The sequence below is a fragment of the Ambystoma mexicanum genome, chromosome 1p (assembly GCF_040938575.1).
Source record: "Ambystoma mexicanum isolate Mex_15411 chromosome 1p, UKY_AmexF1_1, whole genome shotgun sequence".
NCBI classification, from domain to species: Eukaryota; Metazoa; Chordata; class Amphibia; order Caudata; family Ambystomatidae; genus Ambystoma; species Ambystoma mexicanum.
The window spans coordinates 989368625-989440713 of record NC_090921.1 but is presented as its reverse complement, the minus strand read 5'-3'; positions in this window follow the sequence as shown (position 1 = coordinate 989440713).

Sequence of the window (72089 nt, the reverse complement as noted above, 5' to 3'; positions counted from 1 at the left end):
GACCGGTGTCTGCCTTCAATACAATAGTGGAACAGAGATGTCACACTCTCCTATGGAGACTGGTAATTCATCAGTAAAAGGAACTCGACTTGTAGCTCCAGAGAAACCTTGCGCATTCATGGCATTTCCCGACATTGGATATTTTCCCTCTCGTATACATGAACGAGTAGCCCCAGCGTCTACTAAAAACGAAAAAGATTTTGCCTCCTTTCGTTAACATCAACCCTTGGTTCCCCTTGAGGGTTTGGTGTCACTGATAGTACTGAACACATCAAGCTGCCCTGTGAGCTGTCCTATTGTGGGTACATGATTATCCCTGTACCTGTAAAAGGACTTCCTCCTACCACAGTAACACCCCCTGCTCTAGGTGTCAATAACAGTCCCGTGTTTGCATTTTGCTTTATCTGCATAGGTGCATGCTGTGACTGCCCTTGCGATGGATTCAATGGCGCTTGCTGTTGTTGCAATGCCTGTTGCATTTGCAACGCTTGTGCTTGATTCACTGTCTGATCTTGGTCAAACCCATTTCTCGCTTGTGAGGTATATGCTGGAGGATAAGCTGTGCCTCTCTTGAGCATTGCTCATTCTGTACATACCCTTGGCTTCCACATGTGCACGCGATGTGCCCTGTCATTCCACATGTCCAACATATAAGAGGCGCTCTTCTGACCAGCCCCCTTGGTTGAATATTCCTTGCACATTCTGATTATCATTCTGCATATTCTAAAAACCGCCTTGATTATTATGAAAACCACCCCTTCCTCTGCAATCCATTCCTCTGCCTCGCGGCATAAACCCATTCCCTCCTTGATCCATTTGGCTTTGCTTATTCGCCTGCGATGTACCCACTGTTTGCTGCATTCCCAATCCTTCTCCGCTTGTCAGTACTGCCCCTTCTATGGCATACTTCGACAATTTCTTCTGACCTAACTTGGCTTCCTCAAGTTTTCTAGCATCTTCCTTCTTATTTTTCTCTTGTAACAGCTGGCAGTGATGCACTATAGTCAACTGTATCTCTGCCCATGGCTTCACTTCCATTCCCACTAGTTTCTCAAGCTGTCTCTGCACCTTTTCTGGCAATCGCTGACATAAAATGCGGTAAAATACTGCCCCTGATTTTCGCCACGGCTCCCCCATTTCAAGAGTCCACCGTTCCTGAATACTTTGAATATAAGCAAGTGGATCTTGGTCAATTTTCATCTTACATGCCAAAATTGCACCCAGATCTGACCTAGCAGGATACTGTACCCTGAGTGCTCTCCAGACATCTGCTCTACAATTATTAAATGGCACATCATCGAGCGCTGTTTTGTGCCATGACACTTGAGTAACCTTCTTTAGTCCAAATGTCATCAGCCCTATCCCCAAGAATGGCTGCTAGGAGACCCTTAATGTCCCCTATTGTCAGAGTCTTTCCTCCTGTCATCTTTTCTAGCTCATACATCCCTTTCCCTGCATCCGCCGTTAAACTGGGAAGTTTGCATCTTAAATTATCCTTATCCATTTGTGGCCAGGGAATATAATGCATTCTGGCCTCTCCTTTATCCACTAAAGGGAACTGTGTGAACCCAAATCCGCAAACGGCTCCCATCGTCTGCCTATCCATAGTGGGAACAATTGTTCCTGATCGTCTTCTGCCTGGCAATGACCTGAGCCTGCTCACATATGGTGGTGACTCTCCCTTCTTGCTATGCAATCATCCTTTAGGTCGCTCTGCATATGCCATAGGATCTGATGTCCTATACTTAGGCTGCTCTAGATCAGACCATCTCACTTCCTTGTCTGTCTGCAGACATCCCTCAGGACCACATGCACTTTCTCCCTCCTCCCCACGGAAGGTTTATCTCTCTTCATCTGACATATCTAGCCCCCAACTAGTATGGCTTTCGTCCCCATCACCCTTATTTAAAGTCAACCTGTCTAAGGACAAGCCTCTGTGCTCGAGACTAAACGGGTCTCTTACCTCGCTTCGTGATTGAAGGACTAGGGATTGTTCTCCCTTCCCTCAGCTTACCAATTTGCTACTTTCCCGTAAGTCTTGATAGGCTTTATCGATCGTCTCCCCAATGCTCCCTATGTCAAAATTCTCCTCTAGGATTATCCTAGATATTCATGACGTTGCTCCCTGTGATGGGAGGAACTCCTCTATGCTGCCCCATGGTATTACTGGACTCTGTTCCATTAACGCTTTCTGAATGCGATCAATATCGCGTCCCTTTTGTCTTATTTTTTTCTCCATTTCTTTGTCTAATTCTCTTCGCTTTCTCGCTTCCCGTCTAACCCTTTCCTCTTCTTGTCTTTTTTCTTCCCTTCTTTCATTCGCTCTACGCTCTTGTTCTTCCCTTCGTCTTTGTATTCTTTTATCCCTTACTTTCTTTGCTTCTTCCTCTTCTCTCTTCTTTTCTTGCCTATCTCGTTCTTCGATTGCTCTCTGCCTGTTGTCATACTTCCTTTGCTCCTCTGCCCTTTCTTCCTTTCTTTGCTGTTTTTCCTGATACATCTGTTCTCGTTCTGCCTATTCTTTCTCTTGTGCTCATTTTCTTTCAATCTGTTCTCTCGTTCCCTGGCTTTTCTATCCTGTTCTTCTCTTTGCCTAATTTACTCAATACTATTCCCATCGAGCTTGAGCAATATCTGTCCACCAATCCATTTGTTCTATACGAGCGTTACCTCGTCAGTTTTATACTTTTCCCCTTTCCATCTCTTAATCTCTCTTTATATCTCTGTTGATATTTTCGGTCGTTCACTTTTCTCCTCCTTGTCCTGTAAGACCTTAAAGATCTCCTCCTTTCTTTTAGTCTCTTCTGGTCTATCATCACTACTGTAGGCAGGCAGTTCATATATCGGATTACTATATCTTGTTGCCGCTTTTAGTTCCTTTAATGGATACAATCCTACATCTGTACTATCGCTGCTTACTTCGGGCGAGGTAAGGGGAGCAGAAGGCTCAACACCTTCCGCCCTACACTGATTAAGCATCCAGTTCTCAGGAGGCGGATCCTCCCGCTCCTCCTGGTACATTTTCCAAAGCTCTGAAATAGCTAGCCTCATCTCCAATTTCTTGCATGTGTACTCAGCGTGCAGGTATGTGGTCATGTTTTGCAAAACCACCTTTAACAGCTATCCCCTGTGTGGCCATGGCATGAACATTTTGTCTGCTGTGCCCTTTACCAACTCTGCACTATACTGTCTGAGCTTAGGTGCATGTTTTGACAGCATCGTGCACAGAGGCATCAGTGGAGTAACATCCCCATTGTGACAAGTCTCAACTGACTGTCAATACTTACCGTTAGTTACACAGATACGTTTCAGAAAAACAAATATGAGCGTGCACCAACTGTCGCCGCTCAAAGCCTCTACTTATCAACTATCTCAATCTATCTGTTCAGTTGGCGCCAACAATGACTAAAAATAGATACCTTTTTATCTCTTCTTTAACCTCACAATCTACTGTCGACACTCTTTGACACCTCTTTTCAATTACAAAATACACAAACAGACTAGTCGACTTTTCACATTTTCACCATGGTACTCCTTTTCTCCTAGCCCCTAAAATACTCCGATTGGAGTTTGAGTAATTCCCTATCATAAACCCGTTTATGTGCCACCTATTTACCCCCTTGAGGTTTCAAAATGACTCCTTCTAGACTTGCCTTGAGGTAGTAAACCGGGCTCTATGAAACGCTCCTTGTTCAAATGTCCCTGGTTATATACTAGAGAAACCCCTGTTACTTTTCTCTATTACCACAATCCAATCCCCTTATTTTGCCCGTCCCCTCAATCTACTCACCATTTGTTCTTCAGCTCAAGGCCCTCGGTATCGTCTCCCCTCCTCCAACCAACAACCGTCGCCTTCAGTCCGCTCAGCACCTGTTGAAACCAGGAGGGATTTCGTCAAAGAGGGACCCGTCCCACCTATATCGATTTTCTTGCAAGAGTTCTATATCGGCCGCTTTCCACAGGAAACTTTGCAATACTCCAGCTAGATGGCAGATGGTGTCCGATTATCCAAAGGTTTTGAGACCTACTAATCGATGGGTATTTTATAAAACCATCCTCCCTCTGCTACCACGTGAACCCGTAGACCCTTTAAACGAGCTAGCGCTCTATGGGATGGATGGGGATGCAGATTTTACTCTTACACCAATAATAAAACTGACTCAGGAAGTTGGCAAAAACAAAACTGTTTTTAATTACAACAGTACAACGGGCATCAACAGACGTCCTACAGCATAAGTCTCAAAGCATTTCATAAAAAAACATTACTCTTATAGCATAAACTCATCATACGTGACGTCATACAACATGGCAAAATAAGAAAACCTACTCGAGGTTGTGATAGGCTTAAGGGGAACATCTAGGTATACTTTCTTTGGGGGATACGATTGTGATTCGATCTCTATGGTCAGGTGGACAGCTATGCCCACCGCTACTGCAAGTCATCTCCGCTGTCATGAAATACACGTTTCATTGGCTTTCAAACTATAGGGCTCTTTACTACGTGGCCCTCTATAATTGGTTGGCACGTTTGTACCCTTCTGGAATATTCCACTCGCTAGCAGCAAGCAATCTGGAGGGTTGGACTTGACCATGCCTCCCCACCCAATTAGCCCATCATCCATCATCACTCCTGCTGTCTGCCATTCGAATTAATCTTTGAACTCGGCCTTGCAAGTATCACTGCACCTGAGAATAGAAGGGATTGTGAGCATGGTCTTATCTTTGAGTCCTGTGGTAGCTTGCCCAAAGTCCATTTTCATCTTGACCATGTGACAGGAGACCGTGTTTTGAGCTCCTTCTTCACATTTAACACTATTAAATTAATAAAACTTGGCACTTCTAGTGTTTTTCCATTACACCTCAACAGGAGCTCGCCTCACTTCTCACGTTCATTGTATCTTCTCAAATAGATAACCAGTTTCTTGGCTGCTCCAACCCTTGACACGGGGCCAGACAACCTTTCTCGATCTTCCCACATCGTCAGCTGTTTTCTTCTACTGCGTCCCACTTTCAGACCTTCTGTTCATGGGGTCCTAGTTTGCTAAAACACATCGTGGAACATACAGATTCTATACACACTTATACATATTTGCGGCACCGCCTGAAGTCTATTCACTACGTATAGCCAGCCTTATGATTACTTAGTCTATTTGAGTTTCAGTATCTGTACAATTATAAAACACCTTTGCAATTTCTTCAGTGCTGTTCGCACATGTAATCTTTATTCCGCACATGAAATATTGTTCAATTCTTTACTTCAGATTCTATAAGGTCTATATAGTCTCTTCATTGGCATCTCTTATGGGTGCGTCATTTCTGCTTCATGGGACGTCACCAGTCTTCTCTTTCATTCATCTTCACACTTCTTCCAGAACCTCCTTTAAAAGACTGTCATTTGTCCGCGGGTACACCATATAGGGTTTTCTCAGTGGATACATTGTTTTGAGGACTCTTTGCGGTATAGGCACCATTATTGGCATTGTGCATGTCGCAATTTCCGGTTCCAACATTTAGACAAAATGGGGGCGGGATGTTCGGTATCTACACAATGATGAGACGACAGAAGTGATTTGAGCTGAGTTATGGTTTACTAGCCATTTCCTTAATCAGAGAGTCAATGATTTCACAAAGGCATCTAAAACTACAGAAAGAAATACACAACATTTTTTGAGATAGGTAGATTTGGGAGAAACAAAATGTGCTGTGCCATTGACTTAAATTGGGGGGGGGGCTATTTTGGAGGCAGAAAGGCAGATGAAAGAACAAATCAGGGGTCTACCCTCTTACTTTAAATAGGAATGGTTGGCATGTATGGGCATTGGGCACTGCCATCGTCTACATTAATCCGTCAACAGCCAACAGCACCGCCACTTGCTAATGTATACTGTAAAACACGTACGCAACCTTATCCTCCACTCTTCACTTCTGTGCATGCACTTTCTCACCATCGGTTGGCACCTTAATCAGGCCCAATTGACAGTTCCCATCATGGATAGACATCCTGGATAGACATAAATCACCCATGTGAGAAGGTATGAATACCTTGCAAGAGACTTGAGGAGTTATTGGGTACTTTGCAGGAGGCTAACATCGCCATAGCAGTGGGACGTCTTCATCCCACAGCAACCCAAATCAACATTCAAAGGAAACACATTTTACAGTTATGAGGGACGCCTTAGTATCTTTCATATCAGGGCCAATATTTTCAAAAAAACATATTAGGGATTGTAGAGCAAAGGTTAGCACTTTCCCCCAGATTGCGCTGCAGCTGTTGTTCAGTCCTTTCTCTCGAAGTCCCCTTTTCTTCCAGCCTAAAGTCAGTTTGATTATTCAAATATTTAGATGAACTTAAAATCGGCACCATATTCGCCGCTGAGATATGCTGGAGAGCAGTAAGTACAATACAAATATTCTTCATTTCAGGGAAAAAACGCCATAAAAGACCACATATCAAAACAGTCATAAAAACACAGAAACATGAATTGTCAATAGCGCCACATTTCTATACATCACACCAAGAAACAACATGTAAATACCATTAGAGATCAGACAGAGTTCCTCTTTTCTAAAAAGGGAGTCTAAAAAATGTCAAAACTGCCACAAAGACTTCGTGAGTAGGGCATTGTTTCATCAGATCCAGAGCAGCACAGATAGTTCTTACATTGAGCTAGATTTACATTGATCTAAGCCATTTGGACTTCGCCTATAAGTACGCGGGGCAATGGAAAATAAAATGCACTTCGCCCTCAATCTTGTTGGGACAGAAAGGACATAAAGGTGAAGATAAGAGTTCTTGTCCCATTTGCAGTAAATTGGGCAAGTGGCAAGATTCCTAAACGAAACTAGGTAAGAATGCTTTTCAATTTAAGACTTGAGTGGTAATCAAGATACGATTCCAGCCCCAAATTTGTCTTGACTAATAAATAGTTTGTTGCCAACCTTCCTACATAACAAGTGTCAATCATCTGTCTGCAGACCCAAGCTTTAAAATGGTTCATGACACAACATTTGTACATACTACCAAGTTTAGTGGGATCTTCCAATAAATATTCGAGCCAATATTTACTAGCATGTTTTTTACATGCCTAAACCACGGCAACTGCTTTCCTCCCAATTTATTCAACACCTCCTCCATTCCTTCTCTGTACAAAGCCAGCGCCTCGGAATTCCAAGTTCTAAGCCAGTACAACACTAGTTGGAGCATGATAGAATATTTTATTTCAGTTAGGCCAACCTCAGAAGCCACCGGAGCTGAGGGTCCACCTGATGGTAAACCAAGGAGGAACTTTAACAATTTATTCTCCACTATTTGGATTGAGGAGCAGAAGGTTTGGCCCAATAGTTCGGCACCATATACAACAGCTGGATTCGCCTGAGCCATATAGATCTTAAGATGGACTTATGCAGTATTACCTTCCAAGCGTGATTCCAGGCTCGCAATTAAAGCACTGTGTCGCAAGCATGTTATGGTGCTCTTTTCAGTTTGTCTGGCCCATTTCAAGTTACTGGAAAATAGCAGTGCCAGATAAGCATATGAGTGGACCGATTGCAACAAGTGATTGTTCAGACAAAATGTCGCCGCTGGCCGAGAAGCACATTCCGCCGGGGCACATGTGATGGTCTTAGGTTTAGATGGACTGATGCGCAGGCCTCTGGTGCAACATAGATTCTCGAAACTATTAAGTTGATCTTGCAACCCGGTCATGTTTTAGCCAGCAAAACCGCATCATCTGCAAATAAAAGAAGACTCCATTTATGACCGCCCAGGCTGAGAACATCCTTTGCCACAGCGTGTAATGCTGATGCCATGCCATTCATATACAATAAGAATAGTATTGGGGCCAGGACGCAGCCCTGCCTCACTCTGGTGTTAATGGGCACTGGTACAGTTGTTTCACCATGCAGCCCCCAGCGAATGCTAGCACTATTCCTATGGTATAGGCACTGGATTGCATTACAGAGACTAGCAGGAGTTCCCAGATCATCCAAAGTGCCCCAGAGGAGGTTTCTCTGCACAGTGTCAGAGACGGTTTGAAGATCTACGAACGCCAAACATGTATATTGGGAGATCAACTGCACTTATTTTTGTGATATAAGGTCCAACTCATCACCTAATCGATTGTCGAGACCACTGGCCTAAAACCCACTTGGACATGAGAGAGGATGTGTGACTCAGCTACCCAGTACTCCATGCGATGTAAAAATATCAAGAATTTTACCAGAGAGTTGATCAGTGAGATAGGCCTATAATTCGATGGTTGGTCCTTATCTCCCTTCTTATGGATGGTAATTATAACCACCTCCCTCCAACTTTGCGGTCGCTTATTCGTGCTGAATCTCCACCAACAGGTTGTAAAAATCGATGTGTATTAATTGTGTCCGTTTCAGAATAATTGGCCAGTACCAAAAGTAAGGTCTGGTATGTCGATAATAGAAAGGCATTAGGGGCAGGGATAGGCCCACTCCAAGTCATTATCCTTTTCAGATTCTTAAAACCAGGGTGCGAAGACAGCTTTATCATACCGATCTGGTTGAAATGTTTCAGGTGATAAAGAGACTAATAGTGGGTCATGATCACTTTTTGCACGCTCTAGAACTTTAGCATATTTGTTTATATATTGAACATTTATATGGTGACTATACACAAGTGTTTCAAGGCGCCACAAGACAATGGGGGCGGGAGGGAGAGAAGAAACAATAACAGTAAGGGACAGTCCTACTAGGCCTTGTGACATTCGGATCGTGCAAGTGCAGTGACAATAAGTGCAGTTGGGAGGGGTCAGGGCAGGGAGGAAGGCAAGGGGTGAGGGAGGGGGAGGGGAGTGAATTGCAGGGAGGCAGGGGACCATGGACTGGGCAAGTGCTGATGGGGGCCTGGCAGGGCAAGTGCCAGGGGGAGGCAGGGGGAAGGGTAGGATAGTGTGTGGAAAGGGTAGACCAAATACAGGTTGGTCAGAGAAGGGAGCCAGAGGGCAAGTGCTGTTAAGGGGTAGTGTGGTAGACCAGATGAGGAGGGCCTGGCCCCAGTAAGGCACATAAGGTTTCAGGCGGCAGTCACAGCGGCAGGGGAACAGTTTAGCAAAGGAGAGGGAAGGAGGCAGTGAAAAGGAAGGTCTTGCAGAGTTTCCAGAACTTGAGGAGATCCAGCTCAAGTCTGAGAGGGGCAGGGAGGCAGTTCCAGAGGGCGGCTCCTGCCGAAGAAAGAGATCTACCCACCAGTCTCTGGTTGTATTAGCATCTGATTAGCAGAGATTTTGAGCTAGAGGACCGAAAGACTCTAGTAGGGAGGTATTTTGGAAGAGACAGAATAAACTCTGTTAGACCCCAATATGTCATAGGTATCATGATATAGTCCATTAGACTGTGTCTGCTCTGAGTGCGAAAGGTGGCATGCACCAGCGAGTCCCCTATGATCCTCCCGTTACAAGCTCTTAAACCATGGGAATACAATCTTGCATTAATCATCCTTGCTAATGGGTAAATGCACGATGATGGGGGGGGGGCTGATAAGGCTGTGATTCCCCATGCCTCATTCTCTCTCAAAAGATCTTAAGAGAGTTATTTGGATTCTTCTAGCGGCAATTGAGATCACCCACCATTATCAAAAGCCTATTAGGAGACGGCCATAAATAGGGACATTGCATTTAAAGCCAGTTCAAACTGGGTGACTGCTCACCGATTTTGCCTCAGGTACACATTCAATATGTATATGGTTAATCCCCTCTTGATCCCTAGCAACCTGCAAAGCAAATTCGGAGATTACAATTCTACTTTCTTGCAAGAGGCAACAAGACTACTAGGGGCCCAGATTAGCATGACCCATTTGGTCACCCTCTACTCGCTTTGACTGCTGGTTTGAAAAAAGTATGATAATTGGACTTGTGGAATGAACCAGTCGACCAAGTTTCTTGCAGGCATACGACCATGAGATTGTCAATTAGTTAATGCTAATCGGGGACCAAACGTTTGTTAGCCAGCCCATTATTATTCCATGATAGAATTTTGAAAGAGTCACCAGTCAGGAGGTTGGCATGTTGAATCAAGGGTGGGTCGGGACCATTAATCGATTGGGGGCCAAGCCCTAAGATCCCCAGACTCGCCACATTGCCCTTCAGACCAGCATTAAACTCTGGCCAAGAGAGGGAAGTTGATGCAACGAAACACACTCTCTGAAGCCCCACATGAGACCGATGTACTTACTTTCGGAAAAGTTACCTTCAGAGCGAGCTCCAAAACTTTGCTAGAACAATCTAGGATTAGCTGCTTATCTAAAGACAATTGACAACAATCCCTCCCACCCCTAGTAAGTATGCGTACTAAGGGTTCTCCTTCATTTAGCAACACAGGTTCACCCGTGTTTAAAAGACCATATTGTTAATCATGGTCGAAGGTCTCCATTTCCAAATCCTGCAACATTGCAGTAGTCTTTTGTTCAAGTTCCTGCACCCTGGAGAGGAAGCAGGTTAGTGTAGCTGTCCCCTTCATCTTGTCAATATTAGAGAGGGGCCGGCTCCTTCCAGGTCCCGGAGATTGGGTTATTGGGGCATGTTGAGAGGGGAGATTGGGAGGAGATGTTTGAGGTGAGTCCATCTGCTTTAACACTTTGATTCGCAATGTGTCCCTCTGTGGCATATCATTCTTCCTATATGCCTTAATCCTTAGCGCATCCATTGGAAAAGCTCTTTGACGACAACAGTTTTACTCACCCACTCTCTCGCTCCAACTGCTGCAATGCACTTGTTTGTGTACTTGGCGCTGCGCAATGATTTCGTAGCCACCTCCTCTTCCTCTTCCTCACGGAGCATGTGCTGCAGAAAGATTAGCAGGACGCCAAGTTGTCCGCATAGCACAGCTTTGGCAGAAGATAGATGCACAGAGGGGAAACTAGGCTCCTTCCCATGATCACAGCCACAGGCAGGTATTGCTGCAACTGCACTTGTACGTGCACTTCGTGCCACAGTATGGTTTTTGTAGCTTCCTCCCCTTCCTCTTCCTTACAGAGCCTGTCCTGCAGAAAGAGAAATAGGACTCCAAGTAGTATGCACAGCACAGCTTCGGCAGTGGAAAGATGAAGAGAGGGGAGGCCAGACTCCTTCCCAGGATCACAGCCAAAGTCATATACTGCTGCAACTGCACTTGTCGGTGAACATCTCAAAACAACATCTGAAACCAAACCAAAACGCAAATATTTTGTTGATTGAGAAGCCAAATCCAAGCTGGTCTGGTGGTATGCCAAGGGCAACCCCTACGCCTAAAAGCACCTCACTGGTTTAATAGTAATCAAAATCTCTGACATTTTAGAAAGTGTATACCTATTGTGAGGGGTCAGAAATGTGAGGCAGACAACTTGGTAAAGGGTTTTCAGAAGATGCCATTTTATTTACTTAAAAGGTTTTGGTAAACGCCCCACTATCCCCAACCTAACAAGGATTTCCCTGCCTATCAAAATAACTAAAGGAAACACTCTATCCAAAGGAATCTGTCCCTCACACTTATACATACATCAAACTCAGGAAATATATGACTATTCAAATGTAACAGAAATAACAGTTACGTTCAACACATATATAATAACTGTATATCCTTGTAACCTGGGTCAGTTCCCTTTCCCCAGATTTAAAGCAGGATTTTTCACTCAAAGGTTGTTCAAATAAACAAGTTCCTTTTTGTATCCACGTTTGAATCATAAAAGCACCTCTTGCTCCAATAGTCTTCCACTTGGATTTTGATCAACCGTTCAATAAAATAAGTCTTTGTCTTCTTGAGCAATTAAACACTTCTACAATTGTTCTGCATCAACAACAAGGTTTGTCAGGATGATTTCGCAACAGTTCATGAAAAACTTTAGTGACTTTGCCACTTCTTTTTGACAAAAACCTTCTACCACAATATAGTACTTCGATGATTTCTTCCTGGTCCACTAATCTGCTTGGGCTACTTCTAAAAGATCCCTGTCCTGGTATACTCGCCTGCCAGGACAAAAAGCTCCTAACACTACTAAAAGTACTCTGTAGCGAGGTTAACTTCAAATCATTAAGAAAGTCTTTAACTTTCAACCAAATTGAAAATCACAACTTCTTTTAGGAAAACATGTTACACATTGGTGCTGTTTGTTCCTCTCTTGGTTTTGCCACAGGCAATGCATGGTTGGTTCCTCTCCCCCTGAACATTCTATTGTCTAGGGCCCTACATAAGGAGGGCCCTTCTTCTGCCACTTGTGTTTTCCCACTTTCACATCAACAAACTGCTTACAAGATTTCTTTCTCACACTTGATTTTGTTTAGCTTAGGCAATGCTTGTTATCTTGCTTAACTGTTGTCTTTTTCTTATTCTGGCAGCAACAGTTAAGCCCCTTCTCCAACAATGTGCTCTTGTCGTTCAGCCAACATACTTTATAAGTTGGGGAGGAAGGATAGCTCAGGGGCAACGAGTTTGTCTTGGAAGCAAGACAAAGCAGCGCAACACAGGTTCAAACTGCCTGGTACATTGTGCATAGAGTACTCTAGTTCGTCTACGCATGTCAGGAATCAGGAATTTGTCCCTGCTGCCGGGTTCCTGTTCAGGCCGCACAAGATCCTGGTCCTCTTTGGGTGAGACAACGTGAGGAACAGTCCAGGCTGGGGCTGAAAGTAACACATTAATAAACGTATGAATGTATGCATGTGTATTGCTCACCTGTAGTCAGGATCTTGCAGGGGTGCCGTGGAGGTCCCCAACACTCCCACACCAATCCCATATGGCGCGCTAAGGTGCACTTGCGGGATTGGCACGGGGGGAGTGGGATCGTCTATGTGGAATCGCTTGGGTGTCCTCCCTGTCTGCCTCACTATGTAGGTGTGATTTTCTGTAATGCAAACAAGAGCGTTAATTGTCAGGCCCGTGTCCTTCCCCCTTTAGTTGTCTCTGTGAGCCCCCCTAATATAGGTAAGCTTACCGTGATGCAAGGTGGAGGTGAACTAAAAGATATTTGACTCAGTTACTTCACTGAACCAACGTCGCAGTCCTGATGACGTCGGCTTCGTTGTCACAGTGTTCTGCTGATGTCTGATGCTCTCTTCTAGCTGATATTCTGAGTGCCAAATCCCGTGCAATGTCCCTCTATGCCAATGTCTCAGACCTCGTGACTCATGTCCTTTCTTGTTTCCTTACAGGTAGGCACCAGGAAGGAGAGTTCCAGTCTCGGAGCGGAGCAGGTGGAAAAAAATCACAGAGAAACAGGTAAGTCTCTTGGCCCATAATACACTACTGGCAGATGAAGTTCAGTGTGTCCCTTAGTGATTGTTTCTTCTCCTTGTGTCTTCAGCGGTGCAGGATGGAGAGCCGGATCCTGGGGGAGTCGAGGCGGTTCCAGCAGGTAAGTGATACTGAGCTCAGGGCCTTCAGGGAACCAGGGGGCTAAGGAGAAAGTCTCCACAAGGCCCCTGGTGCACCGATGAGTGCAGCGAACGCTGAGCACAGGCTGAAGGATGGGCGGGGCTTATAAAGCCCTGCTCAACCAAGATGGGGCTCGTGATGTCTGGAGCCATGGAGATCCTGCGAGATTTCGTGATCCTGCGAGATTTCGTAATCTTGCAGAATTTTGGGAGTCCAAGCAGGGGTGTTGCTAGGTCTGGTAAAAGATCAGGGGCCAAGCTAATGTCGGGACTGACCGGATTCAGGGCTAGCTATAGCCTTTTGGTTGTAGTCCCTGAGCTTCTATCCGGGGCTACAACCAAAAAACCCAGGTCTATAGCATGTGTATGGTGTCTCGGTGGATGTCGATGGACAGAGTGAATGCTGTGTGAATATGTGTGTGTGTATGAGCAAGTGAATGCTGCGCATTAATCTATGTGTGCTTGCATTTGTGCAACACCCGGGGCACACATATTTCAGGTGGAGGTGTGGTATTTTTTAATGGGCATAATAAAAACCCAAACATGCCAAGTGTTATTACGTGACTTGGCTGGCCTAATTTGGTCCAGCCATTAGTATACTGGCTGGACCAAATAAGGCCAAATACTATACTGTGGTATTGCTTTTTTTTACTGATTAAGGAAAACATGATAAGGGTTAGTTTCTGCCCAGACTGGCTTTATTTGGTTCAGCCAATCTGGCCATATATTATTATTATTGTTACATGACATTTTCTGATGGGTATCAAGGGTAAAGCCAACATTATGAGTGTTCTTACAAGGCCATTATGGCCTACATTGATGCAGCCAGTCTAGATTTTCTAATCGTAGCATGGTATTTTTACTGGCAAAGCCAACAAAACTATGTTCTTACGTGGTGATACTGGCATCTATTGACAGAGCCAGCATTGACATTATTTGTTATAGTATCATTACTTGCATTATTCACAAAGCAAACATGATGGATATGTTCTTATATGGGAAAACAGGCATAAATTGGTGCAGCCAGCATATAAATGTTTGGACACAGCCAGTCTAAAAATGTTTTTTACGCTGGCAAATATTGTGGGAAAAGGCATCATGAATTTGCATTGAAAACTGATCCTGTGCACTGTTGGTGACTTGCATCTATTAGATTTCATGAGTTACCCTACTAAACTTGTTGCAAACTAAGTGGCTTGTAACCATTTTTTGTTTGGGCTATTAGGTGTTACAAAAAGAGTACGGATAGGGATGAATGGCATATGAGGAGGGACACAGAGGTTGTAGGTGTAGTTTGATAATGTGCCCACCAATTGACTACCCATGGCCATGCTAATCCCTGTTGCCATTCCCACGCAGTTCTTGTCCCCACCTTGCCCTTAACACCTTCTCATGGGAACGTTTTGTGCTCACTTTAATCAAGCCTTACCATCAAACGTTTCACTTGAAGTGCCTACCAGTGTTTTTCCAAAGCAGTCTTCTGAGAGTTGATGACTTAATTGGGGCTGCAAATGTACTAATGGTGTAATAGAAATGTCATAACCAAGTCTGCCTTCAGCCACTCGATCAATAAGCACTATGCATGTCCTTTATTGAATTCCTGTTAAAACAAGCATTTGCAAAGGCAACAGTTGTGGCTTGTGTATAAGTATTAGGCATATGCCAGGCACAGCTTTTAAATGCCCATGTGCTTGCACCCTTTTGCACCTGTTGCCATCAATGACCAGTTACTACCATTATGGCAGTGGCAGGCAAGTGCCTTTCCTATGCCTGCACAAAGGTCCAAAATGTTGGTATTGCCAATGCCTGTTTTACAGGCAGTGTACAGTAAATATGCCATGTTAACCCATTATATTAAAAATGTTTTTGGGGGAGAACCACTCCGAGCCCCCTGTGCTTCGTTTGGGCTGTCTTGTTACGCTTGGTCGCTCTGGCATATTTATGGGAAACATTTATGCCCTTCCAATTAAAATATTCACCAGCCACCACTGGTGCTGACAGCAGAGATAGCGCGTGATGTAGTTGTTTTAACAATGGCATCTGGACATGGGCCCAAAGAAAACTCTGGCATGCCTGCCTTTGAGATGGCTGACACGACCTTGTTTACAATTACCAGGCTGAGCTTACGCAGCAGGCAATGGTTTGGAAAGGCTTGGGCAGGCAGCAAGCGTAAAGAGGTGGACAGCTGTAAAAGGTAGTTTCTATTGAACACAAAATTCTCTTACAAACTTTACTTGAGTTATTACTTAGTGGTCGAAAAGATATAACAGTTATGATAATCGGAGACTGAGTTGTGATGCCGTAAAGACTTTTAACAATGTGCTGGTGAAATCTGCAGCCCCATTAATTAAGTTTGCCAGATCGGACAATTAGATTTTACTGTTGCAATTAACAGCATTTGTTGCCATTGTGTCGCAGCGCATTTCTATTGTTTAATTAAAATATAGTTGTTGCCATCTATGTAACTTAGAGGGAGTGTTCAATTAGAATGTATAATTTATAATTGTTCTTTTATAACACGCTTAACACCAGGGATTGGTTTCTAAGTGCGGGATCGGGATTCAAACCTGTGTTGCGCTGCGTTGTCTTGCTTCCAAGACGAACGCGTTGCCCCTGAGATATCACCCCTAACCGATATGGCGAATTAGCTAATTATTTCATTCTCAACCTGCTGTCATTATGAGCTTCACCCGAGTAAGCCTGACTGCTGAAGAAGCAATGTCGAATTCAATGGGGCTTTTTGTATATTGTCCTGTGTTGGGCTGGCATGACCAAAGATGAATGCCTCCTTGCAATTTCCTACCTTCCTGGGGACGTCTGAACCTCTTGGTGAGCTTTCCTTGCCACTACGCTCACTCGAGTGCCGTAAAGCAGCAATACTGGCGTATTGTCTACCCAGACTAATAAAGTTGACTACTTCAAATTTCATTGAGTGGTTGACAGTGGGAAGAGCATGTAGTTGTGCCAATGAACCATGGCTAGGTATGTCGGTTTAGCATCATTCACCCAACAGATATAGGTTGCACAGGGCAACAGAAATACGCCTCCAAGATCTTTCTAGCTTTCCCAGTAAGAAATGCCTCCAGAACTGGTTCCTGTGGACATTTCCCGAGGCTGACAATTATTATCGATGGCTCTGATTAGGGATTCACATTTACCCAAAAGATCAGAAAAGGCAATTCTGTCGCAGAATATTTGGGATTCATGTTTTAAATAAAGTGAAGGCCCTGTCTGCATTTTTCTAGTATAGTCTGTAATCGCAACTAACTGTAGCTTTAAGAGCCATTGTGGACTTTGAGAACTTCATATCGAGGGCTTTTAGGGTACTTTCCGACAAAGCAGAACATTTCGGGGCATCAAACCCACGGGCGGCATACCATCTTCATGAGCGCCAATTTTCAGTTACTAGGTTAACTTGGCTGAGGAGATTGTTCTTACATACTGAGATAAAGGTACATTGCATTGCATCCATGTATAGCCACCTTCGGAGTGAATCAGAGGGCGTCCTCGTTACCCATCAGAGGAATCACCGGGGAAGGCCTAGTGGAACATTCACAGACAACTCCTCCAACAAGTTGGGGCTTCATCACGCAGTCATGACTCGCAGACGGTATCTTCAATGAAAGGCTGTTTATTGGTTACAGCAAACATATATGTAGTCATCCTAACAAGTCTGTACCAGCAGCCACCGGCCAGCCATCCCTTCCTTTGGCAGGCCTCTCTCCCAACTGTTTCGACAGAGCACTCATTGGGCCCGCAGATGGGAGTTCCATGATGTCATGAGCCTGCTTGCTCCTGACATCATGGAACCTAGTCGAGAAGTAACCTTATATGCGCCCCAAATACCAGCTGCCTGTCCCGGATCAAGCAAGAGGGATGATCTTACAGGGAGTTGGAAGAGATATTCCCTCATGTAAATTCTGAGAACATACAAAGAGAACACCTTCACCCCACACACCCTGCTGATTCCTGCTGATTCCTTAGCTGCTGCATTTAAAGGCATTGATTGCTTTTCCCTCTTGCTCATAGAACATACCTTTGGGATGCATCAATTGTGCTTCCAACCACAGTGCAATATCATGCATTGGTGTGCATAGTATGCCATCCTGTATCAACGTGCTCGAAGAACATACCTTTGGGATGCATCAAATGTGCTCCCACTACAGTGCATTGTCATGCACGTGTGCATAGTGTGCCACCCTTTATAAACTTGCTCCAAGTACATAATTTTGTGATGCATCAAATGTGCTTCCAACCACAGTGCAATATCATGCACTGGTGTGCATAGTATGCCACCCTGTATCAACGTGCTCTAAACACATACCCTTTGGATGCATCAAATGTGCTCCCACTACAGTGCATTGTCATGCACAGGTGTGCATCGCGTGTCACCCTGTGTCAACATACCCCTGAGATGCATCAAATGTGCTCCCACCCACAGTGAAATATAAGCACAGGTATGCATCATGTCCCACCCCTTATCAACGTTCTCGTAGCACATCATTTTAGTTCATTCACTAACATTATTACTGTGCACTATTATCTGATCTTAATTAATTCTATACATTAACTAAACATACTCGCTTAATACATGACATCTCATACAAAGCGTTCTCTTTCTTGTGCATATTCCAATTCATTCACGTATGTCAAACATTGCATTTAATACTCATGCATTGAGTACTCATTTCAATCCCATCTACTTCCTCATTAACTTCCTGTTATACATTGCATTTAGTAATCATTATTATTGACTACAACCATAGATTTATTCTGTTACCACTTAACAAAAACACATAATTGACTTTTAAACAGGTTACTGTTCCAATCTCTCTCAAGCATATCTTAATTCCTACACACAAATATTACTCGTTAACTACTCTGGGAAATCCGATTTTTGATTTCGAACCTTGGAGCATTTTTCACAACCCGTTTATTATCGACATAACAATCTTTGGCACAATTGTCATACATCACTGATTCCCCTATTGCTCTCATCATAGTTCCTTAACTTTTAGCCTGCTGCCCCCCCTTTTTTCTTCATTTAATAGCACATTTGGGGACTACCTGAATCTTTTAACTTTGCTTCATTACCAATTCCACCATTCGGTCCCAGTTGCAGTGAATTCCTACTTGTCACTGCGGTGTTGAAAATCCGACATATTTCTTTGAAGTTCCTTCATAATTGCATTCTTCTTTTCGTGTATCCGCCATGACGTCGCAACGTTCTCCACATCCTCGGGTCCCTTTCTCTAAGGAATCAGATACAGAGATATGTGCATGCCTCGGATTCCTGAACGTGTCGGTTGTGCCCTGCTTACTGGCACTTGTGGTCTTTTCCGGGCCCCATTGGCTCCTTTATGTTCTTTGCCTTTCTTAGCCTTCTAACCCTGTTAATTCTTGTTCACTGCTATTTCCCACTCCAGGGTGGTTGATCAAGCCAGACATTCCAAAAAGTAGTTCCAAGCCTTTATGTTTTTTAAAGGACCATCTTTTCAGATGATGTCTCAACAGAGATATCTTACTGATTTTTGGAGTCCAAAGAGAAGACGTACTTGACAGCCCCAAAAACCGAGATAATAAAGATTGCATAGCACCTTTTGCAAAATGGAACATCTGAGCTTCAATAAGTGGTTGAAGTTACACACCTGTTTGGCCTATAACATGTCTCTTTCAAAGGGGCACAACATCATAACTCTCAAATGAAATTTCAAATATTGGACACCATAGAAAAAAAGGGCGACACAAGTTTTGACATTATTCCAACTTCTAAATCAAAAAGAGACCTATTGGATCAAGAAATTGAACTCCCTATATCCAGAGGGCATGAACAAAGAGTGCAACTATGCATGTTTTCTCTGAATTGGCTGGTTTTACAAGACATGATTGTTACACCATATTATATAGTACTAAATCATTCAGAAACTGGCTTAGTGACTTCGATATAGAAAATAAAGAATGCAGAAACAGCCGAAAAGTATAAAACCACGGCCTACAAAACGGCTTCATCTTGGAACAGACTAACGAGAACAATTGAATCAAGTGGTCCCATTGAACATTATGGGAGGGCACTTCATGAACTTTAGACATTACCATTTTACTATGAACTAAATAATCTTTCCAGAAAAAAGTCTCTGATCGTTGTACAAAATGATGAACCATGGAATTCCCACTTATATACTTAATGTGATCTAATTATAACTTCTCATTAAGTTCACTCCGTGTTTCATGGGATTTCTATAAATTGCACCCAATCCAAAATGGCAGCTGGGACACATGATGACGTCATCATGCTGCACGTGCCGGCGCCATTTTCCATATAAATACAAGCAGATCAAACAGGCAATCACATCCCCGCGAACCCGGTGTCCTGTCAGAGATCGTAGCGAGAAAAAGAAGGCAAGCAGATACTTTTCATCAGCACCATTATCTAATATCAAGTACCGCTAATAGAAACTAATTTTTAGGAACTTGCCTAATTAGTGATACTTTTATAAATAGGGCACCAGAGCAGGAACCCTAGGTTAACATAGCTAAGAAGCTATCAAGGTATGATACATATCCAGCTCTCTACTTAATATATTATACTTGCATCGAGGAATCTTAAGAAGTGTATAACATGAAGTTAAAAACCAATGTGTTATAGACATGTCCAAGGGCTCCATATTAGAGAAAGTAATGGTATGATCATTGCCAAACTAAGGAAAAGAAACCTGGTAAATATGAGTGCACAATTACCAATGAGTATATCTTTTTGAAAGTCTAAACCAATCGTTTTTTGAGAAAGGTTCACATGTAATGTTATTTTTTGTACATATTCTTTTGTTTAGAAATTGTCCCTGAAGATGGTCACAAAGACCGAAATGCATTCGACACAAATGTCACAGGCGTTTTCTTCACCTTTTTTCCGAATAAAACTGTTTACAAACCAATTCTTACTCATTATCCATTAACAATCAAGTACAAAGCACATAGCTATTGCCATCGCTCTTCCCCAAGAGCCACCACCACCACCACCAGCTGGAGGACCAACCCAACAAATAAAGCACAGTACTTCTAAAGACAATGAATAGGACCAAGAAGATGAGGTAGAGGAAGTGCCTACCTCTAGTACCCAGAGAGAATCATGGGTGTGCCAGTTCTTTACCACTGTCGGGAATGTGCCAAAGGCTAAAGCTACAAAAGTGAAATGCACTGAGTGCAACTTTGTACTCAGTTGCGGACTACCTGGACATTAGTACTACGGGACTACCTCCATGCACCACCACATGAAATCCAACTACGGCAATGCTCTCAGAAAGATTGTTCCTTTCTTAGCAAGAAGAAGGCTGTCTTCATCTACATCATCTTCCTCAACCAATACTGTAACCACACAGCCTACGTCTGTGGGACACAAAATCCCACCAGCTACCTTGCAGGCAATAAAAGAGGCTGTTGATCCATATCTTTGGAAGACAACAGTCCTCTGTATATACTGCAACATAGACTGAATACTTTTTCCAACATTTCCATTAGCATTTTGTGTTATGCTAATGGAAATAATATGGCATTCATCCCCCGCTCCAGGCACTGCAATGGGGGATAACGGCCCGGCAGCCCAAGTTATCGGCCCAAGCGAAGTGTGTCTGTGTGTGCCCGTATGCCTGAGGGCTTCGGCGTGATATAAATAAATAAATAACAAGGGCTCTGGGCCATTATCCTCCATTGCAGCCCCTGCAATGAGGGATAAATGTTGTTAGCACCCCGGGTTCCCAAAGCGAGAACCCGGGGTGCTAAAAAATAGATTTTTCTTCCTGCAGCGGGATGCCTGCGGTAGTAAGAAACATCCTTTTCAAAGATAGCCACCACAGAAAGGGAAGTCAGGGCTCTGTACAAAGCCCCCCTTCCCTTTCCATGGCAGCCTACAGAAGGTAAAGACAGAACCCTATGACCATATTACCACAAGCACATTTTTTTCCCTTTCAAACCTATCCTACTTTCGAATAACTTTACCACATAGCCGGTCCCAGGTGGACATAGCCACTTCAACCCCATTTTTTGTCCCTCATGGTCATGGCAAGTAGCCAGATTGTCCGAGTCATGACCTTATACCAAGACCCCGGACCATCTGACCACTGCCCATGGCCAAAGGCTATACCTCAGTCACCAAAGGTATATCACAATATTTTGTACCTACATAACACTTGTAAAAAAATAAAACACAGGCACATTTGCAAAACCATCCTTTAAGGTCCTTGCCAAGGCTCCTTACATGAGTTTGCTTGAAATCTGCAGTTTTTATTTTTTCAAAAGTTTCAAAATGTATGTACATACAATAGTCATATGATTTAGCCTCCACTTGACAAAATCCATTCAGTCTTTACACAAACATTGAAGGTTGTTGAGTCTATAATCTTTCTGGAATCTTTTGCCCACATTTGTCAAATGGCAACAAAGTTATAAGCCATCTAAACATGTTGAGTTCCCCTCTAATTTAGCCCCCTCTTAAGAAAATCCCACCAAACTTTACAAAAACATGTATATCTAGATTTAAATTTGTTTTGCAAACTTGTGTGGACATTCGTCAAATGGCACCACAATTATAAGCCTTTACAATATTTTGAGACCCTCTCCTCTAAATTTGATCCCTCTTCACAAAACAGCTCCAGAACCATCCAGAACCAAGTCTAGAATACAATTCCAAAAATTTCAAGCAGTTTCATTGTGTGGTGCCAAAGTTCTAAGCCATCCAAGAACTACTTTTTCACCAACCCTCTAATGCAGAAATAGGCATAGATGTTCCTGAACATCTGAAGTGTCCGTGAACATCGCAGGACTGTCTCCGAATATCCAGACTGTTCACGGACTTCGGGATGAAAATCACGCTGGTTTTTGGCTTCCCATGGCCATATTCCATCCCATCCTCATCACCCCTCACCTCCACAGAGATTGTTTGATAAGTTTGACAAGTGCAATGTTGTGTTTTTTAATATGTTTTTACCGCGATTTCTGCGGACACCGGCGGCTGTCCATGAATCCAACATGGTGGGCGTTTCCAAAAGTCTGATGCCATTCACGCTTTTCACAATCCAATCAGTGGGCGCATCCGATGACCGAACAGGGAAATGGGTGCGCAGACCGGACCCAGATATCACTAATTTTTTGGGACCTACATTTTGCCTGTTTTAAAAACTACTGAATGGATTTACACCAAATTTACAAAAGCACGCTTTTGGGACCAAGCCGCTGCTCCTGCCGCAAATTTGGTGAAAATCTGTCAAGCAGTTTTGGCTGTAGGCATGAGCAAAAATGTTTTCCATTGAGTCTATGGAGAAAAAAAATTGGGATCCCCTATAACTTTGCCCCCCCTTGACAAAACCTCACCAAACTTACCAAAAATATTCAGAGCGCGCCATATACTTTTCTTGCAAAGATTGGTAAGGATTCGTCCAGGGGTAGCAAAGGTATAAGCCCCCCAAAAAGTGATCTTCCTATGAGTTGAGGAACTGAACCATAACTACATGCTCGCTAGCGCAGGCCGTGTGATATATATATATAACTTGGCATCTTTCGAACGCCATTAGACGTTGTTATGAAAGCACATAGCACTTTACTAACAAGTAACCCATTTCAGAAAATGATTGTTAATCAGTGTATAGGGGCGCCCGCAAGGGTAACATACAGTCTCTAAGTTTAACTTGACAACTATTCAATGATTTTAAACGTCTTTGTTGACAGCACTTTATTATAAAGTAACCCATTTGGGATAATGCTAGTCAAACAAATTATAGGGGCGCCCGCAAGGATAAAACACAGTCCCAAATTTTAATTTGCCAATATTTAAATAATTTTAAACGTTGCAACTATGTTGGTTAATTAATTTATAGAGGCGCCAGCAAGGGCAACACACAGTCTCCAATTCCAAAAGGTTATCTATTCAATGATTTTTAAGGTTCCAATTGAAAGCACATAGCACTTTATCATCTAGTAGCTCATTTGGGATAACAACACACTGTGCACTTTATATCAGTTATGTGTATACTTGGTATCTAATAACCATGTCATAAAGGTGCCCGTCAGGGTAATACTCAATCTCCAAATTTGAACGTATTGTTTGTTCAATTATTTCAAATGTTGTCCTTAGAAGTACATAGCACTTTATCACAATGCAACCCACTTGGGAAGATAAGGCATTGTGCATTTTACTTGAAAAACAGTGTAAAAAGGAACACTGAAAAAATTATGTGCGACAAGACAAGGTTATGTATATAACAAATTGACTTCCGTTAAACACCTTCAATATCTTAAATTTTCATGTATTTTTACCATAGAAAATAAAAACAAACGAGATATCTGTATAATGAAATCAGACATAAAAAGTGCTCCTGTGTTGTAAAAGGTGTTTAAATTCTAACCACAGTTATTCTGCTACAGTTATTTTAATCTTGGCACGAATTATGAAATTATGAAATGTACTGCATATGTAAAATGATTACCCTTTAACTGCATTGCTCACAGATAGTTATTGAACAGAATTAATGTATTGCCAAAGACATTACAAAATTGCTGCATGTTTCAATAGGGAATAGTCAGATACCATACTGACAAGCAGGAGTCCTAAACAGAAAAGATGGACTCATAAAAAAACAACATGTCTATAATAATGCAGTCCTCTCTCCATTACACATACCAGATGAAGCACGTGTAGGGTGAAACGCGTCGTTCTTTTCTTGTGCAATGCTGCAGCTGCCTTCCTTGTCCATATACTTTTACAAATAAAGGACTTCCTGGCTGTACAGCAAACACGTTCTGTGTGTGGATTTCATGAGTAGTGATGGATTTATTCAGCACAATCAATGCCGGAGTGCTGTTGCGCCCCACACTAGATTACAGTATTTTTTTTGTCCAAGCAAATATTGCGGGCCTTATTACGAGCTGGGCAGTGCAGGATAAATGCAGCGGTATTACTGTATACTGATGCATTACCGCACTGCACAACTATGAGTTGGGTGAGAGTTGAAGGTTTCACCGCCAGCTATTCACTGTAGGTAAATCTGCCAACTTTCCGCCAGATTTCGGCAGAATGAACGCTGCAGTAATTACACCAAAATGCACCATAGAGTCATATGGACTCAAAATGAATGGTGACTAACACCCCATTTATGGGGACGAACACCACTTGTAATGCCGCCGGCCCAAGTGGCAGTAACAGTAATTCCATTTAGTGTCATCTCGGCAGATCTACCACTGAGATACCATCAAACTTATAATGAGGCACACACTTTCTCTGCAACCAGGCCTCTCTGAAAAGAAAATTCAAATAAACAGCATTGAATTTGCAGCCAGGCGAGTCTGCCCTAAATATTGGAGACCCCGGAGCCTCTGCCCCATTTGAAGTGAAATAATGTAGTGTGACTCGGGCCCCTAAACTGCAGCAGAGCGCTCATATTTTGTTGATGTTCAACATGCAGACACACTGCCTGCCAAGATTAGTGAGTTTCTATTTCTGAAATGTTATTTTGGATGGCGGGCGGCCAGTGGAATGTGCCAGTTAGTTGGACTTAATCTTTTCCATGACCTCGCGGATCATGCTGGGCCCCATCACTTCAAGGCAGAGTGCAGTACAGCCCCTGTGTGTGACTGTTGCTTCTCTGTCCCCTACCCACACACTCCCAATAGAGGAAAAGTACATCAAAAAGTTGTGAAGCATGGCGTGCACCTGTAAGGAACCAGGATTCTGTTTCCTGGCTTCAAAGGTCTGGTGAGTGAGGAACAAGTGGAACCTCCTATAAACCCAAATGAATGAGTACTAGAGAAGTACCGACTGCAAAAAGGAGTTTTATGGTGTGAAGTGGAGAACTGATGACTGAAGAGGAGGAGTGAGTACTAAGGAGAAGTACCGACTGTAAAGAGGCGCTTTATGGTGTGAAGTGAGAGCTGCTGACTGAAGAGGAGTGAGTACTAAAGCGGAGCAGTGGTGACTGATGCATGAGTTCTGAAGAGCAGCATTATGATATGAAGTGGGAGGAGGACAACTTATGACTGAAGAGGAGGGATGTGTTCTAAAGACTACTAAAGAAGAGTACCTACTACTGCTGCATAAGCTGTGCAGAGGAGCATTAAAGTTACTGGACAACCGGTGTCTGAGGAATTGGCCTGAATACTTGAGGTGAGTTGATGCCTGATGCAGGAGCTACAAAGAGGAGATGTGGTGCCGGGGCAAATAAAGTGGCGGGGAAGCAGCTGTACCGATTCTACATGAGGTTTAGCGGGCCCCACTGCTCACTATTATAATCAATGAAGAATGAATCGTCAGTTGGAAGTGCTAGCGAAGGCTTGCTGTCTGTTCCAGTCCCATGCTCAAGTGTCTCTTGGCATGATCGTCTCTTGCGCATGTGCCGTCTCCCCCGGTATGTCCCTGCAAGGCTCCACGACATTGAACATTCGCAGAGGCACATGCCGGGTCAACAGATACCTCTCCCTCTTTGTTAAAAGTATGGTGTCTCCAGCGGTTGGTTCTTTAAGAAGTGTCTTGGTATTTTCCCTGTCATTATCAACCTGGTCCTCCGATTGGTCGTTATACGGTTCATCGCCCGCCATCACACCCTGATCAGATTCAGGGCTTTGATCAGTTTCTTCGGGGTCTCTCCGGGCATGTTGTTGTGGGATGGAGTGAAACGTCTCTGTCACTTTCCTGATTAAAGTGCTAGCTTTCTACACCCTACACTCGTTCATCTTCGGGGATTATGTGGTTGGTTCCTACTCATAGCACCGTCGGAGTAGGGCTGCCCTTGGACAGAATATCAAGTGCCTTGTGAGTTCTCAAGTACCCAGAGGAACATTATTTGGTTGATGACCTACTACTGTAGGTGGCCGTCCCGCCGGACCCGGGGGTGCAACCGCCTCAGTTGAAGGTAAAGCAGTCCCCTGAGCCATCAACCCATGCACCTTGGCTTTTAATGCGGTTTCCTGCCTAGAGTGAGGGAGCTGAACCCCAATATCCTCCAGGGCATTGAGCACCTCAGCTGAAGGCAGAGGAGCTGTCCACGGCTGGACTGGGAACCAAAAGTGGCCCTGGATTTTTTTTTCTCCAAGTGGCCCCATATTTCACCGAACGAGCGAACACAGTGCATGAGCCCAACCCTTCTATGAGGGGATTGGGAGTATCCCCCAAGAAAATGCTTAATAGAATTAGTCAAGATGAGTGCATTTAAAGCAGGTTTTAAACATATGTGGATTAAAAAGTCATGTTTTAAATATGTTGATGAACTCACAAAGTAAATCTTCAATGATACAGGGAACTGGGACGTTCCGCATTTTGCAGATGAGGAAAACGAATTCATCCAGTGTTTAAGGTGCTCAGGCAACATGCACCCCTAATCCATTTCATCCTATTCCCGTGCTGGGAAGGGCACAAAGATAAAAGGCATTCTTAACTGAGCATTTACAATTCCAACAGCTTTTGTTTTTGTGTAGGCATGGGAAAGGTATTTGCCAGGCACTGTCGTAGTGGTATTAACTGGATTGTAGCAGCTGCAAAGTGGTGTGTACCTGGGCATAAAATAGCAGTGCTTGGTGAATGCATAATATTGATACAAAAGCTTTAACTGTTGGCTTTGCCAATGCTTGTTTTTAACAGGACTTCAGTGAAGGACAGGCATAGTACTAGTAAATCGAGTGGCTGAGGACAGGCCTGGTTGACATTTCTATTTCACCAATAGTGCTTTTACAGTTCCAATTAAGTCATTGGCGCTCAGAAGACTGCTTTGAGAAAACTCAGGCTGACACTAAGCACGTTTGATGGTAAGGCTTGAAAAAGCTTGCTCAAAAACATCCCATGAGGTTATTTTTTGGTTGGAGGGGGGCAGAATGCGGGTGGAAATGGCCATAGCGATTTGTATGGCAATGTGCAGTTAATGGGTGAATACAAAAAAAAACACACCTACAAGCTTTGTGTCCCTCCTCATATGCCAGTTCTACCCATAGCTGTACTCCAATGCAATAGTTGGCCTGTTCCATCTAAATCTGGATGACTGGTAGCTCCCTGAGGGCCGTTCCTACTTGCAAGAAACATCTCCTCTGCCATGTTGAACGCGGACAGATGTCCATCATTCTTTAAATGTCCCAGTAAGCGAGCAAATGCTCTCCCATTTAGGGACCCCAGTTCCTTGATTACTTTCACAGGCAAAGCGATGATTGAACAAGCACACATGACTTTTTAAAGCAGTTCTGAACCGGACAATAAGCACTCCAGGCACTTGAATGAAATTCAAGGGAAAATGCATGCCTTTTATTCAAACACGATTAAAACCAATTGGATATTTAATGGGATACAGATGTCGAAGTTGATGCACTTCGCAAGGCAACAACAAAAAACAGACAGAACAGCATTTTGTTAACGTGAAACCCGCTGATTCCGCTGCCAGTCCAGTGAGTAAATATCCTCCCAAAAAGACACATGCCCACAGGCCAGCTAAACAAATTCCATGACTTTATTTGATCTGCAAGTCAACGGTGCACACCGGAATTTCTTTGAGAAAATAACACAAAAGGGAACCACACATTTAAGGTTAGGCGATAAAGTCTATCTCTTGAAGCGAACTGGCTCAGGTCTGAGTAAGCACCCTAAAAGGGGCGCGCTGGCAATATTACAGCTTTCTATTGCACCCACAGAGGTGACAGCTCTAAGGACATCAAAGGTGTGTACTGTAGCTGGGCAAGCCCCGGAAGCTATACCGATGTCACGTGGCATGACCTTTGACAGGTCAGGTGCCCGGACACACTGCCCATCAGCAGGTGGAGCACCGCAAGAAACGGGTACTGCTTGGCACTGCATATCTGCCTGCCTCTTAACCAGCCAGAAGACACACAAGCCCTGTAGACTCCCCCTCGCAAATACACGTGTACCCTGGGCAGGCACTGTCTCCCTGTACACCTGTGCAAGCAATTGCTGCCAATGTCCATTGCAGAAGTATCTAAGTCAACAGGTTAACAGTACACAACCGCGGAATTATGAGGAGCAGCAGAGGTGGGGGGGGGGGGGTTCTGAATGTGAGAAACGGGTCAAGGTACATCGCACTGCACTCTGAAACGGAAAACAGCAGTACCGTGCACCCCGCCAACAAGTCACTCACCCACCCACAGCCTACTGCATCGACAAGCCGTGGTAACAAATCACCTGTTTCAAAAGCAATTCCCTGCGTCGCACTATAAACCCATTTCCTCGCCCTGACTATTGGGATCTTACACGTTCCACACGTGTCATTCACAGCAACTGGATTGCTCCCTCCCCCAGCCTCAGGTGCACAGTTAATCAGCAGGACACTTGACATGTCAGAGCCCATAAATCACGACAGGCAGCTCTGCGACATGTGCGATGTTGCGGAATACGTCTGGAGCTTTCTCTAAGACTGAAGCGTCATTGGGTGGATTCTGCAGTTCCCAATACGTACATATTAGTGTAATCTTCTGCAATACAGGCAGAGATGTCTTTATGTGAGGGCAAAAGGGGCACTTGCCCAGGGCCCCCACCTTGGAGGGGGGCCCCCACAAGTCGGTCTGATCTAAAGTAAGATTCCTTTGTTCACCAGACTTAAATAGTACATGCCATGACATGCTGCCAAGGCGCTAAACCTATTGTCTGTCTGTTTTGACAAGTACATTCTGCCTTGCTCAATTAATCATGTAATGCTTTCTGTGTTCACTGTGGAATAGATAGTTTGTGTGTTCCGTATGGCGCAACTTCTGTAGCATACTTTCCTTCTTGTGGGAATTGTGTTGATCATGTGCAATAGCCAAAGTTGAAATCCATATTGATAAATTGAGTGTCACTATGGTTCAGACATTAGCTCAGTGTGTTAAGCACACATTGCAGAGATGTGTGTTCATATGAAAGATTAGAAGAGCACATTCCAGCAAAGCTGGCTGATCCTTTCCTATGTCTGAAGTTTATAAACCTACCTGCATATGTACTTGGTTTTTCAGGATAAGAGGTGCTATTCTCAGCAATGCTCCTGCACCAGATACGGTTGCTATAAAAACTAAAATGTCATTCGTATGGTGAAGGTCTAGAAATTGGTTTGTTCAGATGGGGCGTTCTAAAACCTAGGCAATCCCCTCCAAAGATGAGCATAAACTATTAATCCAAAAGGTGAATAAAAGACTGTGGAACCAAAGTGTTCATGCTTGTATCCTGGCTTTGCCAGCAGACGATACAGTAATCCTGGTCAAATCCTATATCTCTTGCATTACTGTGCTGTCTTCTGTGAGGTTTGCTTTCTTGCTTGCTGGTGGCATCGTTTAGCTCATTACTTCTTATGTAGGCCATTTGAGTGGAAGGGGTGGTAGACAGGAGAGAGAGGACCAGATGTTGTAGGCATTGGGCAAGAATATTTTAAGGTCTGTTCGTTTGACACAAACAACGTTTTGCTTTTTGTATAAAAGTCAAAGGTTTTTCTGCACGTTTATGAATGACAATTTCACAAGCCATTGTTTTGGAAGTATTTCAAGCTTAAAAGTACAAAAGACATACCTAGATTAAATCTGTTAAAACACATCGATTGGTATGCTGGTACTTATATACTTCCCTTGATTATGGGGAGAATGTAGCTAGAATCATTCCCATTTTGCGTAACACCCTTCTGTAATATTTTGGTTTTAAAAATTGTCAGGTTTGGAAATGTGATTTGTGTACTTTGCAAGTCAGTTTTATAAAATGAGATTGTTTTAGTACATGGTAAGAGCTGGAAAAGAAAGTGTTCAAATGCAGTAATCGCAGGGTTGGCACAAATCCCAGCTTCACACCTTAAGCAATATGTGATCCTGGGCATCTCATGTAATCTTGTATTGCCTAATCTCTCAGTGTTGCCAGTCCCTAAACTTTTCAGAATTGTCAGCCCCTCAGTGTGATTTCCTGGAATGATCTTCATAAAAGCCTCACTCGTGGTTTCACAGGCTATAGGGTTGCTTCCACTATAATAGTGAGCATTAATATACTGCACACCACAGGCACTTGTTCCCTTGATCTCTAATGGCAACGCTATTTGAAAATCATGCCCCACTTCTAATTTCAGTCTGTCTGGATAGAGGCACCTTCCTGGTTCTAATCTGCCTCCACTATCCATGCTATGGTATGTGTAGCGTTCTCCTTTCTTACAATTGGTCTACTCTATCCATGCTTGAACACTTTTGCATTCTCTGAGTCAGCTAATGTGTGCTCTCTGCCTATTCTGGGTTACATGTAACCTTTACATACAGTACTGCATTACAGGCTGCATACCTTCCCGGATGATATTGATAAAAAGTATCCTGTTTCTATACTAGAAGAGAAGTAACCTCTTCGTAGATTGCTAATGTTGGCCTTCAAATGCTACTTGTTCATCAATCTGATTAGAGCAAGAATGAAGAGGGTAAGGGGACTTAAAGGAAGTAAACATGCTTATTTTGAATGCTGTGAGGCAGCATGTCTACCTATGGGTTTTGCCCACGGTGGGGGGTGGTGAGGGGGAGGGTGCCACCAGATATACTTGATCACTTAATTTCTTTGGTTTGATTGAGGGGGGCCCCATAGATGTCCATGCCCAGGCCCCAAAAAACCTTAAGATGGCCCTGAATACAGGAGTTGCGACAGTTGCAGTACTGGTATCATGGCGCTCTATATTTGAATGGACCATATACACTGATATGAAAGCACCTGCTGGATGAAAGGTTTAGGTCGAATCATAACCACTGCCATTGCTCTAAACAACACCGGCTGCATGTGGTCATGCTCCTGCCAAGGGGACTTGACCTAGCAGTTTGGGCTAGACTCCCTGCAGAGGGTCTGATTTGTAAAGGTTTTTCCCCTTCTCTAATGATACCACAGGCTAAAAATAACAATGGTTTTGATAGTTGCAGTGGTTATTGGTGATGCAAACCCTTCCATACAGGAAAGTGGCGCGTGTTCAGTTCAGTTACAGTGTATATATTTTGAGGACACTCACACCCTACTCCGTGGATAATACTGAACTTTCCATCAACAACGCGCATACGCACACGCACATTTTTAGAACGTTCATTTCCATCTTGCATTTAGCAAACATTTCACATTTTATATTCACATTGCAGATATATGGTAGTATAAAGTCATCGCTATTCAGGTACACATGCCACTTCCTATTATTTCAGTACAGATGGGCCACACGCTTCCGCACATTTTCCACGCCAATCTTTTTACCACTGAGACTTTCATTTTCACCACGCCTGGGCCCCTCGCAGATTCTGGAATAATTTGCTGAAGCCTGGGGGTTGCTGGAACCTTCCACAATAAGATCCATCATTGGATTCTCTCTCAAAGGCATCTTACAAACCCGATAACGGTTCCGACCTAAATCACATTTCAGTTGCCAGAGACATACAGTGTAAAATGTATTTCACAAGATTACACAGATACGCCACCAGGAGTGGACGGACAAGGCCGAGGCCTTGCCTTGGAAGCAAGGCCGCATGGCAATTCGTCAAATTGAAGTTAAAAAAAAGCAATACTACATTACATGATGTCACCCTCGCCCACCTGAGCAGTCATTATCCCGATTCACTCCTCCACCCGGGAGGGAGCTCTCACGTCAGTCCAACCAACACCCCATCCGGCAGTGCAGCACCGGCAACCCCCAAGCAATCTGGCCAAGGCCCCGGGCCGCATGAAATGCGGGACGATAGAGGGTCTGGGAGGTTAGGCGCGGGGTGGGGGAAAATGTCCGAACGGCGCCACAAGAAATAAAAGCCCAGGAAAGGGCAGGAAGCAGCACCTGGGAAGGTGCGAATTATAAGAGCAAGGGGTCAGGGGGTAACCCGGCTGCCCCCAGGAAGGAACAAAAGGCCAGGGGTGTATAAGTAAGCCAGGAAAAGGAGAGGTGGCACAAACCAGGTAAGAGCTCACCTCTCTCGGGTAGGCTCTTAGTGCCTGGATAAGTGGAAGGAAAAACGTTTGCTCTTGCGGGCTCACGCATTTCCACCTCCTCTTATTTCGACATAAACGCAGTGGCTACGAGTCGCCCAGTGGGGCTGGAGCAGGAGCGACACAGAAGTACCAGCTGTGAGTGAACAAAGCACCTTCACCGTGGACAAACGAGACGGGCGAGGAAGATCGGGAGAAGAAAACCAGAAAAACAGAGGACGCACGGTGCGGAGGAACCGGAAAGCGTGGCTGACAGACTTCAGACGAGAAGGATGGTGGAAGGAAGTGCGAAAAGGGCCCAAGAATTTTCAGAATGGGCGAGGAAGGCAGAGAAGGAATATGGGGCACAATGGGTGCTGGAGATAATGCAGAAAGAAGAACGGGCAAAGGCAACGTCACCTCTGCTGTTCATAGAGCACAGCAGCAGCGAAGGAGAAGACGAGGTACCGCAGGGACGGAAGAGGGGGAGAGCGGAGTCGAAGAGATCGGAGGAACAGACAGAGGCACCGACCAAGAGAAAGAAAAAAGAGAAAAACAAAGGTACTGTGAATAATAATGTGGGGAATAAAATCGTAAATATGTTAAAAAATTGCGTCACAGTTTCGGGTATGTCGTCCAGAACCAATGGCAAGAAGAGCAGACAGGGGAAGGGATCCAGGGAGGAGCAGCAGGGGAGTTCCTCAACTGAAGCAAGCAGTGATGACGAAGAAAGGGATCATCTAAGGGCTTAGGTAAAATGGAGAGGAGTGGTGAGCAAGGAGAAACGGAGACGGGCAGGGGGGGCAGGGGCAGAACCTAGGGAAACCCCGGTCCCGGCACCACAAGGGGCACCAGTAGTCCCGGTGCCGCAAGGGGCACCAATAATCCCAGCACCACAAGGTGCACCGGTAGAGCCAAACACAGGGCGAGCTCCACAAGGACCCAACCGACAACCGGGGGTGCCAACGGGGGCACCAGGGCCAACAGTGTCAGACGACCCACCAACGGGGGCAGCACCAACGGTGGCAGCAGCAGAAAATGGGGGGTCACTCATGACGAAATATGGCAGGCCAACCATGGGTAAAGATGCACAGAGCAGGTCAATGAAGGCAATGGCTTGGTATATAAATGACAAAGTAAAGGAGAAAATATGGAGGAAGGAATTGATCGATATTTTCACATTGTTAGATTGTCAAAAGAGGGGGATGAAAGTGGCCCTATAGGACATGAAGGAGGATGAGAAAAGCTTACTAAAAAAGGGGCCAGTGGTAAGGAACTTTGACAACTGGATGTCGGCCTTCACCATAATGTCTACAATTATATTACAAAAATTCCCGGAAGACGGGGTATCATTAGTGGCGTATCAGGAGAGGGTGCTGAAGGTACACGTGGCATTTGGGGGTGACGCATGGCTGGAGTATGATCACGAGTTCAGAAAGGAGATGGACTGCTTTCCGGATATGGGATGGGATGGGATGAGGAAAACTTTAATCTCTACATATGTAATGTGCTAAAGGAGAAATGGGATTCCAAGGAGCGAAGCACAGGGGGGCAGCAGAGAAGGCAGTATTGGCAGAATGATTACAGAGCGGATTATAGATACAATAACAGAAGGTACGAATCCAGCTATGACAGAAATAGAGACCAGAGTTTTCAGAGCAGAAATTATGGGTCACAGAGAGGGTGGCAGAGCAGCCTGCCCCCGACAACGCAGGGGGGGGGGCAGCGGGAGCACGGGAGCAACACAAGCAAAACCAGGACAATATCAGAGTTTTGAAAAGGGGGTACCCTGTAGCTGGGGATGGAAGTGCAAGTTCAGCCACAAGTGTGAGAGATGTAAGGGTGACCACAGCAGCTCCAAGTGCACAAGGGCCGCAGCTCCAAGCGGCAGAAGCGATGAGACGCAGAAATAAGAACTGGGGCGGGAAGGGGGCCACGCCAGTAAAAATTGAGAGCATGGAAGGGTGGCTCCAGAAATACCCAGACCAGGAAAAGGCAGATCATATCAGACAAGGCTTTAGAGAAGGTTTTAACATCCCGTTTACCGGGCAAGGAGCGAAAGACATTCCTAGGAACCTAAAGTCAGCAACCGAGAACAGAGATATAGTGACCAGTAAGATCCAGAAAGAGGTAGAACTTGGGAGGGTGGAGGGCCACTTTACGGCCTTACCATTCGAAGACTTTATATGCTCTCCACTGGGGCTGGTGCCGAAAAAAGACGAAGGGGAATACAGGCTGATACACCACCTATCCTACCCCCCAGGGGCCTCGGTGAACGATGGCATCGCCTAGAGCGATGCAACAGTATCATATTCAGGCTTCGAGGAAGCAGTAGAACTGGTCAAGAAAGCGGGAAAAGGGGCATGGATGGCGAAAGCAAACATCAAATCTGCATTCCGCCTGTTGCCAGTCAACAGCAGATCTCAAAGATGGTTATGTATGCATTGGGAGGGGGAATACTTCATCGACAAATGTCTCCCGATGGGGTGCGCCATCTCATGTGCATATTTTGAGAGGGTAAGTTCATTTTTGCAATGGGTGGTAACAGAAGAGATGAGGGAGTCCATGATGGTACATTACCTGGACGATTTTTTATTCGTTGGGCCCAAAGGTTCAGAGCTATGTAGGGCAACCCTGGATAAATTCGTGGAAATAACAAGCGAGTGGGGTTTTCCTCTGGCGGAGGAGAAAACGATGGGCCCAACGCAGATTATCCAATTCCTAGGAATAGAAATTGACTCAAACAAAGGAAGGTGCCGGATCCCGGGTGACAAGGTGACAGATCTGCTGAAGACAATAAAGGAACTACAAGGAAGAAACAAAGTGACGGTGAGAGAATTGCAAGCGCTGGCAGGAAAGCTGAACTTCGCAGAAAGAGTCATACCACAGGGGAGGGTGTTCCAGAGAAGTATTGGGTTGAAAACGAGAGGTGCTACAAAGGGGCACCACAGAGTCAGGCTAGGGGGAGGAATCAAGAGAGATCTGGAAGTGTGGGCAGAATTTCTGAAATACTTCAATGGGTCAGTGATATGGCGTTCACCGGTAAACGAGGAAGGTAAAAGGGTGTTGTTCACCGATGCAGCATGTGGCCTTGGTTTTGGCGCGATACTGGGGAAACAATGGTGTGCAGGCAAGTGGCCAAAAACATGGCAGGTGGCGGAATGGACGAAAAACATAACGCTGCTGGAGCTCTTCCCGATATGGGTCGCGTTATGCGCATGGGGGGAAGAGCTAGGAAACAAGGAGTTGGCAGTATGGTCAGATAACATGGCGGTGGTGCACGTGTTAAATAAAGGAAGTGTGTCATGCATAATAGTGTTGGAATTAATGAGGGCAATCACGCTGGAAAGCCTAAAAATGAATACATGCATAAAGGCGAGGCATATCGCTGGGGAAGCAAATGTGGTGGCTGATGCAATCTCTCACTTTCAGTGGGAGAAATTCAGGGAGCTGAGACCGGATGCTGACAAGGAAAGAACGCCCACGCCGCGGAAGGCATGGGTCCCGTTGGAGGCACTGGAAAGGAAAGCACGGTTGGCCACAAGGTCGACTCAAAAGAAGTGGGTGAAGAACTGAGAAAGGAAAGGGTCATTGACAAGCTAACCAGGAACGCCCTAACATACAAAACGGGTAAGCAGTACGAAAAGCATGTAAAAGATGTGTTGGTGGAAACAGGTGTAAAAGAGGTGGAAAACATTTCAACGGGAAAAATTTGTGAATTTCTCGAAGGGGCATTTGCCTAAGGGAAAAAGAAAAGCTGGGCAGCAGCACACCTAGCAGCGGTGGCATATACCACAAAAGTGGCGGGCATGCCAGACCCAACCGACAGTGCTAAAATAAAATACGCTATGAGAGGGTGGGCGAAATTAGAGGGGAAGAAACCAGATAACAGAAGGCCGGTAAATTTTGGGAAGTTGATAATTCTGCTAAAAGTGATGCGAGACACATGCAGCAGCACGTACGAAACCGCGCTGTTCAGGACAGCATTTGCGCTAGCATACTATGGGGCTTTCAACTGGTGGCCAGTAATACAGTGGCAGGAGACGGTCTGGCAAGGAAAGACATTAGTATGGGAAACAAGTGGATGTGTATAATGCTAAAGAAATCTAAAACAGACCAAACGGGGAAGGGGAGAGCAATAGACCTCAATTGCATCAGAGAGAAGGACCACTGTCCCAGATGCATCACCCAAGCATTCTTAGATCTTCGACCAGAGGTCGACGGGCAGTTATTAATACATAGGGATGGCAGCGCACTCAGCAGGTACCAGTTTCAGGCGGTATTGAAACAGGCGGTGGCAAAAGCAGGATGGGATCCAGCCGAATTTGGAACACACTCTTTCAGGATAGGAGCAGCGACCTCTGCATGGGCGGGGGGCCTGGGAGCGAAGGGTGTGAGAAGAATTGGGGGATGGAAGTCGCAATGTTTTAAAAAATACATAAAGGAGGAACTGATATAACACTTATCTTCCCCGTTTCCATAGAGGCCGGACCCTACAAATCGGCATGGATAGTGGGGCACTCTTTCGTGACCCGGGCAGGCAGGTGGCTGGAAGAAGAGAAGCAAGGACTACATTTCAGAAACACAATCACATCCTGGTGGGGTCTCCCGGGTATGCACTGGGAGGACATTCACGACAGGCTGTCGGACCTGATAGGGTTCAGGGACCCCCCCCCCCCCCCCCCGAGTACCTAGTTATACATCTCGGAGGGAACGACCTGGTGAGCACAAATAGGGGTAAATTACAAAGAAACATTTGCGAGTCGCTGCATAGCATAGCCCGCAGCTGGTGGAAAGCCGAGATTTTTATGTCGGAAATAATACCAAGAAGGGTCTGGTATGGGGCACCGAAGAGGCACGCAATCAAAATAGCCAGAAAGAAACTAAATAAATCAGTAGAAAAGTACTGCAAGAGCACAGGGCTGCACTTCATAAAACATAGCTTACACCGGAACAATCTGGACATGTCTCACCAGGATGGGGTACACCTATCAAAGAAAGGGATTGGGGTTTTCTCCGACAACATTTTTAGGGCACTCCAAGAACGGGGTTGTAGGTAGGGTGCTTTTGGGGGGGACCTGAGCGGGCGTGAGGAACACCCGCCCAGGTGTGGCAGCATGTGCCCAGGAACAAAGGCCCAGGGATAACAAGGACTCAGGAGGAGCCTTGGGCAACTTCGGGACTGGACACAAGGTGCCCAAAAGCATATGGCAGTGTAATTATTTTTGTTGTGTTGTATTTTCTGTAAGAAAATAAAATGCCTACGGCCTACAACTTTTCCATACGCATAAGTTGTCTGTGATTTATTACTTAGGTAGGGATCTGGTAAGAGGAGCAAAGCAAGCCCACACTACTCAGCCTATGGCCCAGGCCCCGGGCCGCATGAAATGCGGGACGATAGAGGGTCTGGGAGGTTAGGCGCGGGGTCGGGGAAAACGGCGCGAAAGCGTAGGGAGGGGCGTCCGAACGGCGCCACAAGAAACAAAAGCACAGGAAAGGTCAGGAAGCAGCACCTGGGAAGGTGCGAAATATAACAGCAACGGGTCAGGGGGGTAACCCGGCCGCCCCCAGAAAGGAACAAAAGGCCGGGGGTGTATAAGTAAGCCAGGAAAAGGAGAGGCGGCACAAACCAGGTAAGAGCTCCCCTCTCTCGGGTAGGCTCTTAGTGCCTGGATAAGGGGAAGGAAAAACGTTTGCCACCCGACCCACCCTACAATAATAAGGGAAGAAGAGGGGTGCAGGCAGGAGCCGGTACGCCGAGTACTCTTTCGGTACACGGTGCAAAAAAAAAGCAGCAGGCAGAAGTGGGAACGCCGAATACTCTTTCGGTACACGGTCCAAGAGAAGAAGGAGCAGGCAGAAGTGGGAACGCAGAGTACTCTTTCGGTACACGGTCCAAGACATGTCATAGGCGGCATGTGCCCAGGAACGAAGGCCAAGGGATAACAAGGAATCAGGAGGAGCCTTGGGCAACTTCGGGACTGGACACAAGGTGCCCAAAAGCATGTGGCAGTGTAATTATTTTTGTTGTGTTGTATTTTCTGTAAGAAAATAAAATGCCTACGGCCTACAACTTTTCCATACACATAAGTTGTCTGTGATTTATTACTTAGGTAGGGATCTGGTAAGAGGAGCAAAGCGATCCCACACTACTCAGCCTATGGCCCAGGCCCCGGGCCGCATGAAATGCGGGACGATAGAGGGTCTGGGAGGTTAGGCGCGGGGTCGGGGAAAACGGCGCGAAAGCGTAGGGAGGGGCGACCGAACAGCGCCACAAGAAACAAAAGCACAGGAAAGGTCAGGAAGCAGCACCTGGGAAGGTGCGAAGTATAACAGCAACAGGTCAGGGGGGTAACCCGCCGCCCCCAGGAAGGAACAAAAGGCCGGGGGTGTATAAGTAAGCCAGGAAAAGGAGAGGCGGCACAAACCAGGTAAGAGCTCCCCTCTCTCGGGTGGGCTCTTAGTGCCTGGATAAGGGGAACGAAAAACGTTTGCCACCCGACCCACGCTACAATAATAAGGGAAGAAGAGGGGTGCAGGCAGGAGCCGGTACGCCGAGTACTCTTTCGGTACACGGTGCAAAAAAGAAGCAGCAGGCAGAAGTGGGAACGCCGAGTACTCTTTCGGTACACGGTCCAAGAGAAGAAGGAGCAGGCAGAAGTGGGAACGCCGAGTATTCTTTCGGTACACGGTCCAAGACATGTCATAGGCGGCATGTGCCCAGGAACGAAGGCCCAGGGATAACAAGGAATCAGGAGGAGCCTTGGGCAACTTCGGGACTGGATACAAGGTGCCCAAAAGCATATGGCAGTGTAATTATTTTTGTTGTGTTGTATTTTCTGTAAGAAAATAAAATGCCTACGGCCTACAACTTTTCCATACACATAAGTTGTCTGTGATTTATTACTTAGGTAGGGATCTGGTAAGAGGAGCAAAGCGAGCCCACACTACTCAGCCTATCTCGATTCTCTAATCACGCACCAGAACTTCAGTATTCTGTGGTTGCACTTGCTGCCCTGCAATGCAGCTTGCCTCATAATTGCTAATCGTCATCGTGGACTCAGTTACAACAGCACTGACTCACTCAGAGCAGGAGCAGCCCGTGCACTGTCTGAGGACGTCACCCTTCGCTGTGTGCCTGTGCGCAGCCCTGTACCTGCGCAATGTAATAACGGGACACACAGTAGCCTGCAGCAGCCAGCAGGGCACGTGCGGTTCCCAGGCAGTGCCCATGCCCCTCATGCGTAGGCGTTACTCGAGCCCGACCAGGGCTGTCGCAGCCAGCAGCAGTCGGGAGCAGCCAATTCAATGTGAACCACCCAGGCTCGTTGGGTGATTGACGTTTTTGTTCTTCTAATTGTTTATACTTCCGCGGCGGCGCAGCGCTAAAGAGGCCCTATGCCCTGAGGCCTACCAGGGAATGTCCCGGTATCCCGGTGGGGCAGTCCAGCCCCTGAGCCGCCTCCATTTGGCTTGGGTGGAGTAAATACCCAAACTGGGGGCTGGTGATTATTTCATAACCCAGGGAGGGAAATTGATCCCTCCTCCCAAACCACAGAAGCTGAATGGGACGGCCTCTCCCACCTTGGGTTTTACAGGTAACTGATTTTAGAATTACAGGTGACATCGAAGCAGCCGTTGTGGAGCGGGGGGGCAGAGGTTGTGGATAGATAGTGGGGTTTTAGGGAAACCCGAAAGAGGGTTATGGTAACGTAATTGGATAGGTTGAGAGAGTTTAGGGAAAGAATTTCTGTACGCCTTGCAACCACTCTTAACTGTGACTACAAACACTCTCCTGCATAATTGCTGGGCAAACCAATCCTGTTCCACCTACAACCTGTTCCCCCTGCAACCTCTACATTCACACATCACATTTGACCCCCAGACCTGAGCATCTTAGTACTTGAAGAGTCCTGAGCTCCAATCTAAACTCTGGCAAATTGGCCCAAACAAACATAGCATGAGACATGAGTTTCTGTGTACAAGCAACATGAAAATAACAAAACTCATGACATGCTAAGCACAGATGATAGCATGAAATGAAGACAATCAAATATAAGCACATGGACAAACAATGCGAGCTATGTGATCAAACGTCTAAGAAATGCCTTCCCAACTTGAAAAAGCCAGATTTTAACTTCACACATAATTATACTCGTAAACATTTACAGTTTTTCATTCAGCTGTCTAATTGCTTAACTCAAGCTCGGGAGCCCAGTGAGGCATCCGGAGTGCATGGTGTGCAGCATTGAATCAGCCTGACTGTGCGCCATAATGTTCACTGCCGTGCCCGGGCTGGAAATGATCACCATCGTAACCCGGGAAACCAGCCTGTCCGCGTTCGGGTAAGCAGCCTGCCGGCGTGACTTTGATTCCCAAAATGCTCACCACCGTATCCGGGTTGCATGAAGTTCACTGCTTCAGCCCGGGGAAATCAGGATTCGCGTAAGCCTGCAGTGGACTCCACCCGTGCCTCCAACCGTCAACCACCAGCACCTGGCATAGGCAGATGCAGGCCTTATACGCCCCTTCAGCTCAAAGTGGAGCACTTTATGTGGGCCCCCAGACTCCTGGGTAATGTAGTCCGGGGGCCCAATGAGTCACAACGCATGGGCTTAATAGCCCGCCTTTGATGGCTAAAGCCACAATGGCATGCCCCCACAATCCTGGCAGAACGGAAGGGTTGAGGCCTGGGGTGAGGGGGAGGTGATCGACCACAATAACAGTCAGTAACAGGTTATTCGTTTGTTTTTATATTGTAATCCACGTGTCAAGAGTACAAAAGTGCACAAGACCACATATGAACAGAAATCAGGATACAAATAAAAAGTACACCAGCTACAGATGTAGTGCACCAGTCAACACAATTGAAAAACGGGTCCATCCAGTCAATAATTAGTATCTTCCACCTGTGGAGAAACAAGGTACCCTTAGAAATCGACCCAACTGTCTCTAGGTCTGTTTTGGGACCTATACAGATCATATAGGTATTGTTCTGTTTCATTAACACAAATCAAATCTTTAACCCAACCTTCATGTGTTGAAGTGGTCATCTTAATCCAGTTTATGGAAATTCTGAGCCTGGCAAGCAGTAGAACAAGGTGGGCAAATGTATTTGTATGGCCAGATTTGCCAACAAACAAACCCAAAAAGCATCTAGTCGTGCATAAGGGGATGTCTTCATCTATCATGGTACCCACTGCATTTAACACCACATTCAAAAACAATTTCACTAGAGCACAAGTATTAACATCATTACGTTGGTATCAAATATAAAACATTTGTACTATAATAACCCGATGGTACTGACAAGAGGACATGCGTTGAATGTATCCTTGACATATCTGACAATTGCGCATGTAGTTTGCATGTGACTGCATGCTATGGAGTGTGCATGTGTTCTGTATTTAAAGTATAGCAGATCCCCCAACTGTAGTGACCTGGATATCCCAGCCCCTTTGATAAGTAGCAATTACCCTGGAGATGGACGGGGATGCAGATTTTATTCATACATCAATAATAGAGACGACTCAGGAAGTTGGCAAAAGGAAGACTGTTTTATTATCAAGTATCTAAAACAGGGAGCATAACGAACATCAACGAATTCGGTCGATCCTCTTACTCAAACATTCTTAGTAAAAATTGAGCAATACTCATCATCTATGACGTTTAACTTATGTATGAACTAACGTCATCCTACGTGGCAAACTACAAAAACCTACGGGCATGGGTGATTGGCTCTGAGTGAACATCTAAGTATACGATCCATACTAGTCTAAAAAAAGTGTGACTATGTGATTGGTTACTTAACATCAGGTGGGGCAACTAATCCCTCCCCTAAAAATCACCACTATGAACGTCACTAAAAAACGATGTCCCATTGGTTTACACAACTATAGCATCCCCTAATTACACGGTCCTCTACAATTGGTTGACACTCTAACCTCAGTCAGTACTTATCCACCTACGTCTAGCAGCATGCAGGCTGGCCATCCAGGTGCTGGTGAGGTCGGTTTAACATTAGCTTCTCACCAATTAGAATATCAATCTATCATCACCTCAGTGGTCTACTGTCAATTAGGCCTTTGAAGCTCGGCCTTGAGAGTGTTCTTAGCGCTGAGAAATTTAGGGAGTGAGAAGCACGGTCTGCCCTCATGCATAGGTGTGATGATTTTGTTCGTCCAACTTCATGCTTCCATGTGACTGGAGACCATGGAATCGAGCCTTTTCATGTATTTAATACTATTTTTTAATAAACCTCTGACGTCTTCCTTGTTATGTTCATGCCTTCTGAACAGTAGTTTTGTTCTTTCACACAATTTGTATCCAATGTCAGTTCACTCCAGTTTGATAAGACCTTGCCTTCTTGGCTCGTCCAGCCTTGTCTCCTGAGATTCACTTTGTAATTCAATTTGATTTTTAACTCCGACACACGAGAAATGAGGCCTTCTTGCTACTGTCCAGCACTGTTATAATAACATCCATCCTTTACTTGTCCATATGCATATATACATATATTGGCGCTTGCCGCAATCTATTCACTACAAAGCTAGCCTCAAGATTACTTCGTCTGCTTGCGTTTCTTTTGCATCTGTACACATGTAAAATGACTTGATATATTCATATGTTTCTGTGGCATAGGTTTCTTCATCTTGATCCCAAGATGTCACTTATCCTTAATACTTTCTTGATGCCTTATAGAATATCTGCATTCTCTAGTCTCTGCATCTCTTCTAGGTATGTCATCTCAGCTCTGCATGACGTGTACTGGCAATGGAATGGTTGGCGTCTTTACCATTCGTCCTTGCCATTTATTGGCTCTGCTTCTTCAAAGATTTCATTCAAATGGTCATCATATCTTCTTGTGTGTTGGTATGGTTTTCTCAATGGGTACCTTGCCTCCCAGATTCTCTTAGGTATCGGTACTCTCAGCGGGTACTGGACAGAGTCCATATTCTGCCCTTTGTTGGTTCAACTGTTCTGTGTATGTCACATAATCTTGTTTCCAACACACAGGTAAAAGGGGTGGAACAGTTGAGGTAGGGGTACTTGGCTCCTCCTCTACAGTAGACAGTTGCTGAGGGGTTGAGAGACTATTTACAATACTCATCCCCCTCTTGCGCTTCAACCCATATAGATAATATAGACAATATACAATTTTCAAGTAATTAGTAGCGTATTCTCTATATTTAACATTGCAAATGACCTATAAGAACCTCAGTCATGTCTAGGTTTCCCAGATTTGAAAAGCACAATAAGTGTAGCATCATTAAGAGAAGCAGACAATTCCCTGACTGAATACGCCTCACTGTGTACCCGAAGTGTAGGAGCCAAAATGTCTACAAAAGCTTTATAAAAATAGGTGTTAAGGCCATCGGGTGCAGGTGCATTTCTGCATGCTAATCAGCTATGGCCGAGCACACCCCGCTCTTATCTATAGGAGCTTGAAGTGTCTCAGTTACCCCCTGTGTCAGGCAAGAGGACGTAAGAGAGCGAAGGAATTAAATTAAGTCGGCATTTGTACAAAAAGTAAAAATTATTTAAAGACTATTCTCCACTTAGAGGGCTTGAATCATGTTGTGATCCACACTCTTTTCAAAATGGAATCGGTCCAAACAATCGGTATCAGACACAGAAAGGCGGTGATGTGATTATGATCTCAGTTGATGCTTACGTCCACATTTCAGTCCACAGGTCACACCAAACCAAAAGAATCCGTGCAGCTTTCAAAATCAGCAAAATACCTTTTGCCGGAGAATTTGTCAACAAACTAAGTGGCAAGCTAAATGGTACGTTTTCCACTTATTTTGCTGGTACCAAAAAAAGGCTAATTAACTTTTGCTGGGAAATGAAGCCGCAATTTGATATTTGCTACAAAACACATTTTCAAATGAACTTTTGCTAATGCAAATTACTGCCAATGTACTTTTGCTGGAAAGAAAATCTGAAAATGATTTTTGGGAGGGATCAAATTAACTTTTGCAGGAAGATTTCTCGGGTTAGTGAAAACAATTATTATACAAGTTGACTCCTAATTGAACATTCCAGTCCACAGTTATTTTGTAATAACTAAAAGACAATTAACTTTTGCTTGAGCATTTCTCAGCAAAGTAAGCGAAGTAAAACACTCACATTCCTTCCTGTGCTGGAAGCAGGGAATGTATTAATTGGTCAATCTCCCTGTATGTCCCTCTTTGCCCAGTAGACATTGAGGTGCCTTTACTGACAGTTAACCCCAAGCCAGGGTTAAAAATTGCCAGGATCTGGAAGCTATTTCGCTCCTGTTTATAGCCAATGGGAGCCTGGTTAGTTTGAAACCAAAAGCTATAAGGAGCTACTTTTGACTGCCATACAACCCCTAGCTATGTGATATTAACAGTGTATGTTTGAGAATGTATATACAGGAGAATAAAGAATACACCTACGGGACATTTAGAGCATATTAGATAGTATAAAATGGACACCATGTTAGAGTTTGCATCTGGCACAAAGTTAGATTTGCTGCACACTATGGTACTAGCAGCTGGTTAACCAGCGGTAGCTGCTGCCTAACGGGTTATGCCTGATACCCAGGAGCTGCTTTTTGCTCCTGGTCAACAAATCCCAATTTTCGATCCCTGCAAAGCTACCCCTAAAATCCACCATTGCTATGTTCATTATAGAAACGCCTCAAGCCCCACTGCCAACATATTGGTAGCATTTGATACAAGGTGCTTTGATCAAGGGCTTTAAGTTTCTGTTTCGTTGCCTCTGACAATGGTGAAAACATTGTGTGTGCACTGGCCTGTTGTGCCCATTGCTTGAATCGTATTGTGCAGGACATACTCCAGATGACTCAGAAGTTGAGAAGGTGAAGGCTACGTCTTTCTTGAAAGATCTGTGGCCATTTCAGTCATTCTTTGAAAGCACTGAAGGTCTTGCACACATCACAGGAGACTTGACTTCCATAACATGGACACCTGCAGGAAGTTCTCACAAGATGACTCAAGTTTGTATATGCTGCACAGTCTCTTCAAACAACACTAAACCATCAACAATGTTGTGACTTGATCAATTATCAGCAATAGAAGGACTAATCCACCCACTGTCAATGTTGAGGGGCTGACAATGTTTTCATTGAACAAGCATCTGCTGCTGGAAAATGATATGGCTCCCAATTCCGGGAATCGGGCTCCGAACTTGGCTCGGCTGACAGATGTTGAACTCAGAATGAGCCCTACTCGTCACCCAAACTTAGATAATGAGGATGGTTGTGTTGTACATTGAACGAGGCACATACATGTGTTGTCCGTTCTGGAGAGAATCGTCATCCACACAATGAAGTACTCAACCAAAATGTACATGGGCCTACTGCCGCCATTTCATGATTAGACATCTTTGTACTTCATCAAAGTTGATAATGAGATTCACACTCTGTTGATTAGTGTACACCAATAGCTTGTCATTCCTCGGGAGCCTGGTCGCAGTGGTGACATTTTACAAGCATTCAATGTGTGCAAATATTTGTGAAACTTGTTAGCAGCTACAAGTCTTTCCTCTACCCAGAGCCAACCACCATGAAAGGTGGGCGTTCTCTATTTCACTCTTTCCTCTATCTCACGGTCTCTCAAAAAATCCCCTCTTGGTGTATCCATGTACATCCCTGCACTAATAGCGGTAGTACAGCTCCACTGAGAAAGCCTGTCCTGAGTCCAGCCTCTTGTGCCGTGATCCTTCATCAACTCTCCCTCTCCTTGGCAGCCATCTTTTGCCCTCGTGCAACCTGCTCCCCTGGAATCAGGGAGTTGCCACTGCCGCTTGGAGCGTCACCATCGTGATCTGCTAGGGAATAAATACATTAGATTTAATAAAGAGAATAAATAAACAATATTTACCCAAACTAAAACATGTTTAATTATTAACTGCTTGTCTAGCCCATGTAAGCCTTGTTAAACCAGTTATTTAATTTAAACGATAAGCCCTATTTTACTCTGATTAAAACAGTCATTTAATCGGTAAACCGCCTTTCTTTGACAGTAACTTTTTTGATGGAATTTTTCATAAAACAATTCCATGGAAAAAAACTCATCCAAATGTATATGGGGTGGGTAGGTGGTTAAAGGGGTCGGGAGATTGGGGTGGCGTTAATAATAGCAAGGAAGGAGTTTTAGAGGGGCCCCACCCATTTTAAAAAAAGTCTATATGTGTTTTTGTCCATGGATATATTTATTTTTAAAATCCATCGAAAAAACTACTGTCGAAGAACGGACATAGAACCATTTCATCTATTGTTTAACCCTGTGTTGAATTCTACCCCTTGTTCATTAATTGATGAGCCCCTGTGTAGTCCCTTGTCTATGACATTGATCAAGTGCACTTCTTTCTTATTTCAAATTCAAAAATATACAAAAAAATAAATCACTTGCCAATCCCTGCTGCTGAAGGACTTATTTAAGGTGAGGGTTTCACCCGCACCTCCATGTGTAGGCTTTAGAGCAACTCTGGCACACAGCATTTAGTACTGGCCCATCACTTCTGGGCCGGTGGCACAGTGCTCCGCAGTCGAGTACACCTTCATCCACAATGTCATGTGATGTTCCAGGGGTAGATCCCGGCCCCCCACTGCAGAGCTCCAGGCAGGTAATATATACCACATATCGCATAAGGCATGCCACACCCTTATGAGAACACGTTGGGCTCCTCCTGGGCATGCTTGGCCACAGGCAAATCAACTTGCCAAAAAAGTAAGATCCTCCCTTTCAAAGATTCTGCAAGTTTCTCTCAGGTACCAGGGGACAGTAAGAGCAAACAAAATAAAGTAATCCCAGAAAACTACAGCACAGTCAACTATGATAATAATGAATTTCGTCTGTCGCACTACACACACATAGGACTCAGAGCGCTGAAATTACAGAAGACATTATTATCCCACAGAGTGGTACTCAATTTATTGACCTCGGAAGGATGAAAGGCTGAATTGACCCTGCCGGGATTTGAACTGGTCACACACAGATATCAGGGGTGAGCGCTTAGCTCGCTCTGCTATCTGACCAGCTCAAGAGCAGAAATAGAGAGCCAGGAAAACACTGCATACAAAAACAATGATGAAATCCCATGCAAGGTGTACATTTTACAGAGAAATCTGGAAACACCCATTTTATTGGGCTCCTCATTTATTCCTTAGAAAATTCTTCAGTGATCTCAGGGAGAATGGGAAACGCTACTAGGGCAGGTGTCTTCAGCTGGAAAATTGTATCACCAGACTTCGATGCTAACTCATCATAAGTGATATCAAGATTCAGACACCAAATCCATAATGTCCCTCGTGACCTCTCTGGATATGTATCCACCTCCATATTCAGGGTCTCCTCTGCTATATTATCTTGGGGTTCACTAGAAACGCCTGCATCAGTATCATCCACTTTCTGCACTTGGCAGGGGGAGACTCAGTGGGAGGGTTATTCTTTGCCAATACTGTGGCCTCAATAATCTATCCTGTGGCTACCGTTGAGTGGGCCAAATTTCCCACGTCTATCCTCACTGGAAGAGGACCCAACATGATAAGCTGGAAAGCAGGCCTTCTGATGTGTCAACTGCACCAGCACTCTGCAGCAGTACAAGTGCATATCAATTCCCCAACGCTTACCGTATATAGTTATTGCACCTTTGATTGTCACTGTGCGATGTAGCCCATTACAATCTGGGGCACTCTTTGCTTCACCCTAACTGCACATCTACAGCAGAGTCTGGAAGAAGGGCAAGGGCTTCTGGGGACTGCAGAGTACCAAGTCAGGGCACACGCCTTCTGGAGGGCACTATGTGATCTGATCTTCATCAAATAATTGTTTTTACTGGTTGATTTTGCCGCCATTATATGCAGTGGGAGATCCCCTCACAACTCCCCGCCTTAGAACCCCAACATTAGTTATTCACTTAAACCCACTCCCAAATATATTTAGGGCAAAATCCGATCTAAAAAATGCAACGAATTCTCCTTCGTCGAAATCTTCTGCAGCCAAAACTCCCTTTCCCTTCTGGAGCACTTAAACATGTCAAGAGTCTCATGCATCGCGTCACAGTAAAGAGGACATGTGCTTAGAGGTTATTTTATGCTGCCTTTGATCATGCTGTCCCATTGCACTGGTCACTGCATGTCTGCCTGGAAGCTACCTCGTTCTGTGTTGGCGTCATGGCCGCTTCACAGGACGTCTTGTGCTAAATTCCCCCACCCCAGACCAGGGACGTCACATCACCAAAATGCCAGGGGTAGTGGAAGTGACATCACACGACCCTTAACCTCTGATAACATCACAGGAAGTGAGGTCATTTGACCCCACCCCGAAGTGATATCACAGGAAGCAATGGAACATGACCTTTCACCCCTTGACAAAACAGGAAGTGGCATCACATAGCATTGTTCCTAAGTACACTACGAAAAATATGTTTACAATATCACTATCATGTGATATACATTTCATACAAAAATGGATCGCCATATGTATCATTAAGATCAGTGTGTACAGGCCCATGTGGAGCTCACTGTCTCCAGAGCCCTGGTTCTCTCTAGGCTGGACTTCTGTAACAGCCTCTATCTAAAACTGCTTGCCTCTACTCTCCGCCCTCTGCAACTTATCCAAAACAGGGCTGCGAAACTTGTCCTTGGCCTCAAGCCCAGGATCGTATCTTTCCAGGACTGAAATCTCTGCACTGGCTCCCAGTGGCTGCGAGGATTAAGTTCAAAATCCTCTGCATTGTCCACAAGGCCTTCTGGGGCCTGGGGCCGAAATATCTTCAACTCTATCTTACTAAATATCTTCCCTCTCAAGCTTTTCGCTCATCCGCCTCCAACTCCCTCAGGGTCAGTCGCTTCTCCAAGAAACGAGTTGGCGGTAGTTCTCTGTCGTTGGCAGGTGCCTCCCTCTGGAACAGCCTTCCTGCCTCCCTTAAACTCGAGGAGGACCATCTCCAGTTCCGGAAACACCTCAAAACCTTCCTCTTTGTTTCTGCTTTCTCTCCCCCTCTCCCCTGCTGAATTCCTGGCTGATACTGCACTGGTTACCTGGCCACCCTTCTGATCTCGGGCCCAGGCCCTGCCAGTTGCACACCTGCACTGCCTCCCTGGCAACCCCTGCACCTGGGGACTGTTTTCTGTAGCCCTACAGTCACCCTACCAGCACGTTATCTGCACTTACCCTGCACTTGGCACCTTCTGGCCGTTACTATCTTGTTATTCTACTATCCTATGTACTGCACTTCCCCTCTTCTCTCCCCCTCGCACTTTTCCCTTTCCCCCTTCCCATGCACGTGCGCAAACTGAATGACACTGGACCTAGTAAGATCGGTGTCTGTCTTCCCCTGTTCCCCCTCCCTTGCCTCGTCCCGCCTTGAAACACTTGTGTATAGGCGCGTTATAAACGCCATATCATATCATATCATATTACCAAATTAATGTGAATGCAAGCAGACATCAATGGCCAAATGATAATGATGTCTTATTATATAGCACTTATGCTTAAGCGCTTTATATAGAACAAATATACATACAATATCACTCAACCTGTGTTGGTACTCAAGTTTTTTTCTCCAGGGGTAGCAAGGGAGACCACAGGGGTAGCAAGGGAGACCACAGGGGTAGCAAGGGAGACCACAGGGGTCGCATTTGCGACCCCTGATGACCCATACTTTACATCCCTACCCCCATGCAATATGTGGGGTACAGAGTGAGGTAGCGCCGCAGCTCTGCATGCGGTCTTATGTGCCTTCTCAGACAGGCACCAATCTTTCAGACGCCTTAAGACCGAGAGGTCGATACTTACCTGCAAAGGTCTTCTCTGAGACAGGTAGAAGACAACAACAACAGGAGCTACAGGTTGTGCTGCTCTTTTCACCCCAGAGAAGTGGGGAGGAACAACACAGCTTGCCAGCAGAGGTCTGTCGAGCGAAGCCAATGCCTCACTTTGTCAGGACTGAAATGAGGAAGATTGGGCTGTGAGGCAATTATTCCCATACCATCATTGAAAATTGTCTTTCATGCACAGTGCTACAGAATAGCGTTGTGGGTGCCAGATAATTCCCCTATTGCCTGCAGATACAGAGGTCCTGCACATCTTCATGCTTGGCGCCATCCAACACGGAGCCTCTCTGGGCTTCTCACCCCCCTCCCCCCACTCCCCGACCGACCCCCAGGCTCTAGATGGCGGTAGGGACCTCGGTCCAAAGGATATTGTGAGGGCGTCTATTTAGACGCTCTCCTGTCTTCCTATAGGTCGTGCGTATTTCGGCTGAAAAGATATGTGTAAACACATAGCGGTTGTGTGTTTGCATTAGTGTTGTGTGAATGTGAGCATATGTGCGTGTGTGTTCAAGATCATGTGGAGTCGTGTGTGCACAACTGTGCGCGTGGGTGTAGAAGGCCCATGTGGGTTGATACTGACTGTTAGGCACAGGCACCATGAAAATATGTTTGTCATTAGTAATGCTGGCTTATGGTGTGGGACACTGGCAACATGAAAATGTGCTTTACAAAATGAAGTGCTGGCCTATGTTGGGTTTTGGCAGTATAAAAAAGTATGACTTGTGCTGTTGGGCTCAGAAAAAAGTGTTTCCCTGGCAATGCTGGCATATATTGTCACGGCAAGCATCATGTATTTTCATTGGGCCAAGGCAGCATGGAAATGTGTCCACGTGGGAAGTCTGGCAGATATTGTTGGGTACTGTATGGCAGCATTATACAGCATTAACAGTCCTCATGATATGCTTTGGGTGTAGGCGACATGACAATGGGCCTCATTACGGGTTTGTGGGCATTCCGGTTGCAAATATGCAGGAATACTGCCAAACTGAATTACCGTTACTGCCGGGATTACAAGTGTGGCTTTAAGCGGTGTTAGTCATTACTTAAAACAAAATTCTCAGAGGAATGCACCCACAACCCTCCGAAATTCACTAAATGCTTTGAGGTCGTGTGTGCGAATATGGGAAACACATTTACTCCTCTCAACTTAAAAAATCGCCCATCCCTCCAACCCACGCCCTCAAGAGCATAAAGGGCCAAACGTCTGGGTAGCCACCCCAAGCTTTTGATGTACCCAGAAAGCCAAGTGTTCGATTGAGAGGAAAAGCGATCTCGTCAGAATTCTAGACGTCACTCTGTGCACAGACCAACGACGACACTGATGCCTGTGCCATCACAACTTTGGGAACGCTGGCCTATCGCCTTTGCATTATGCAGTTTACGTACAACTTCAAGAGGCGTTAGGTTCCAAGGAGCGGGCCTATTAGGAAACCCGGCCTGGCTAGGCATAGTTAATGGCTTTCTTTCTGAATAAATAAACGGGCACAGAGGTGATCGTTTATCTTTAATAAAAGGAGGGGGCGCTGCTCGGGTTGTCTGGAAAATGAGTCAAGCTAGTTGTCAAACAAGGGCAGGAATTAGCTCCGCTACATCGAGCGCTGAATATCTCCTCTCACGGGTCCCGAGGCAGGGGCAGCCGGCGGCTCACATGCACAGCAGTAGGCAGCGGGACACGGCGAGCATGCTGGCTGCGGAGGGACATAGCATGATGGTAGGTGCAGCTCGCCAGTCTTCACCTAGCAGCATTCATGTTAACATGTATTTAATGGTTTGCTGCTAAAGGCGCTCCTTACTGGTGAGATAAGGACTTCGGTAGCCCCTCCACTGTGTGTCTAGTATCCTCACTCCTGGTTAGAATTCTCAAATGGGCCTCATCCCGAGTAGGGCGGTAGCGCTTAAATGCGACAGTAACGGTATTACCACTGCATTTAAGGGCTAGTCCTATCACGATTCTGGCTCAAATTCGCAGAAAACATTCCTATTTTAGGCGTAATTACCGCAGGCGGTATTACCAAGCAGTAATTGCACCAACAATTCCCCATTGGGTCCTAAAGACCAATGGTGAAGGGGGATTAACAGTTAGCACCCAGGCCGTGATCCGGCGGTAATACTGCAGGACGGGTGGGCAACAACGCTAATATAGTTGGACGTATCTCAGCCAGGATACCGCCCAACTCGTGATCAGGCCCAATGGGGACCTCTTAATTGCTTCAAGGTATTGCAAAAAGGGACAAACGAATACTCAGCATTTCATTCAGTAGGAATTCTCTCTAATGGGTACATACTTTGTAAAACGAGGGACATTTTCTAAGGGGTAGAATGGAAAAGTAAGGCATGAAAGCCAGGAGTCTGCTGTTTACGCCTAACTTTTAGCCTGCAGGGGATTTTCAATGCATTTTCAAGGAAAAGTGGGGGAACTAAACGGATTTAGAATTTCCGACAATTATTCCTCCTCCTACAACAAAGGGCACACGCTTTTACGCAGGCATGAAGGCGTGAAATAAATGGATTCTTCTGGAACCTGCCTGCATTTCAGACGTGCTAAAAGGAGGCGGATTACAGAACAATCACTTATAAATGTAGCCTGCAAATTCCTCTTTGTAGACAGCGTTTATATGTTTTCCAAAATAGGGAGTAAAATGAAAGATTAAAGGCGATTTCGTCTGTTTCTACTCTTTCATTTTCGACTGTTTTTTCAAAGTTTAAAATGTCATGCAGGGCACACAACGACACATACATGCTAAGGGCAAATTTTTACAAAAGGATCGCCAGCCTAGGATGTTTTTTCGGCTATACTGCCATCTTTACAGAGTAGAAAAAATACTGCGTCAGAGTGACGAACAGCACACATGCATTCTGGGGACGCCTCCGTTCAGACACTTCCTAGAATTTGCCTTCTGACCAATAGGGATCCTCTTATTGAGGGTTACAGTTGTTTCAGAGTTCTTTCTACGTTCTCGGGGTCCTAAGACCATGAACTGTGGTGGCAGAAGAGTCTTGGAAACTCACCCGCCTCCGAACTAATGGGATGTGAGAAATAAACTGCCACCTAGGCCCTTAATCCAGGCAGTTTATAGTAGAGCACTGGAAGGAAGAGCTGCATCAGCTCTCTCTATACTAGTGCAGTGGAAGGGAAGAACTGCACCCAGTCTTTCTGTACTAGTGAACTGGAAGGAAATAACTGCAGCCAGTCTTTCTGTACTAGTGCACTGGAAGGAAAGAACTGCACCCAGTCTTTCTGCACTAGCACAGTGGAAGGAAAGAACTGCACCCAGTCTTTCTGTACTAGTGCACTGGAAGGAAAGAACTGCAGCCAGTCTTTCTGTACTAGTGCACTGGAAGGAAGAGCTGCATCAGCTCTCTCTATACTAGTGCAGTGGAAGGGAAGAACTGCACCCAGTCTTTCTGTACTAGTGAACTGGAAGGAAATAATTGCAGCCAGTCTTTCTGTACTAGTGCAGTGGAAGGAAAGAACTGCACCCAGTCTTTCTGCACTAGCGCAGTGGAAGGAAAGAACTGCACCCAGTCTTTCTGTACTAGTGAACTGGAAGGAAATAACTGCAGCCAGTCTTTCTGTACTAGTGCACTGGAAGGAAAGAACTGCACCCAGTCTTTCTGTACTAGTGCAGTGGAAGGAAAGAACTGCACCCAGTCTTTCTGTACTAGTGCAGTGGAAGGAAAGAACTACACCCAGTCTTTCTGCACTAGCGCAGTGGAAGGAAATAACTGCAGCCAGTCTTTCTGCACTAGCGCAGTGGAAGGAAATAACTGCAGCCAGTCTTTCTGTACTAGTGCACTGGAAGGAAAGAACTGCACCCAGTCTTTCTGTACTAGTGCAGTGGAAGGGAAGAACTGCACCCAGTCTTTCTGTACTAGTGCAGTGGAAGGAAAGAACTGCACCCAGTCTTTCTGTACCAGTGCAGTGGAAGGAAATAACTGCAGCCAGTCTTTCTGTACTAGCGCAGTGGAAGGAGAGAACTGCACACAGTCTTTCTGTACTAGCGCAGTGGAAGGAAAGAACTGCACCCAGTCTTTCTGTACTAGACCATTGGAAGCAGGGCCGGCATTAGAAGCCACAGCGCCCCGGGCAGCAAATCAAAAATGTGGCGCCCCTCCCCTGCGGAGAAGGCACGGGGGAAGGTAGAGCCACATATTTCAATAGGCACGGCAGGCGCCCCATTGTTATTAAATGCACTCCAAAGACTCCCCCGAGCTGGAGTGGTGGGGGTCTGTGTTGTCGGCTGGGTTCTGCGCCAAGAGGGCAATATGTGGTGCAAATACGCTTTATTATTCTTGTGCAACATAACTGGAAATCATGGGACTGAGAGCAGGGATTTTGTTTGTAAATTCCTGGCCCAGTCCAGACCCCAACATTCCCTTAACCGCAGAGCCTAAGGGCCCGATTCATGGAATAATCTGCGCAGAAAAAAAACTGCACTTGGTGCGAAATCGCACGCAAGACCCCATTCGTCGATTAATGGAACACAATGCGCAGAGCTCACCCGAGTCGTGCGCGGAACCTGCGCCGGTCCACCATGTCACTGCGAAACGATGTTCGCCTTGTGCGAGACTCCAAGAGAAGGACCGTCCGGACCTGCGCAGCCACCTAAAAAGGGGGTGCAACACGTGGAATGAGGAAGAACAAGCGAAAATGTGGGCGTTACAAGGGACGTTCCACCATCAAACAATTGCACCGTCCATACGTGCACAAAACAAACGTATTCATGGAATTGAACAAGGAGCGCCAGCTTGCGAAAAAGCATGTGCAAATCCAGAAACACCTACACCACGCGATAGCAGTAGTAATAGTCAATGCGCACACTAACAAATGCATAGAAAGCATGCCCGATCAACAAACGCAGGGATGCAGCCACGATGAATGCACCATTTGTTGCTGCAATCATCCAGGGGCACCGCAGGAGGAGGAGAATGGTGAGGGCCCAGATCTTCCACCCAAAGTCTAGCCTTTTTGGGATGCCCGACGACCAGGTCTATGGCAGGTATAGGTTCTCCCCCCCATATCATCCTCGACCTGGTCACAGAGTGGGAAGATGACCTCACATCACCCACCGTGTGCTCCCAAGCATTTTTTTGGCCACTGGCTCATTCCAGCGGACCTCCGCCATAGTAGGTCGCATCTCCCAGGCCACGCAGTCACGCTGGTGTTGGCAATCATTACTGCACGTCCTTCTGTCCGCTTGTATATCTATATGCCCAAAACACTGGCAGAATGGCAAACAGTGGTCCAGGATTTATATGGGGCGTGACACTTCCAGAAGTGCTAGGTGCCATTGATTGCTCCCATGTTGCTCTACGTCCACCTCGAGCAACAGAGCACATATACCGTAACCGGAAACATTGGTACTCCATCAATGTTCAGGTTGTGTGTGATGCCAGGGGCATCATTACTGAAGTGTATGCCAACTATCCTGGCAGCAAACATGATAGTTACATCTTCAGGATGTCCCTGCTACACTGGGCGCTGGAAGCTGGGAAGCATGGCAACACATGGCTCATTGGTGAGTATGAATGGCCATTCACGTGCATGCATGTTGCACCCAGACCAATAGACACTGTCAACAAATGACAATGATAACTATTCTCACCTCTACAGGGGACAGTGCCTACCCTCCGAGCATATACATGATGACGCCATACACAACCCCAACACACCTGCCAAGGTAAGGTACAACACTGCCCATATTGCAACTCGGGGCATAGTGGAGCGCTCCATTGAACAACTTGGTGGTGTGTTGCTATATGGACCACCAGTAGTCTGCAGGATCATTGTGGCAGCATGTGTCCTGCACAATGTTGCAACACGGCATGGCATCCAGGTGGACATGGTGGTGGCACCCCATCCACACCCACAGGCACACCTCTTGCATATGGCTGGGCAAAGGGCACATGGAGAGGCTGCACGTACCCAGCGTGTGCAATCTTATTTCACCTAAAATCCTTCCCCCGTGGAGTGCACACGATCCCGCCAAATCCCAGGTGCCATTCAATGATGACAATGGGCCAATCCACTGTGCCCACAAAACCAACCTGAGAAAGTACCCTTGGAAGTGCAAATGTGTGTGCATCCCTTAGAACTAAAAAGACATTTATTTTTGTTTTTCCAAAAGAAACACATTGAAGAGGGAGGACACCACTACCACCATGTCAACCATTAAATGAAATCACCCCATTGGCACCAAAAACATCCCATATCACTAACTAACATACCTGCCAAATGTGTAAGCAGCGACAAATCCAGAAATATCATGTCTGAGCTGCAAGCCATACATGGACCAAAAATTAACATGGGCAAAAAATACAAGCACAATGCCATATAGCTGCACACATGTCCTAGAATGTGCATGATGCACAACACAATGTCCCTATTGTGGGGTGCAGAAAAGCAGTGCAGTATCGATCATCGGCTTACTCAATTAGGCGACACGACCACAAAAAACCCCATGCCCCAAAAATAATTTTACAAGCAATAATTTACAATTGTGAGAAATAGGGCAACACACCAGAATTGCCACATCCAGACATGCAGCAACTAAAGTAGCCATTCCATAACAATCAAGATAAATGCACATCTTACCTGTTCCCCTGGCATGCAGTCGACAGTCAAATTTCTTCCCATGAAAAGCCATCATTCCCTGACGCAAGGATCTGCAGACAATGAACAAAATGAAACAGAGTGCATCTAACACACCCATGCACCCAAAAATTCAAGACCCACAGGCCCCCCTCAGTGACATACAACACATGCAAACAACTCACAAGACAACCATCAACATGTGTCCCACCACACATGCAGCAACACCTGCACACTGCATGCAAATCAAACCCACACAACGCACACACTGACAAACAACAACAACCCCCACACTGTCTGTCCCCCTCAATGACATGCAGTAAATTTGCAGGTCACATATCTCATTCACTACACAATGGCAAATACACAACGCACGCATCAGTCAACATGCTGCATGAAAATGAGAAGACATCAAATATGCAGATAATTTAGCCCACAAAAAAGCAGGGACACCCCTGGAAGACTACCAATGACATGACAAGGCATGCCATCACCTGCGTAGCATTGGGAGAGTGCACTGACACAGTCATGGGAGCACATATGTTTATTTATTTATTGGTCACTTGTTAGGCACTTATACAATTAGCAAAACTGTTTCAAAGCGCCCAGAGGGCAACAGTGTGGGGACAGGGGAAGGTAGACAATGAATTACAACAAAGATACATATTTGAATTAATAGTACAAACAAATCATGAGAATAACAGGGAGGGGAAACAAACCTACTATGCCTTGTGAGTGTTAAGAACGTACAAGTGCAGAGCGGAGGGGGTGTAAGGGAAAAGGTGCTGAGGTGCTCATTGAAAAGTGCTTGGGCTGAAGTGCTAAGAAAAGAAAAATGTAAGTGCAACCTCCTGTGGGGAGGCTGAGCCTGAGAAAGTGCAGTATATAGACAACTGCTTGGATGAGAGATGTGGGGGGTCGGGCCCTGAGGTACATTAGAGTCTGGCACATCAGTCACACGACTGTCTGATTAGCAGGGAAGAGAGGAGGAGAAGGAAGAAGAGAAGAGAAAGGTCTTGAGGCTTTTTCGGAACTTAAGGAGGTCCTGCTCAAGACGCAGAGGGAGGCTATTACACAGAAGGGAGCCCGCTGAGGAAAGTTATCGACAACCAGATTTCTGTTTACACGGAGGGAGTTGGTGCCAGAGGAACGCAGGAGTCTAGAAGGGGAGTTTTGGCCAGGAAATATGGAAGATAGAGTGGTCCCCCGCCCCAGATAGCCTTGTGTGTGATACAGAGGGATTTGAATTTAATCCGTGCTGAGAACAGGAGCCAGTGAAGGCTTTGTAGGGCAAAAGAGATGTGGTCCCTGGGCTTGAGGCCAAGGATAAATCTCGCTGCCCTATTCTGTGTAAGCTGGAGGGGAAGCAGGGTGGACGAAAGAAGATTCAGGAGGAGGCTGTTGCAGTAGTCTAGCCTGTAGAGAACCAGAGCACGGATAACATTGAGTCTCTGGGGGAAGGTGAGGAAGGGTAGAGTTCCTTTGAGAAGGACGAGCTGAAAGTGGGACTACTTGACAATGTCCTGAATATGAGGGATGAAGGAAAGGGAGGAGTCAAATATGACTCCAAGATTCCTGTCTTCACAAGAGGGGGCAGTGGGGGAGCCCATTGAGGAAGGCCCGAGTGAAGGGAAGAAGTAGGGTGCAGGGGATCCAATAGAGAGAATCTCAGTTTTGCTGGCATTGTGGCAGAAGTCATTAGCAGTGCACCAGGCCTGGATGCCGGAGAGGCAGTCAGGGATGAAGGAAGGTGCAAGGGTGTCAGTAGGAAGCTTGAAGAAGAGTTGTGTGTCGTCAGTGTAGCACTGGAAGGTGGAGTAGAAGGAGGCAATGAGATGCACCAGCAGGGAAAGGTATATGTTAATGAGCCAGGGCGAAGGAATGGAGTCTTGGGGGATGCCACGGGTGGAGGAGGAAGTAGGGGAGGAGAAAGGGCCCAGAATGGTTTTGGAGGAACGGTCAGTTAGGAACGAGGTAAGCCAGCCCAGTTCTTGCTCCGAGATGCCAAGGGTATCATGGAGCCTTTTTAGGAGGATGGGATGGTTCACTGTGTCAAATGCAGAAGAGAGGTCAAGGAGGATGAGGACAGCAGGGGATTTGGAATTGAGGGATGCAAGCAGTTCTTCACAGGTGTTCAGGAGAGCAGTTTCCGTGCCTCTGAAAGCTCAGAATCCAGACTGGTGGTCTGGATGGCATTGAGTTGGGGGAGGGCCAACTTCTCGAGCAGTTTCCCCAGGAAGGGGGTGTTGGAAATGGGGCGGTAGTTGGCTGGGCAGGAATGGTCTGCAGATGGTATTTTAAGGAGGGGGCGCACAAGGGAGTGCTTGAGGGAGGATGGAAAAGAACCGGTAGAAAATTAGTGGTTGCAGAGATCAGCAAGTGCAGGGTCAAGGTAGGAGATGTTGTCCTTGATGGTTCTGGAGGAGCATGGGGCAACCTGTTTGGAAGAGACCTTCATGGAGTTGACAACTCTGGTGACTTCTTTAGGGGAGACAGGAGCGAAGGAAAAGAAGGAGGAAGGAGGAGGGTGAGTGGTGGGGGGAGTAGACTGGGGAAGGTTGGGTTGTAAGAGTGTGTCACAAGGATGTTCAGTATGTCCTGGTTTTGGAAAAGAAGTGAGAGGCGAGTGCATTAAAAAGGGCCTGGATAGGGGTAGGGGCAGAAGATATTGTGGACAGGTTGGCAAGTTCCCTGCAGATTTTGTAGAGTTCAGGCGTGATGTAAAGCACAAGAATGCAAGTACACAAATACTCACCTCTTGCACTCCAGGCAGTATCATGCTTGACGCAACAAATAACAGAGGCCGATGTCAGACTGGAAGGCTGTCCAATGAGGCAACTGCCATGGAAGACATAAGCAGACAACACAAAGCAATGTGATACTGCAAGCAAGGATAAATGCATGCTAAACGTAGGATGTAAACTAAAAGTGCAAGGTCAATGCAGACTTCATTGTGACAGCATACAATTATTCCAATTCTGTGGTCAACTTGAAGCTGCAAACACCATGGTGAAGCATGCATGGGACATGCGTGTGAAAACACCAGCACAGTGAAACGTAATGTGCTGGTACACAACATAGCATCCCAAAAATATGCATCAATGTTCCCAAGGGTGTGGCTTGTAACTGGGGCTGCACACCATAATTGGGGAACCCTAAGCAAGAGAGGCCAAATGTGTGGTTGAATCATTACCCCCAAACATTGCAAGGGATCTGAAGTGTCACTAGTACACATGGTCAAAGTGCAATGAGACGCACACTAGCACAACCATTAACATCTGTCACAGGCCACAAACAGGCAGTCCTGCCACCCACTCCCAAGCACACAAGGCCCACACAGTTGTAACTCCCACCATTTTTAATATGAAACCAGTGGCCCCACGTATCCATAGAAAAAGCACCATGCCCAGACCTATCACCAGAACCACACCCTGTGAAACATGCACCCATGAAGAAGTACTGGTGCCCCACAAGACAAGTCAATGCCAAGTAATCACACCACAGTGCAAGACTCCCAGCCAAATACCACACAAGCATCTGCAAATGCCCTTCACTTACCTGCACAGGGTACCCACCTGCCTTGCATACGAGGCAACCCATCGGGAGACACATTCCCTAAATGCAATTACATGCAGAGTAACAAAAGAAAGAACATGCACATCCATGACAATGCATGAATTGATCCAGAAAATATGCAGAGAGTACCCACTGCAGAAGTACCACAGGGTGCAAGAGGGAGACAGGACAGAGATTGTGATCTGCCCATGATTGCAGCGTACCACAACAGAGAGAGGGTGAGAGAGGGACAGTGAGAGGGAAGGTCAAGTTAAACACACATCAAGGAGTACACTGCCTGGATTGGAGATGGCCAATGACATGCATTACACCACAGTTGGTGCGGCCAAAGATGAATTGACTGAGGGAGGAAACACAGTGACATGAGTACTACTTAAATAAACATTCCGGCATGGTAGCATGCAAAGCGCATATAATTAAAGTTTCACAAGCAGCAAACATGGTGACCAATGACGCATGCTCAACATGCAATACAGTGCTCATGCTTACCCGCAGACTGCGCTGGTATGGTGTGAATCCTGCATCACCTTCACCAAGAACTGTGTCTCCAAATTGGTGACAGGAGGGATAGTGCCTGGTGGAGGGCATGGGGAGAATTGACGTCAAAGGGTGGATGGTGCCTCCCCCGGGAAAGCAGTCACCGCCAGATCACGGATTACTGAAACAACATGGGAGAAGACATTACAGCAGGCATAGTGAAGTACCATTCACACAGCACACATTTGTGAGGAAACACTGAACCCATAGTTACCTGCACATGCCATCCTGTGCACCACCATGCAAAATTCAAGTTGACCTCACTATGCATGCCTGCATGTCCACCACTGCAAATGGTGTGGCCTTGAGAGGTTCACTGCACAACTCAAGGAAAAAAAAAGAAAAAGAAAACCTGGAAGGGCAACTCAAAAATAAAATGCCAACCTCCTGGCCTGGGGATCAACTGAAGTATCAACATATTTGGGGGGCAGGGGTTCCGCCCAGGAGGGGGGATGGGCAGGGTGCATGTAAACGTCCACGGGTGGACGTCTAAAAAAAAAAATATATATATATATAGTTCCCTCCATGGGCTCACGGACCGCATGGCTACGATGGACCGGGAGGCATGTCACTGCTGGTACGACCATCCTGTGTTGAATCAGAAGGTGGAAATGGTGCTGGAGGATCACCACGTAGTGCCCTGGCCTGGTCTTCAGTGGCAGCCGCCATGCGTGACACTGATGAATGCATCAGCAGACTGAGGGCTTGGATGTCACTATGCAAAACCTCATGGATTGTACGGAGTTCCTCCGTGATTGTCTACAATGATAACATCTCCTGGTGGAACAGTCTTCTGCTGGCTGCCTCTTCCTCATGGATTGTAGCTCTGTGGGCCAACAACTCACGCCTCAGTTCTTCCCTGTGTGCCCAACCCTCTGCAAGCAGGGATGCAGGCAGACACTGCAGATCTGCCCGTCGGCCCCTGATGTTGGCCTCCATGAGCAGCCTGTGGGGGCGACATGTGGACCGCATAACCTGCAGCTGTTGCTCCACCTGTGCTGCTGGGAGGATTAAGGAACTGGCCACCCTATCTATGCCCTCAGCCAACCTCTCATAGGAAGCACCCTGTCGGTGTGTGGGACGCAATATCTGCTGCTCTCACACTGTCTGCCCAGTCTGCACACATCCCCCCATGTGTGCGGGGCCCACGCCTCCCTGATCCAAGGGAGCATGGCCCTTGCTGTGATACCCCTGTCTCTGGCTGCAGGACTGCAACCCTCCCATGGACATCTGCCCCAGGACCGAAAACCAATACATGGGAGTGTGGCCTTGTAGCCGTAACCACCACAGATGGGCGTGACACCACTGACTGGCCTTGTGAAGGCACCTGACCCCCAGCAGATTCATGGGCCCCAACTGCTCCACCCATTGGTGCACTCACTTTCGCCAGCATTGACGAATGCACATCCGGTTCAGCATCAGATCTACTTGAGTCCAAAGAGTCAGAATTGTCTTCAGCTCGGCTCAGGATGGTCTGTAGCACCAGAGGATTCCCACGGCCTGCCATGCCATGTCCTACACTGGTGGTCTGAAGCGCCACAGACTCTTCTTCCTCCTGTTCCCCTTCCTCTACATCTGGTGCCTCCTCACCTGCACATGGACAGAAAAAGACAAGTGGAGTCATGTGCAACATGTCTACAGTAAACATGTGTATGACATTGCTGTCATGCAACAACATGCAAGGCATGTCAGCATAAGAAATACAACATCCACACACTATGGACAACAAGTTATCTGAGCATGGCATATGCAGACTGGCAACAGCATTCCCTGCTCAGGGCCATGCAGCCAGTGGACACATTGCCAACAAACAGGGTAGTTAGGAAGCACATTATGGCCCATGGCACAGCTAATTGTTGACTAATACCAGGGAAATGGGCATGGCCATGTGGCTTGTGATGTGCAATTACATCACATGGCACAGGCAGGCACACATATCCTCATCCAAGTCCGCATTCATCACATGACGCAACAGTGTTGACCTGGTACAGGGACTGGACACAACGGGAACATGCCGTAGGTGTGTGAAAAAGGAAACCGTCCCAATTGATGTATAGCTGTAAGAGTACCACCTAGGCAAGGTCTGTCAAGTGGAGAGAGTAAGTCAATGGAGTTGTAGATAGGACCATGGTACAGTGACGCACAAGAGGGAGAGGGGCATGGACCCATGGAGTGTGGGCTGAGTGTGGGAAGGTAACAGGGATCAGGCCTCACAACAATTTGCCTCAGGAGTCACTGCCATTGTGGCAGCGGGGTTGTGCACAGTCTAGACATATGCACACTTACTCAGGCCACACCGTAAGGCGTGTTGGTTGTCATCTTGTATGTTCTAGGTAGCATGGAAGCACCTACGTACATGTGTGAAAAGAGATTCAAAACCCTGCAGGGAAGTGTAACTCATATTTCGGACACAAGCACATCGCTAGAAGAGCAGAGTCACTGACATCAAGGATGCAGCTAACAAGAGTGCACGTTGTGGTATCATGTTGCAGATGTTGTGGGGGTATACTAGTGGGGGATGAGTACTGTCACACGGCCATGTTCAACTGATGTACAACACATGGTTTGTATCCACTCTTGTGTACACTGTACAGGAGTGAGTATACCATGACATGGTTCACCTGGGGCAGTCATTCAAATGCAGCCAGATGTGCACCACAATTATACATCTTGTAGATGCTTCACTTCACGTACTCAGGATGCACAATCTTGGTCACTCACCGGACGTGCCTTCATAATTTTCCAGGCCTCCCTCTCCTTGCACCGTTTCCAATAGAATGAATTGGCTCATAGCCTCTTCATGCTCAGTCAGCTCCTCCTCCTTTGGTGACCCCCCTCCATTTGCCAGTGCAGAGGGTAGGTTGGCACCCAGCTTGGACTTGGTGCGACGGGTGAGGTCATTCCAGAGCTTCACAACCTGTGCAGCATTACGCTTCTGAAACACTAAGGCATTGATCTCCTCCGTGACATGCTGCCAATGCACCATACGATGAGCAGGTGTATGTGTGCTCGCCGGTTGGTGGCACATGTCACGGTGGTGCATGGCCACATAGTCCATGAGGATCCTGAGTTCTTTATCATGGAAGTTCTTCTTGCTCAACGGGTCAGTGTCCTGTGCCGTGTCATGGAGTTGAGACTGTTCCTGCTGTGCAGGCTTTGCCTTCTGGCCACAAGGTTTTGTTGCCACCCATGTGTGGCTGGGACCACTCTGGGGTCCAGATCCCAAACCACAAGTGGCCTGGGGCATGCTATTACCCCCTGGGGCTGGTACAGCTGCTTGCGGAGCACATCCCTTACCCTTTTGGGCTGGGGCAGCTGCTTTCGCAGCACATCCCTGAACCCTTGGGGCTTGGGAAGCTTCTTCTGCAGCACGTTCTTGAACCCTTGGGGCTTGGGCAGCTGCTCCCACAGGACGTCCCTGACCCCGGCCACATCTGCCCCCTTTCCCTCTTTCGGCCTTTCCACTCACGTTCCTGTGTAAGGGAAAAATGGAAGGCACAACAAGCAATTGTCCTGGGCAATTTGATTGAGGGGGCAGTCTACATGATGGAAGATGTAGTTATGTGGTCCAGCAAGGCTCAAATGTACCCCAGGTGTCAGGAATACGGTATGTGTAGCACACAGGCACCCCAAGGCTTGCGAGGGAAGACCCACGTTTTCGCTGGGGTGCCGCCTAGGCTTGCAAGGTGAGGCACGTGATTTCGCTGGGGTGCAGTCTGGCTTTACAAGAGAGGGCACGTGATTTTGCTGGATGCGGCTGGGCTTGCGAGGTGAGGCGCGCCTTCTCACAGGGGTACTGGATGGTGGGCCGGGGTGGCGCGGAGGCTTGCGCCATGCTTGCTTTTTGGTGTGTTTGTAGGCGTTCCTCACGCAGCTTGTTTGTACTTGCGCGACGGCTAGTAATGCATCTTTAAATCCATGAATACGAGCAGCGCAAAAGAATGTCTGCGCCACGGCTGCACCATTTCTTCACCCGATTCCATTAATTGAGCCCTAATTGTGAAGACAAATTGTTAATGTGGGAAGAACCATTTTGAAAATGTGTTGAAACTCCAGCTCTGTTGCTGTCAAAAATTGTCTTGGTATCAATCCTCTGAGGCTCTTGACAGGAGCGATTGAATATATGTATTGCTTTCAGCAACCTTGAGCCTTTTGTAAACCAAAAATGCAACCAAAAGCTTTTTTACTGTGAAGGGGAGCCACAAAGTGCGGCTATAGCATAAGCAGGGGCGAGGGAAAGGTAGGGACTTAAAGTACATAAAATGCACCACTGTGGGGGGACCAGTGGCCGAAGTGTAAAAAATAGAGTAGTGGATCTATGGCATTTGATTTGAAAAAAATAGTTTGGAGGGGCGTGGTCAGAGCTAGGCCTATTGAAAGTACAAAGGTGGGCAGGGCTAGAAAAAGCAGAAATGTTCTTATTGACTATTTTAAGTTGGAGAGAATAGCTATTAAAGGTTGCTACTCACAGGACAAGAGGATAGCTTCAATAAAATAAAATAATGAAATACTTTTACCACTTTGGGTCTTGTTCAGACCTACTCCTGGATATGAGGTAACACAAAAAAGAATATAGAGGAGAGTAAATGATGTGGAGAAAGAGAGAAGTGTGTGTGTATGTAGCTGGGAAGATAGCTCAGGGCCGCCATGATCAACATGAAAGCAAAACTACAGTGCAGTAGGGGTTCGATACCCATTTCCAGTCCTGTGTATAGACTTGGGAAGTGGGGTGGGTAATCCACGAGCTCTCTAAAACACCCTCGCCAGAAGTCTTCATCTCATGTGTGTTTTGGATTTCTGTACTGTGCTATATTCTTGAAGGCACAGCTGGAGAAGAGAGTTTGCCAGTATAGGACAGGTAGACTGAATGCTGCAGCCATGATCTAGAGTGACCCTGTTTTATGGCCCACCATTAAGTGCATAATAACAAATAGTGCACGTGTTGATGTTACTGTGACCTGGATATTCCATTTCCAGCTAGAATAGTTGGAATTATATCACATTTGTATGTGTAGCATGTCATGCCAGATTTCTCTGGCTTCTAAGCGCTGTAACAATAGGCGTTATTACTATGAAATATACATAAAATAAACACACAATCTCGCACAACACCACATAACGTCCACCCTCGGAATATTGCACCCATGCTCAGCAAACAGTGTCTCTGAACTGAAGCCGCCAACAGCACATCACAGCGCTCTTGCTCTTTTCCCACTCTACCCTGCTAACCTCCCTACCCTGCCTCCTTGCTTTACAGATCCACCTTAGCGCCAAGAGACCACGCAGGTGGCAACAGGATGCAGTATAAAAACCTTTAACATTAACATAATGATGAAAAGGCTGATTCATCACCAAGCTACTCAAACACTATTTGTATTAAGGTTTGCTGGTTATATGCAGCAGACTGTTTCTTTAATTTTATAAATATTTACATGTGCAGCTTGCTTACTTGTTTCCTGCGATTAATACTTTGTGTGTAGAGGTCACCAGAAGTCTTCTTTATTTAGGGCGCACAGTGTTCGTGAGTGATAGCTATAGGGAGGAGCGGTTTCGCTGTGCACCCAGTATCGGCATCGAGCGGCAGCAGTGTCCATTTTACATAAAGAAAGCCGCCCCCTGCAAGATGTTCTCCAAAGTGCATCGGGGCAGACGCTGACCGGGACCCAGCTCTTCTTATAAGAAGGCTGCCTTTACGGGTAGCTCGATAAACCAAAAAGATCCTGCTTTGATCGTGGTTTTAATTACCATAATTAGATAAGACAACGCACACATTGGGCCTCATTACGAGTTTGGCGGTAGCCATATAGCTATTAGCTCCATGGCTGCCGCCAAACCGGGCTCCTTTACCGGGTTCCCAGAATGGGGAATTACCGGGCCATTCCGAGTTTGGAGGGCCCAGTAATTCCTCCCTCTGGGAACCCGGGCCCGGACCTTCCCCATTCCCATCTGAGCCCCCATAGGGCGCAATGGGAATGGGAGAGGGAGCTAACAACGGGCCAATTACGACCGGCCTGTTTTTAGCTCCCTTTTCCCCTCGCGGGACCCGGTAAAGACACCTCGTTTTACCAGGCGTCTTTACCGGGTCCCACGAGGGGAACTCGTAATTTCGCGGGACGGGTTCAACGGGTCCGTCTCCATTAGCGAGCCCATTAACCCGTTCCGCGAAAGTTGTAATGAGGCCCATAATGTTTAAATTCCATGCACCTACAATGCAATGCTTGCACCACCCAAATCTTTGTCATCCAAAGGAGAACAGACCTCGGACCACCCCTTCCGAAGATCGAGACTATGGGCCTCATTACGAGTTTGGAGGCAGCCATGGAGCTATTAGCTCCATGGCTGCCTCCAGACCAGGCTCCATTACCGAGTTCCTGCAATGAGGAATAACCAGGTCATTCCGACATAGGAGGACCCGGTAATTCCTCCTTGCACGAACCATTCCCCATTCCCATTTGAGCCCCCATAGGGCTCAATGGGAATGTGGATGGAGGTAACAACGGGCACATTACAAGTGTCCCGTTGTTACCTCCCTCTTCCTCTTGCGGGACCCGGAAAAGATGTCTGGTTTGACCAGACGTCTGATCCGGGTCCCGCAAAGGGAACCTCATAATTGGCCCTGACGGAATGAAGGGGGCCGGTCCCGTACCAGCCCCCTTCATTCCGTCAGCGCCAGGGTCGGGGGGGCCTCGGCACAGCGCACCGAGCTTCGGTTACTTACTTTGAGTGAGATGTTAAGGGGATTGGGTTACTTACTTCGAGCGAGAGGTTAAGGAGAGTGCGAGAAGATGCTTCCAAATGGGAGAGTGGTCACAGCTGATGTGAAGTCCAGTGGTTCTAATATATCTGATCATAATCATTTTAATTAATTGTACATGGGGTGCAACCCGCTGTCGAGTGCCAACATGCAGGGCACTATACGTTACTGCAAAAAGAAAAGACCAAGGCTAATTAGCCATCGGTGTGGGCTGCACACCCTAGAACCCATGTGGGGTTAGATAACTTTCAGAGTAATTTATGCTGCATTCGATGCTCAAAGTTCTTCAAATAGACAATACATTTTTGGTCATACAATGTTTAGTGATTCACATTTTTTTTAAATTCAATTAAGTGAACCAAACAATGGTTCTAGTGTGTTATCAAATCTGAGATTAGGCCGGGTCCTCCCTCAGGGCCTCTACCCTTGCTTGTAACCAAAAAGTCCTTCTGTTTGTGCAAAAACAGGATTCCTTGAAAAACTTGACTGGCTGGGTTGAAGGCTATAAGGTCACCACCTTTGAGGATGGGTATGATATGTTTGGTCATGCTTGAACATATGTGTGCATCTTGTTCCCATGAGCTTAAGCAGCACTTAGCTGATTCTAAGGAGATAGATCCTAAGAAGCTAGCCAGAGCAGCAGATTTGTGGGTGTCACACAGAGTGTCCCATAAAGACAAAACTACACCGGATAAGCCAGAGGAGGGAAAAAAGAGCAAAGAAGAGGCGGGTGTGGGACTGCCTATTATACTCCTGAAGAATTGCCTAAAGTATATTTGCACTGTCTGGCCCTCTTCTGTTGCAGGTTGTGGATCCTTACTTGTTGAATATTACTTTAGGCCAATAGTTACTGTATATATGTTTCCTAGTATAGTGTTGTGTTAGTATTGTTAATATTTCTGTGGTTTCATTGTGTGTTTGATTTAAAAGGCCTTTAATAAATGTATATGTATTTTTGATATATACACCTGACAGAGTAATTTGTGGTGTTGTTTGCTGTGTGTGCTCATTGTGGACTTTCGATCACCCTCACTCCTCCTGAGACCTAGGGCCTCATTCCGAGTGGGGCGGTAAGGGATACCGGGCACCGGTAAGGAGACCTATGCCGGTAATCCCTTACCGCCCTACTACGAGTTCCCTTAGCGGGTCCCTCCTTTAATGCCTGGTCTGACCAGGCGTTATGGACGGGACCCGTTAAGGGAATTCAGAGCCAATAACGGTACCGCAATTTTTGCAATACCGTTATTAGCGCCTTCCCCATTCTCATTGAGCCCTATGGGGGCTCAAATGGGAATGGGGAATGGCTTTTTCAATGGGGACTCACCGGGCCCGCAAAGGTCAGACTACACTGGTAAGTCCCCATAGAACCATACCGGTGCCTGACCCGTTATTGGAGGCAGTCATGGCGCAAATAGCGCCATGACTACCTCCAATCTCGGAATGAGGCCCCTAGCCTTGATCGCCGCCAATGCTACCTTGATTGGTCTGGTTTTGTCCAGAAAGTTACCCTGTTCCAAGAAACTAGGCTGGCCTTCTGAACCTCCGCCCACCAAGTCAGAGTTCAGAAAGCAATCTTAACACTAGCGCCTCTCAAATATCTCGAGTTCCAGTCTGCCACCTGATTCTGCAGACCTGGAAGATACTCTGCCGTAACACTGACCCTGTTCTGTATGCACATGTGCCACAAATATTTTGCTAGCTCCGCTAGCATCCTGGATTTCGTCCCACCCAATCTGTTTATGTATTGTACCGTGGAGAAGTACATTTTCAGTAATACGCAACAATTTGCTCAGTCTTGAGTCCAACATCTCAAAGCAAAGGACCCTGCCATTGGCTCTAGGCAGTTGATGTGGAGCTCTAGCTCCTTTTCTGACTATCTGCCTCCCGTTGTCATGTCCCTGCAATGGGCTCCCCAGCCCCATTGGCTGGTATCCGACCCTTATGAGGTCTGGGGAAGACCCAAATATCACTCTCCCATTCCAGGCCTCCATGTGTCTGAACCACCACCAAAGTTCTGTACTCGCTTCCTCGGAGATCGGTATTCTCTGTTCGTAAGACAAACCTTTCCAAAGGTGTTCAATCGTCAGGCATTGCAGTGCCCGGTAATGCAGAGGTCACAGAAAGATTTCCAGAATGTATGATACCAGTCTCTCTATCAATCTGAATAGTTCCTTCAACAAGATGACTTCCCTTGCTAGTATCATCCTGATATCTTTCTTGATCAGATTCACTTTTGCTATGGGCAAGTTGAGAGCGGCCAGCCTCGTGTCTATCACTATTGCCCAGGTCTAGGGATTGCCCAGACTTCAAATTGGACTTCTTCCAGTTTATTAGGAATCCCAATCTCTGTAGATCGGTTGTTATCTTCACCTGTTTTTCTAACATTAGCTTGTCCTGTCCCATCAGACAAAAGTCGTCTAAGTCCACTATCAGTCTGATGCCCTGCTCTCTCAGGTGACTGACCACTGCTCTCATCAGTTTCATAAAGCACCAAGGCGCTGAAGCCAGTTCGAACAGGAGATGTGAACTCCCAATTCTGACCTCTCCAAAGGAACTGTTGATGCTCTCTTGCTATTGGAATCGTCAAATAAGCATCTTTGAGATCTATCTTTGCCAGCCAATCCCCTGATTGTAACACAACTCTTAAGAGATGGACTCCCTCCATCTTGAAATGTCTGTAAATAATGAATGCGTTTAGACTTCGGACATTTATCACTGGCCTGTTTTTCTGTCTGCCCTTTACCAAGAACATGTTGCTTATAAAACCTCCCAAGGAGTAAGAGGCTTGTGTAATGGCATTTTTCCGCTCTAGATCTAAGATCTTTGTCTAACAGATCTTCGGCCTCCTTGCTGAACACTATAGGCCTTGTTCAGTCTGTTTGTACTGGGTCCTGACAGAACTCTAGCTGAAAACCTTGTACAGTCTGTTCAACCCATGCATCTCCTGAGAACTCTCTCCACTTCTCTAAGAATAGTGCCGTCCTCCCCCTAACTTTGGGGTTGCATGCCCCACCCGCCGTATTAGCGGAGTCGGGCCCAGTCTCACCTGTATTTGATTGCTGGCCTCTGTTGCTGGCTCTCCAACCTCTTTCTCTACCCCTTCCTCTCGATTGAAAGAAGGGATTCAGAGAGATAAGGGGAGGGGAGGCGGTGTGAGCCCTGATCAAGATCGTGGCCTCTGGGTGGAGTTCTGCACCCGGCAAAAGGGACTGTTGAAAGGTGATGAGAAGCTATGCAAGCTGCTCCGGGCACAGATCAAACTGTAGTGCGGCAGTGACCGGGAAGCTGGACCGATCGGCCTCCCCAGAGCCGAGATTGCAGCAGTGGCTCAGAGCGCAGGCGCTACTGAAAGGCGAGGTGGCAGGAGCAGCGGGGGTGCACCCTGGGTGCATGCCAAGCGAGTCATGAGGGGGGTGGTGGAGAGGCTGCCATGGCGAGACTCTGAGGGTGCTCCCACCCAGACTCATGGTGGGGGTGTGGGCCCTTGCTGCACGGCACACTTGCTGCAGCTCTGGGATGAAGCCGCCCTCCCAGCCGGGGACTGAGGGGTGGGGGTTTACAACAGTGTGGCCGCTGCTGGTAATAGAATGCAGGGTACAATCAAGCTGCTGTCTCGGAGCGGAATATAGAGGAGCGTGTGTGGGTTGGAGCCCTATTTAACACCAGTGTTGGGAAATGTGGGCAAGTGACAGCGCATAGCCCCCTGCAAAAGCGCAACACGCTGACAACAGTCTGCATAAAGTGGTGGAGGTTGTGTGAACCATAGAGAGCCTTGATTACGGGACGATTGTAACTCTGTGCCTTCCTTGGCCCCTGTTGGTCCAGGGGGTTTGTGGTGCGCAGGTGGGGGCCTGGCAATTTTTCAGAGCGATCTAGTGGACCTGCAGCTCGATAAGGAGGGAAAGGAGATTAATTTGTTCCCCCGTGGAGTGCAACGTTCTTTGGATAAGTCAGCTCCCCAAGATCTTGACATGGCAGCTCGGGGCAGGATAGAGCAGTCGATGTCACGGCTGGAAGGTAAACTTGACAAATTAACAGAGAAAGACGCCCAGCTTTGAAACGAGAACTTCCACACTAGAGCAGAAAATAGGTGAGCTGGATAAGCAATGTACACAAACACTATCCCTGGTGCAGAATCTTTGCCAAGAAGTGGACTCGGTCGTGAAGGGTAGTAGGGTAACTGACAATAGACTTGAAATTCTCTAAATTGCCATGCTGGCCTCACAGCTGGTTATTAGCGGTCTCCCGGCGGGTGCAGGGTAGGATGAACCGATAGATTTTGTCTTGACATGGCTCCCTGAGCTGCTTAACCTTGATGTGGAAGAAGACCCTATATATATTGGCAAATGCTATAGGCTTGAAACACCTGGATCTAAAGCAAAACTGCAGCCAGAGGTGGGTCCCACGCTGTAAGTACGGCTCAGTGATTCTCGTGACCGGGAAAGGATCCTGAGGGCGGCAGCTGGTAAAAAAACGGTGGAATTTCAAGGCCCTGAATGTTACAAAGAAAGCTTTTCTGGAACGCATTGTCA